The sequence below is a fragment of the Lonchura striata genome, chromosome Z, assembly GCF_046129695.1.
Source record: "Lonchura striata isolate bLonStr1 chromosome Z, bLonStr1.mat, whole genome shotgun sequence".
NCBI lineage: Eukaryota > Metazoa > Chordata > Aves > Passeriformes > Estrildidae > Lonchura > Lonchura striata.
In genome coordinates, this window is record NC_134642.1 from 60587632 (window position 1) to 60659720 (window position 72089).

Below are 72089 nucleotides of genomic sequence, written 5' to 3' on the forward strand. Positions count from 1 at the left end.
TAGGGAAAATAAAATACTAATGGAAAATTATTTTTGTGTAGTCTGTGTAGGGCAATTAAAAAATAAATCCCAGAAGTCATCAAAGAAAGTACCTTTGTTACTCTCCACAAACAACTTCTCTTCTTGAAATCTCAAAATGTGATCCACTGGAAATGGGAATATAAAGTTTTATAGACACAAGCAACACTTAGCAACCCTAGATGGCATAACATTTGGCAAACTCCTTCGTCAATTATCAACAAAAAAATAAAGACATTTGAACAACTTGAAAACTCAGGAAATAATGCCAGTCCTGCTTTAACAGAATTGTCACAACAGAGACTTCTTAAATAGAGAAATTTCATTTTCAAATGCAGTGTTTCTACATTTTTATTCAGACACAAGTTTTGAGTTTTTTCTCCCCCCAGTTTGGCTGACCTAGATTTCACCTAAGTTCCTATTGTCTTTCTGGAGAAAGGGGGTTATGGCAACTGCCCAAACTGTGGGAGCTGACTTGTTAGAAAGCAAGCCAGACAGGCAGGCAGGAGCTTGCCATCTAGGTCAAAAGCAATCTGGGTTAGCAAATGTACTTCTCCAAACACTCAGGATTATGCTAGTTTTGCTCTTTTGCAAAAGGCACAGGAGGTCTGCCAAAGTGTAGTACTAAAACTGTTTGCCAAAAATTACATTTCAAGTCAAAATTTAGGAAGACAAAGAAAGTTTCACTTTAAAAAACCCCAGAAAACACAGATGTGTTTTAGTTCAGTTTCAGCCTGTTCTTCCACCATAATGCAAAACTTAGGAGCAGGAGAGTCATCATCCTGGGTCAAGCTGACACAGTTCCTGCTTTTATCCTTGAATATTCAACACCTATTGATAGACCTAAATACAAGTTTTGAGAGGTTTCTACAAGAGGAAAAAAAACTGGAGTACAATGAGACAAAAATGTGTAGACTATAACAATTTCATATTCTATAAATGCATTTATTTGACAGTACAGGAGACAGTACTATCAGAGTATTGCATATTATGGTTTTGAAAGTACAAGGAAAATGCCCTATTAAAGGCTAGTGGAAAAGAGCAGAGACACATGCTGCCTTCATTATTTTGCCCCGCAGGAATGTTAACCAGGGAACACCAGCTTCCCTTTCCATGTGTGCCTGCTGGAGAGGCCTCTGGCACTCCAGGCAGATGCTGTGGTCTGAACACCATGAGGAGCACCAACAGCCAGATCCAGGTGGCTCCATGGGCTGACATGGCCATCACACACTGAACAGCTGTTCACGCAAGATCTCAGGCATTGCAGCCCCATTTACTGAAGCCTCCTGAAGGCCATCCTCTCTGCTTACATAAGTAAATAGAAGGTTTAATATCTATGTTTGACTTTCCAGCTGGATTAGCACCATCTGCTTCCATGTCCATGACAGCACCACCAAGGAGGCCATCAAGTCTTTTGCACGGGAGATCAATCCCACCACACTGGGGATCCTTAGCTGGAAGCTCCAGCCAAGCCAGGGCTGCTAGCAGATAGCACAGTTATTATCCCTCTGTGAGTCCTCCTGGAATTTGTCCTCCGGGATGGATAGGCAGAGGTCCCATTGATGACTGCCTGGAGAGGAAACAACATGCAAACTGTCTAGTGAATGCTCCTGCTCTGCAGAGGGATTGGGGAAGAAAAATGGTTTTGTCAATGTTAGTCCCCAGCATATCCTTGGGTGCCCTTGCCATAGAACATTGCCATCATGGCAATGATGACTATAAACCTGTTTGCAAGATGGGATTTGGCCCTACTAAAGCCCAGATACTAAAGCTGTGTATGATCTCAGCTGAGGATTCGCAGAAATCAGGGCAGCCTTAATCTCCCTGAGGAACACAGACAGAGTCACAGAGCTGGAAATAGCAGCATGCATGCAGTAAACAAGCGCAGCATTAGCTGCACTCCATCCACATGCCAGCACTACCTGGCCAGTGCAAGGGGCATCTCAGGCCCCTGACACCCACCCACACGAGTCCCAGGCACTCAGTTTCCCCACCAATCATCCACTGAGTCTTTGCTGTGTCATTGCTGCATTTCCATGCAGAACTTCACCTCTGCTATCACAGGCAGTGAGAAGCATTGAAACATCATGTGGTCTACACTGGCAGTTCAGCAATCTGGGAAAGCTGGAATCAACTGCAGCAATCAGCCACTATCCCAGGAAGAAGAACACACTATTCTGCACTGACTAGAAATTCAGCTGAGCTCTTAATGGGCAAACCACGGTCACTGATGCTTCCATTGCTTGCTCAAATAACTATTACTATTGTTGCTGTTTCAGCATAGTAACGGAGTATCTTATGAGACACTGCCTTTTTGCAATTTGTAAATTTGTTTCTAATACTTTAAATTGATTAAAGAGAGCTAAATGAAAGGGATTATCAGCAGCTCAGGCAGAGGTCCACTGCTGGCTGGGCTTTTCCACAGGCTATGTCAGGCCAAACTTCCCCAGCCTGTCAGTTTGCTCATGACATCAGCACAGTCAGTGCCAGCCATGGAAAAATGAGATTTGACCAGACACAAGTCCAGTGCAAGCTGATGGGGTGATTTGTGTGATCTGGCTGTAGTGTCCACATGCATCAGCAGAAGGAAGCTGCTGTGTAGGCACCAGTGGGAGAAAAAAGTCCATCTATGCACTTCAAAATCATAAATTGAATAGCACCAAGAAAGAATTAGAACTTAAAGCTTCAACCTGAATAACAGAATGGTTTGGGTAGGAAGGGGCCTTAAAGATCATCTAGTTGCAACTCACCTGTCATAGTCAGGGATGCTTCCTACTAGACCAGGTTGCTCCAAGCCCTGTCCCACCTGGTGTGGAACACTTCCAGGGATGGGGCATCCACAGCTTCTCTGGGCAGCCTGTTTCCCTCACCATCCTCAGAGTAAATAATTGCTTCCTAATAGTTAATCTACATCTACCCTCTCTCAATTTAAAGCCAGCTCTCCTTGTCCTATCACATGCCCTTGTAAAACACACCTCTCCAGCTTTCATAAGAAAAGGCCTCCTTTATGTACTGGAAAGTGCTTTAATGTCTCCCCAGAGCCTTCTCTTCTCTACACAGAGAAACCCCAACTCTGTCAGACTTTCCTCTTAGGAGGGGTGTTCCAGTCCTCAGATCATCTTTGTGTCCCTCTTCTGAAGTCTCTGCAGAAGAATCACATCCTTTCTGTGCTGGGGATCTTTCTGTGCTGAGGACACAGCTCTCCAGGTGGGGTGTCACCAGAGAGGAGCAGAGGGGCAAAATTACCTCTCTCAACCTGCTGTTGAGGGAGGTAAGACATATCAAAACATGTTGTTTTTGATGTAGCCCAGGATATGGCTTGGCCTTTTGGGCTGCCAGTGCACATTTCTGAGACATGCTCAGCTTTCTACACACCAGTACCCCCAAAACGTTCTCTGCTCTCAACCCCTTCATCCCCCAGCCTGTATTGATACAGAGCTTCTCTTCAAGCCTCTCAAGGTTCCTCTAGATGAACACTTTCTTGATAATGTGGATGTGAACAAAGGGCTGGTTCTGCATTTGTTTCTGTGCCAGTGAGGTTTTAGACCCCATCAGCTTAAGTGAGAGAAGGGATACTCCTCAAAGGCAGCTCTGCAAGCCTGGCATGCTGTGTCCTGGGACACACTGTCCCCTCCCCAGCACCACAGTCACTCTCTGGCACCCAGCTGTCAGCAACAGCTCTGCACAGAGCATGGCAGGCTCCCCGGAGGGAACAGAGACAGCTTTGTCTCCTCACCCATCACCAGCAGGTTCCTCTGGATGCCAGGACTGGCTGCTGCTGCCCAGCCACCTCTATATCGGGATGAGCTGGGCTGTCCAGCCAGGCACTGCAGGAGAGGTGACAAGTGGCTGGAAGAAGTGATGCCAGCAGATCACTGGAGGGGACTGTGAGATCCTACTCTGTTATAGGACGGGCAGACAGGAACAATAACACAGCAGGGGAAACCTCTGCTCCTTCTTGCTCTGTGCTGATCAGGAGTGGTAGAGAAGTGCTCAGAGCCTAAGTCAACTGTCCCTGCTCAGTGAGCAGCCTTTCTGCTGAGGCCACCAGCCACTGGTGACAGCATGTGACAGGAAATGCAAGTGCTCCACTGCATTAAATTAACCAGTCATTAAATTACCCTTCTTTAGGAACTAAATGATTTCACATATGTCCCCAGATATACTTTGAAAGGGATAAAGCAGTGATTATTGTTAATGTAGCAGGACTCAAGTAGTGGTGTAGAGGTGCAAGTTGTGGCCTGGCACTGCCTCTGCCCCCACATCCAGCACAGGAGACAGAGCCATTTAACATTTATGCTCCTCACTGGTGGTCCTTAACATCTATTCATCAAGTTATTTTAAATAATCCTGGGACAGTCACAGTGCAAGTTATACTTATTCAGTTCTGGACCCTATTACTGAAATTCTTCTCAGTTTTGATTATTTAGGTTTTTGACACTGGCTTGGAAAAATTAAAAGGAATAGGAAAAAAACATGTTTGATGCTAGCTTAACAATACCAGTCTTTTTCCTCCATCCACGTATTATTCCATTTCTTTTTCCTCTCTAAAGCATGCAGAGTTTTGTCATTTGGGATTAATTTATGACCAAAAATTACATTTCAATCATGGCCTTAGTTTTTTTAATTGAAGTCCTATACCACTGCTTGCCAAGAAGAACCTGTTGCCATGCTATTATGTGAAATGACAGAGTGAAACATGTTCCTTTCTAAACTTTTTACTTTTTTTTTGTCTCCTTGCTTACAAGCTCCTTTATAAAAAATAAAGCCTCTTTCTTGAGAATGTCATTCCTTCTAGTAAGTAATGTCATGTTGTAAGTAAGACTTACTAGGGTAGGTCACTTTCTGTGGCAGCTCCCAGCAGCACAACCAACCTTTCTGAGCTGCAGTTCCCAGCACACCTGATGTTATACACAATGGTAAGTTCACCTTTTGCACATTCAGTGACTTTCCTAATGCTAAAGGTTTTTTCTTCCACACAGATGAAGCGCTGTGCGTACGTGTGCATGCATATCTGTCTGTATAGATATGTTCCATATATACCCACATACTCTCAACATGAGTACACTACAGCTCAGATTTCCCATTCCATACATCTGAGATGAGTGCTTCGTTCAGACCATGATCAGAAGAGAGACTGCATGCACCCAGTACTCTGTAGCCCATGAATTATATAGACCAAAGCCACCTTATGGATTCAACACATCATCTGTCCCCTGGACAGCAAAACAGAGGGGACAGTCAGTCTCCTCTCCCAGCAAAAACTGCTAAAACACATACAACATAAATTGGCTTCAGGTGATGAGGAACCAGAGGAAAAATCAACTATAAAGCAACAACAGATATAGAAATGTCCCTCTAGTCCCTAGTGGGAGAGCAGGGAGGAAACAAGACACTTCCAGACTTGCATCCCTTGCTTTAGAAGTTGGAGTTTAAAAGGGACAAGAGATTTTTAAATGGCTTTCTTGGGCATAGGATGGTGTGGCAAAATCACTGACCATTGCTGGAGGAAATTTTGATCCTCACAGAAGGCCTAGACTCTCCTCTGAAGGAAGGAACAACTGCCTCCAGCACCAGTGCTCTGAAGGTGACAGTATGGTCACAGCAATACACCACTGCTCCAGCTGTAGTCCAGGGGTAATATCCCTTGGGGACATTCTTGCTAGAGCCTGTGGCACCACAACTAATACACAGAAGTATGGCACTTTGAAGGAATGACATTCTCAAGCTGGCTCCTCTCTGGTTAGTTTAAAGAGATTCTCTTTTGATTTTCAACAGTCTCTGAGAGAGGAACAGTGGATAGGGGAGAGTTAAGTTAATCAAAACATAACAAGTTCCAGCAGTACCTGCTGGAATAGCTCTTGCATGTATGTGTGTTATCTGTACTTGACCCCCTCCCTGCAACTATAATCATGCTTTTTATGAAATGATACATGAGGCTCAATAACAGATGCAATTCTCTGCTCAGGAGTATTTTGCATACTATAGGGATTATTAACATCTCATGGATAGGCAGGTGAGGAATGTTTTTTTCCTTTTCTTTTTATCCAAAATATAATTGAATTTTAGGTAGGAAAGGGACATATTTCTCTCTTTTTATTAGGAAAGGCATTTTGGAGATGGCTCTGATGAAGCTGTTGACCTTGCACTTTGAGAAAGTTTCACGTTGGATAAGGACTAGCCTGTTTTAAGCACCACCAACATGAAGTGCAGTTGGTTTTCTGCATGAAGTAATTCTAGGGCAGAAAAATGCTAGTCACAAAAGGAAGCAATTAGCTCAGAGGAGTTGAAAAGGGTAGCACAGTCAGCATTGGGGGAGGCTCATAAGAAGGCTAGGGTGATTTTTAGAGTTTCTCATGGAGGTAGCTTCACTAGAGGCCTTGTTAGAGTAGGTCTTACACAGAGCACATTTGTCTGAAAACTGCTGAAATAAAATTATGGTAATTTCAATGAGAGAGATGTGGGAAATGCAAGCTTTTAATATTCAGGAGGGTCAACATGACTACTTTCTTGTTTATTTATTTAGAGGCAATTTTATTTGTGATGTCAAGAGCACTCAAGAGGCTCATTCTGGGATCTGGCAATATATTTACTTGATAACTGTCAGATATTTTTAAGCTCAGCAGAAGAAACTGTGCAGTGACCTTGCCTCACAAAAGCACCACATTTGCAGAAGGTTAGGGAATTATTTTGGCCCTTGGAAATGTAAGTGCATATTTTAGCCATTAGTTCCTATATTATAAGTAATCTTTTCCTGTAAAAGGGGTTTGAAGTAATAAAAAGCAGAAATATTGTGCTTTGGTCAAGCTTGGTTTACAGCACACTGCCTGAGACCCCAAGAGACCCCAAGCCTCCTTTCTCCCTCTGCCACAAGTTTCCTGTGTTGTCTTGTCAGTGGACTATTTCTGTTTTCTCTATTTCTTTGCCTAGTAGTAACATGAAAGTGCATCTCTTGGAAGTGTTTTGTGACTTAAATCATTTGCTCTAGGCCCTAGGATGACTAGTTCCATAAGAGACTGGTCAAAATTGCAATTTAATTAAAGTCCTCCAATTATTTAGGGAAACATTTAGGAAGAATAAATATAAACCAGAAGCTGCCAGATGTTCTTTGCAGTCTTATTGAAATTTCTCTGTCAATAAGTTAGCAAGATTTTGTGCTCCTGGGAAATTTTCTTCAGATTTCAGTCTCCTCTTACATCCCCTGTTGGAAAGAAATCCATAATAGCTGTACTTAACAGCTGTGTGAATTATTTTCCTCAGACCTGTGGCTTTATAAAAAAGATATTGACACAAACCAAAAAAGCCCCCAAACCTACTGATGCCTACTTTGGAATAGATTGTTATTCGTCTTGTTATTCAGCATATGGAAAGATGCATTTAAACCACCTCCTTTAAAATGTAATCTAGTCATGGAGAAAAGTGTGCATCATAGGGACAGAAAGGAGAAACACAGAATCACAGAATTGTTTGGGATAGCTTGGAAGGCACCTTAGAGATTGCCTAGTTTCAGTCTTCCCGCTATGGGCAGGGACACCTTCCACTAGACCAGGTCTCCCCCCAACTTGGCCTTGGACATTTCCAGTGATAGGGCATCTACAGCACCTCTGGGTAATCTGCTCCAGCGCTCCAGTAAAGAATTCTAGTATCCAATCTAAACTTTCCTCTTTCAGTTTAAAGCCACCATCCCTTGTCCTATTGCTACATGCCCTGATAAAAAGGTCTACTCCAATGCTCTTGTAGGTCCACCTTAAGTACTGATGCAATCATGCCTCCCTGGAGCCTTCTCCTCTTCAGGCTGAGTAATTACCAACTCTCTTAGGTTGTCTTCCTAGGAGAGGTGTTCCATCCTCCATGGTCCTCCTCCCAGCTTGCTCCAACAAATCCATGTATTTCTTGTGATGCAGACCTCAGAACTGGATGCAGAACTGCAGGTGGGCCCATTTCAGGTGGACCAGAGCAGAGGGGCACAAAAGCTTCACTCCATCTGCTGGCCACACTGCTTTTGATTTAAGAAGATATTACACCCAAGTTGCAAAGGTTAAAATAAATGCCTTGAATAGTTCTGTGCTCAGTATTATATATATGGTCCTAAATATGTTTTTCTGTATAAGTTCCTCTAGAATTATAACTCAGAAGACTCTGATAATGTGCAGCACTGGTCTCAGTCCAGGGCAAAGCTGTGTTCACATCACATCCTGTGATGCACCTTTTACATATTGCACAGCCTGGCACTAGTGTGGGGGCAAGGAGGGGCTCTTGGCTCATGGCAAATCCATGGCCGCAGTGACTCATATGGCATTTATTGGCTTCACTGCTGACTTGATGAAAAAAATAAGAAAAAAAGGGTTGAGTTCAGCAGTTTTATCCCCAGACCAGCAAACAGGCCACGCAGACTGGATGGCCAAGAACAGCTCGTGTTCTGGCTGCCTGCTGCTCCAGTGCCCCTCCCCTAGGGCGATGATTATGTGTGAGATTAGGAAGGAATGACCAGTTTCCCACAGTGACCTCCCTTCAAAGACAGCCCCATCAAATTCTGGGTTACATAAAAAGAACGCCTGGTTATTTCCCCAAGAAAGAATGTTTTTTTCAAGAATAGCAAAGGCACATAGTGCAGAGAAAGCCATGCTTCAGTTTGAGAGGTCTTTCTAGTTAGCTTAGATGTCATAGATAAGAACCAAGAATCTGAGAATAGACTAGGGAGCATGGAAATCTTTGATAACAAATAATTTTCTGCCTGCTAATGATAGTTTAATTAATTTTGATTAGGCTAATGATTTTTGTTTGGGATGTTCTAAGTATTTACAGCAGGCCTCAGATTCTGAAGTGCATATACTGCTGGTCTAAGGATGTGTGCAATGTGAGAACCAGGCTCTATCCACAACAGAAGCTGTTGATTTCAAACTTAGAAACACAGAAGTAGTAGAGTTCCTTGAAATCAAAAGGTGTCAATGTGTTGATCACATTGTTACTTGCTACATAAAACCCTTCCATATTCACACACATCACCCTGTTATTTTTCAGTTTTCATACTTTCATCTTTTTTACAGCAACTAACCTTCTAGCTGGACTCTGCATCATTCCGGTTTCACATGTGGAAACGGTTCCATCACTGTAAATCACCTCTGGTCTGCAGGGTCCTATAACCTACTAATCCATTTCATAAAATCAATCAAAGTCTTCAACTGCAAAGCTCGTAGGGGATTAAGACACAGTATACTACTTGAGCTACAGTTCATCTCTTCATAGCAGCCCTTGCCAGCCACAGTTCATACTAAACATCCACATCTAAGTTTCTGTTCTCAAAGGCTGGAGAAGAAACTTCTGAGAACAGCACACAAATTTTGCATTTCCTTCCAAGGGGATGTGCTTATGTCCCAGTGTGACTGCCATATCAAAATGCATCAAATGCCAAATGATTCTCGGAAAAACCCCCACACACATTACTAAAGGGAGCACATTAACCCCCTCTATTTCCTCACAGATTCCTCCTTCATGATTCCCAGTGGTACATGAGTTGGCAGAGACAAACACTTTAAAATGAGGGGCAGGGAAGAACTTTTTTATTGTTACCAGTAGAGGATGATTTTCTTCTGCACTTTTACAGTCATATTTTTAAAGGTAGGCATAATCGCTGCATGTGTCAACTTGAAATTTCACACACATTGTCAATTTCCAAACCTTTACCCATTAACTTGCTTGCTCTGAAAGAGTACAGCTGAAGGTGACCCTACACAGGTCACCATAATTCTCTTACTGCTTGCTAGCTCTTACACTGAATTTCATCAGTACCTACTAACTCAATACACATAGTCTAAGTAGGTCATTCTGAATTTAGTTACTGACCTCCTTCTGTACAAACCCAACCTTGCTAAGTGTCAGTGGCTACACTGAGCTGCACTCACCAGGAAAGAACTGCTGTAGGGTCTAAACCTTCCACCCAAGATCACTGTCAACCTAAGGAGGGTGAGATCAATCTCACTGACTTCTCAGCAAGCTACAGCCACTGTCAGAAAAGCCTTAAGGCAGCCACAAACAGCATGTAAAAGAAAGGTGATCTGCATTGCACAAAATGAGAAGGAGAGAATGCATCCTTCCCAAGCCTGTGGCTGAGGACAAACACTAGAGTACTAGGTCTGCTCTAGCACTGTATTGGTTTATGATTTAGCTGTCAGTATAATTTTCTAACAAAGATTTCGACTTCCCAGCAAATCTCCAGCTGGCAAATTGGTACTTGAAATTTAGTTGCTATTTCTCTGCAGAATTATCACATTTCTCCATACAGGCTTTTGCAGGCCCTCATAAATTTGACAGATTAGTTGGTTTGACTTCCTGCTCTGCTGTTGACATGCAACAAAATCATCCCAGCCAAACTGGTGATTACACCACCGTTTGTACAGACTGAAAATTATATGGCAGGAAGTCTTGAAATACCTGTGTAGATGACAATCATGAAAATGACAGCCCTGGTGGGGCTGAATGATTTGGAGAGGTAAACCAGATCTTTGTGGAACAGAAGAGTCTGCAGATCTCAGCTTTCTGAGATATCTTTAAAAGCCTGTGGGCTCCAAATTTTTTGGTTGCTCACCCCTCTCAGTAAAAAAAATCTTTTAGCTGAATAGTACATACATTATAAAACTACAAAAACTAGAAATTAAAAAAGGATGAAATAAACACTGCTTTAAAACTATAATTTTGTCTTATTTATTAATGGTACAAAATGTATTTTCTTCCTGAACACTAGTGGGTTGTCTTGCACATCACCTAGGGTTCATACCTCTCCACTTTGGAGACCAATGCTGCACCCTACCAGACCAAGATGGGCTGGGGGTTCCACACAGCAAGCTGTTGAAAGGTGTTTAGAAGGGAAAGGGACAAAAATAGCACTGTGCAATGAACATCGTGCTCATGTACTACATGTCTCTGGCTATTTTAGGGTTGAGAGAAGCACAGTTTCTGAAACAAGATCTTCATTAACTGCTCTTCTCAGGCTCATTATCCACAGATGTTATTGGCACTTTTCAGTGCCAACCCAGACAGCTGCAAACTGTGTTGCTAGAGGTATAGCAGGAACAAAATGCACAAACCCAGACAGGGATTTTGCTGCTCCTGGTTTTACAAAAAGGAACATAGGGTGAAAAAGCCCATTCTCTGGCACTTAAGCAAGCAGTATGTAGAGTGACACGCGTCAGACTATGCCAGATCCCTGCTGACAGGGTAAGGAATTTTAGCCTTTTGGGATCTTGGGATCTTGTGTGCAAAAGGTAGAGCTGCAGAATGGTAGCATGCACTCAGCAATACAATGAAGCAAAACAGAAACAGCTCACTAGCATGAAATCAGTCCAGTCCCACATTTCAGTCAGACATCTAGCAGTCCTTCCCCTAGCATGCAGTCTGGAAATCAACCAGATTTCCAGACCAGAAATCCAGATACTGGATTTCCCCCCTAGTTTCGGGGTTCAGATGCATGCAGGCTATGCAGTGTTTCTTTGAAATGCCAGTTTAACAATCTAATCCCTTTTTAGACCTACCGGTACTTTCAGTCACTTCTTCTTGTGGCAAAGTTGCAGCAAAAAGTGCAAATTGTAGGCAAAATATCACAGCTAGGCAGCAGCCAGCACTGGTACTGCTTATGGTGAGACCTTACTAGTATCTTCCTAGCAATGGTGCAGCTTCAGCCACAGCTTTAGCATCCCCTCTCCTAGCCAGCGCAGGGGCTCCAGTTATTTGATCTGACTTTCAGCAGGTGCATTCTGCTCTTCAACACAGCAGAAGCATATACTTTCCTGGAGGGTTTCCGACGCTAGGAAATGAGTCTTTTTTTCACACTGAACCAATGTATGTAAACAAACATCTTTCAATAATGTAGCCCTCAGTCTCAATTTAATTTGTTTGCTCTGAGGCCCCTAAACACATAAATTGCGTAATTTAGTTGAGGTAATTCTTTTGGATTACCATCAGTTAGTGTTAAATAGTAAAATAAAAAATAATCCAAATAACAGTTTCTTTGGGGGTTCTTGGTTAGATTGTTTGGATTGTCAGTTTGTTTTCCTTTCACCAAGATGTTAATTTAATTTCTAAAAGTTGACTAAGCAGCATCATACTTAGTAGGACTGTGTGCTGAACTGCTGTTATTTCACACTTCAGTGGCTGTAGTGTATTGGTAGAAGTGTAACGAGTCTTAGCAATATTTCATCTGTTTTCATATATCAGTTAACTTCTGTGCCTGGTCTAAAATTAAGAGTCTGCTACCAAAGCCACCTTCCTCTAGGTTAAAATCACTTGTTTCCACCTTCAAAGAGAGTGGGAAATTTCAACCTGAAAAACAAAACCTTTAGTTTCTATAGGAAAAGCAGTTCTAAAGCAGTTCTTTCCATCGACATCTCCCCATAATAAACAACCTCCTTCAAAATAGCCCCATCTGAGCAGTCTGGTCCACCAGACCTGTCTGCTGAGCAGATGGCAGGCAAGAGGCATCCAGATCTTCCACCAAGTCACTTCAGTCACTGCTGATGCTCGGCCAGCAGTCTGTAGTGCTAGAAAGCCTGGGACATAGGTTTCCTTTACATGTCATGTTATAAGGAGTGTATTCCTGCCACAGAACAAAAGGCAGGGTCTGCTTCTTCCCTACCCATGGTGAATCCTTGTACCCAAACACTTTTAAAGGAAATTTAAAAACGGGAGAGAGACAGGGAAAAAGAGAAGGGGACAAAGATAAAACCTCTCTGTGTTCTGTACTTGTTGCAATTAGTTGCAGTTCTCTTCTCCTGAGCATGAGTATTGATTCAGTCAGACCAGACAAATGATCTGCAGCACAAAACACAGAGATTAGAATCAAGTGGGCTGTTGGCAATTAAGATATTTGATATTAACAAATGTATAGAGCCATAAACCAGAGAGCTCATATAAATATAATCATGGTAAGAGGGAGAGACAGGTAACATAATCAAGCAGCTGCACTGTCAGAAAAAGTTCATAATCGTTGATCCCTTGTATAATCCCAGAAATGTTATTGCTTCTCATCAAATTGTCACTGTGATGCTAGAAGACAAAGTGAGCAGTAAGAAATACATTTTAGGAACTGGTCGTAAAACAATATTGAAATGCAGTGAATGCAAGATAAAAAACTGTCTAACAAATTCATCCTTCTAGAGTCTTCTTATAAAACTGCAGTGTAATTTCCAATTAATATCTGATTTTAACCTCCTTTTAAAATGAAACAGTTCTTTGGAAATGAAATTGGCATTGCTTCCTCATGAGCGTTTGGACAGGATTAGCACACGCTAATCAGTTAAACAATTCCCAGAGTGCTCATCTCCCACCCTTGTGCACAGGGAGCAGAGAGCATCAAATAGATCTTTCCCATTTAAATGTCTTCATGCTTGAGCAAATTCCATTTTAGTACATGCAGACATGCTAAAATGCTACAGCAACACTGAAATGGTGACATGTAGGAAGTGAAACAGAAAATTCAGCATGGATTACATATAGGCCACTCCTCCTGTTACAAAAGAAAACCATGAGACCATGACTGGGCATACCATCAGTCCCAACACACAGATTTCCCACTCATGACAGTTCATTTTCCTGTGTAAGTACTATTTAGTGTCTGTGTAATGCTTTGTCACCTGATTTCCTAGGATAATTTTCAGTGTTGTAGTTTACTCCCTCCATCCATCTCTCATATAGCCTCAAACAAGATCAGACCCTGAGGTAGCTCACTCCCATCAGCACAGGAGAGCTGAAAATTTGTATTATGCAGACCTTAACTTCTCACTACTTTGCTTTTTAGAAGCATTGTATCAACAAAAGGTTTTGTATCAACAAAAATAAGGGCATGCCCTGGTCTGGATTACAGCATGCCAGGGCACTCTGTATCTGCTGATTTCCCAAGAAGATGGCTCCTCTGTGGACAGCAAAGAGTTCCTGTGTCTCCTCCTGTGGACTGGCACTAAGCTGTGCTATAGATTAGCTTCACAAGTTTCACTGATCATAAACGTGATTGTAAGATATAGGCAAGCTGTAATTATATCCTCTGTCCCAATCTACAGACAGACCTCTCTAATGTCTAGGGTAGAAGCTTTAGAGATTTTTATTTTAGGGGACATGCCACATAAAGTCCTCATAAAGAAGTTGAAAAAAGATGTCTATTCTCAGTGACAAATAATGCACTTGTTTGCTTCATGAAGCTAAATTTCATGTGACTGACTGCCATGGTTAGGTATGACAGGTGAGGATAATGAGTTTTCTGAGGAACAACTGGGTGGAGCCATGTAGTTAGTCTGAGTTTCAGTCACAGAGGTATGCACTACTGTATTTCACATACACTCAACCTCTGGATTTTGTCCCTTCTTCTCTCTCCAACACTCTTTCAGCCTATTTAGTTGCCCCCAATTTTTGCAACAAAAATTTGTTCTTTGACAGTGTTCAGGTAAGAGTAATCTTTATGCTCAAAGCACCATATTTGATTATGGACTTTTGTAACTATTAATCTACTTTCATACTACCTAGAAGAACTGGCAATACTATATAACATTTAAACACCAACCACTACTTTACTCTAAGCAGCATACCCATTTTTTAATTAGTACTTGAAATCACTAGTGTAGCTGGGTATCTGCCCTCAGTATTTTGCTGTGGACAAGGCCCTGCAGCTACTGTCAGTGCTAATTCGTGGTATGGTGATTCAACGCCAAAGATGCCAGCTGTACTGAGAAGCACTGCTGAGACTGTATTTTCTTGGTTCAGTGCAGGTTGCTTAGTGACCTGCCACCAAAACAAGTGCATTCACTTGTATATTTAAAGAGCAGCCTTTCCTGAAGGGTCCAGCATTTTGTGGGGCACCTGTTCATTGCATGCCTGAAACTTCTGTCCTGAAATGACAGGCTTGATGTTGTATTCCAGCTGGCTAACACTCTTCTGTAAGGAAGTCCTGCAACATATGTGTAATCCTCTCTGACTCATCTCACAGAAGCACTGGTTAAATCACACTTCAACGTACAAGTCGTCAGACCAACTGCAGAAGCAAGAGTCAAGAAAAAAGCACTGCCTTTCCCAGACATGTGGCAACTGATACATTTGTTTCTTATTCATCCATCCCTGGTGAAAGCTGAAAGTATATCGCACACTTCCTATAAGAATACACCACCCAGCTGCATGTGAACAAGGACATGGGTATCTGAACGAAGGTGCTTCTCACCAGCAAGCTGCTCTGCATTGTCAGATCACCCACAGATCCATACCAGGGGCTGAGCACTGGAGTCCCTCTCATGTACTGGCAGGGCTCTGCCCTGAAAAGGTCATACTTCGCATTCTGTGGCCGGAGATTACATGGGGCACTCAAGGTTTGTGAGTGGAGTGGAGGTTGGAGGTCCGTGGTAAACAGTGCAAGCTCTGGGGTAGACAAAGGGTCCAAGTATATTGGCTTATTTCTCCTTACACTCAATTCCAAAATTACCTGAAGTGTTAGTAAATACTAAATGAGAAATAGATTTATGTAATAAGGCTTCAAGTATCTGTAACAGAGTGAATTACACCAAAAAGATGGGAACTTAAGAGTCACCAACATCCATGTTCACATCTGGTCCTTGCCTCGGCTTGTCACCCACAAAACATAAAAAGCCCCAAGCCTAACAAAATGAAAATTAATAGAGAACCTATGATTTCCATTAGCATGCCTATCATATCTGATTGTGGCCTTGTTTTAATTTAGAGCTTGAGAAACATTCTTAATGCTATCTTAAACTAGCTGTGCAGCACTTTCTTTTAAGTTTTTAATTTCATATTTGAAATGCGAGGAAGACAATTTTTTAGGACTACAGAAAATTTTTAACGGGAAACATATTTCTTTATATATTTAAAGCAAATCTTTCCCATTTACTTCTATTATGTCTGTGAAGAGGGAGAGCTTTCAACACCAGGTATTAAGCAGGTAAGCACCTGGAAAGTGTGAAATGCCTGCTGCAACTGCCTTTGAGAATTAAGGTGGATGTCACTTGCTTTGCATCACCAAAATCCTGGACCAGAGTCATCCAAATGGCCAGGGCAGGGGTCAGTCCCCTTAAACACACAGTTATCCATTTGCTTTTCCTGCAATTGTTGGGCCCTTTTGGTAGAAATGTGTCAGCTCCTGCAACAGCAAACAGCTTCCTTCAATGCACAGACCTGACTCACACCCAGAATCACATCCTGTGAAGGAACAAGGAAGGAGTTTGGGAATGAAACAACTTAATCATATAATTACCAGCAGCTTGATCTGCCATGTGCATGTGGGAATAGAGAATGAGACTGCTGCCAGTCCTTACTGAATTTTTAATTGTTTGACTTTGTCATTGTATTCTTCTGTTAACTTTGCTCTTCTGCATAGTTGTATACACCCTTGCCTATCCACATGGAAAAATTACACAGAAGTTTAGGATCAGGGACTAGAAGATGCTGGGAGAAGTGTAAAATCAAAGAGGTGAGGACAAGGGTACCTGGAATACAGCTAGTGGCTGAAGGATAGTCAGCAACAGGGAAGCAAAAAAGAGAAATGAGACCACTATGAACAACTGGAAAATGGGGAGGAAGGAAACCTGCAGTTTGCTGATCTATTAAATTAATACTAGGAGAACAAAAGACACAAATCCAAAGAGATGATGTGGCCTGGGCAACAGGATCTAGGGGGTGGCATCCCTGCCCATGGCAGGGAGTTTGGAATTAGATGATCTTAGGGTCCCTTCCAGCCCAACCCATTCTATTCTATGATTCTATTCTCTCAAACAACACATACAATTTACAGATTATATGTTCATGAAGCTTACTTTCCAGAGGCTGCATTGAGCCAGCCAAGACAAAAAGCAGAAATCTGACTGATCTGACTTGTAAACAGGATTCTTTTTCTCCAAATAAACATATGATTCTATGAGAAACACCATCAAGATTTTCAAGACCAACTGGATAAAGTACTGAGGCAACTTGACTTGGATTCATAGTTGGCCATGCATTCAGATGGAGGTTAGTTTAGAGACATCCTGAGCTGGATGACTCTGTGAAAGACTAACAGCACTAGCAACTAGAAAAAAATGCAGTGTCTTATGCATGCTTAGCATTTGGCTGACAGTCATGGATGAAGCACATCTCAAATCTCCTTGACAGCAGTGAAGCTACTCACAGGAAGAAGCTGAGCAGGAACTCATGCTTAGATATCTGTCTGGTTTGATGGGCTGTGATTCCCTAACATACATTGCTCCAAAACCATTCTGATTTGTGAGCTTCCAACAATTTAACACTAATGAAAATTGGCAGAAAAGCATGAGACCATCAAACCAGGTATTTGCCAAAGCACATGATAGGTTTTGAAACATAAAATACATGTTTGAAAACACAGCTACTGGTTAGCTTAATCAGAAGTCTCCTGCAAGTTTGTAATATTAAATAGCTTAATATGCCTGGCAAAATTTCACTTTGCACAGCTGTGTATACAGCGAACTCTTGTATCTGTATAAAGAGTTTAATCATATTTCAACATATTGTAGTTTGATAGGATGTGAGAACACAAATAATTCAGAACCTAGTAGACTTAAAAGCTTTCCAGGTACAAGAGAGCAAAGCAATCACATGGCCTCACCCCTGTGCAGGTTACAAGAACACCCTTTGGGGCTGAGAAGAGGAAGACTCCTGTAGAAATATTTCCCCCACTTCCCATGTCCATGGTGATGCTATTACTGTCACCTCATACACAAGGTGCAATATAGTCAGAAAAAAAAAAGCCAATTTTGCTGCTTTCCACCCATTTTGACTTGGGAAAATTTTAACTTTCCTGGGGACCTGTGCCAAACAGCTGCCTGAAAGGTCCCTCTCTGATTTATGAAGCCTAAATCCCGTTGATGGAAGACAAAAAGATTCACTTCAGCTAAGGCACTGCATTTCTTTCCTCCTCAGCCCTACAACAGTTAGTCTACGTGATTATAGTTTTGAATGCTGTCCATATTCTATTTGGCAAAACCTACTGAATTTGATTCCAGAGTGCCTTGAAACAATAAAAAATACCTTGAATTTCTGAAGGACAGGGAGAGTCCCAGAAGCCTGCCATTGTAGTACTTTGCTTGCCTGAGTGTTTTGATGGCACAAATGTCCTGTGTTTGCAAGCCCTTAACAAAACTTAGACTTCTTCCCAGAGAAGTCTCTCAGCCTTAAAGGGCAGAAAAATGGCTGTTTTAGCTGCATGATCAGAACACACTGACTGACACTAGCAAACCAGTGACCTCAGTACCAGAAGGGAAGAAGAAAGCAGCCCAGGTATCCTTCCATAGGAGATATTATGCTTCCAAGGGAGATGTTACCCTCACAGCTCATCTTCAATGGTGCAAGTTGAAGAAGTCTGAAGAAATACTGTAGAGGGGTTGCATGTAAGCCAAGTGCAGACTGCTGTGGCAACTGTGTTGGGCATGTGCAGGACAAAGGTATTTCTAATCTTCATTTCTGTGTAGAACCAGACAAGTTTCCAGTTAAGAAGTTTTGCAAGTGAGATACTTAAGCAAACAGCATTTCCACTTTGCAGATAGTATGACCATTTTGAGGTAAAACACAGTTGTTTTATTGCAGCTCTCATCTACATGCAGTAACTCCATTTAGAGAAAGAAAAACACAACTGACAAAAGATTGTAAGAAAAAAATCCTACAGAACTTGAGTCTGTAGGTGTTCCTCTTAAAAACATCTTGGGGAAAACACCATTCTTCTTTCTTCCATTCAATAAGCTGCCTCAATGAAGATGTACTCTGAATACCTCCCAGATTTAATCCAAGAGACACCTGCTTTTGGGCATCAGGGAAAAAGTGTATGTGGAGGATTGCAATTGATTGCAAAATACTCACAGCACAAAAGGAAAGCAAGACAGTTTTGGATTTTTTTTCCCCTCTACACTAGGCTGTCACACATTTTTCTAACCATGCCATACCAGGAAAAATAATGTCTCCTTATCCATATATGCAGTCACATCATATACCATCAAGTACACAAAATGTGGTAGTGTCTATAAAAATCAGTGCTCTGCTCAGTGCTTTCTACAGGTGCATGTTTTTCCCAAGGCCAGTATCACATCATGCCACACATAAACCTACAATTGTTAACACTTCTGGTTTTCTTAACACCTCAGTTTTGCTATTCACTACCTCTTCACTGACCTCAAGACCAAGTCACACTGCTTTGTCTTTTCTACTTTGGTCAAATGAAGTCACATGCTAAAAGGACAATTAATGGTTAAAGAAGGTACACAGGTCTCTGTCTATAAGTATGTGCATGCCTAAGAACTCAGGTGTTTTGGCTACACATGCACATGCATATTTATGCCATAAACTACACATACACATGCTGACACAAGGAAGGCATTCTTGCTGGGCCTTGTCTGGTTAACAAGGATGGACTGTCTGACCCTGTTCATCACACAGGTGCTCGGTCTCAGGTGCTAAGTCTGGGAGTTTCAAGACACCTTTCAGCAGTGTGTGTAGTTCAAGTACTCTGCAGAAAGAGACTAAAAACTGGGGGGAACTGTTTGATTTGTAAGTCTTTCTGATACCCTTGATTAAAAATCCTACTTCTGTACAAAGGCAAATGATTTCACTGATTTGAATAAAAGTAAGTTCTTCTTGGAAGAAGCATCATCAGCCATTTTCCAGAGAACATATAATAAAAGATCTGTACAACATTACTTAATCTTTTTTCTTTTAGAGGTCTTTATCCAACATTTACACATAAAGCAGATGTTGTTTTAGCTGTGAATAGACTGATTTCCTAGATTACAGAAAAATTTTTATATTTCTACCCACCTTCTGAAATTTTTCTTCTGAACAAGAACTTATTTAGGACTGAAGGACTTCTTAGGTTTTGAATGCTTTTACACAATGCTGAGAACATATCTGTCTCTGTGTCTCAAAGAGTATTTCCTCTAAAAAGTGTGTTTTCAGCTGAGCAGATTGCTGAACAGTTGACTATGTAGACAACTTTCCCTAGAAGGTAAACTGCTCATTGCTGAGAAATCCTTTACAGAAGATCCTGCAGTCACTTTGCATCAATCAGTGGAAACTTAAGGAATTTTTAGCATCATGTCAGAGAATGGTTCTATGACTGCACACAAAATCTGAACTGCTTAGAAAAGACATAAAGCTACATTTCTACTTATGCTTCTTTTTCTGGGATCAAACCTTGCTAAAATTACTAAGCTGATATTTCACATTTCAAGACAGACAGCTCACAATATGTGAGCACAGCCTCTGTTCTCTGTGTAGTGTTCTATGTCTAGCACCTTGTACTATTAGTACAGTAGAAATACTTCATTCTCTCACTGAGTGTTCCAGCACCTTCTCATCCCCCAAATAACATGTACTATTGCCTGCTAAATCAGACTGGCTTAGCAGTAGCTGCACATCCCTCTTTCACTTTTCTTCTTCAATGTCACACAGCCAAAGACTGAAGAAGGGTGTGAGGATTTATTAGGAAAGAGAGGTACTGCCCCAGCTTTTCTTCATACTGCTTTTAGAGCAATATGTTCAGATACACTGATTGGCAGTTATCCAGCTCCAGATCACAGCATGATTCAAAGAAGCGGGCTGCCTAGATCAATTCCTTCACTTCTCCCTGTTCTGGAGAGCAGAGGGGCAGCTGCTGTGTTCAGTGAACTTGTCAGTGAAAGGGACTTTGAGCAGCAGCCATTGCTATCCATGTTGCACCACTGCTGGCTGCCAGAGAAGAGAACGATGTGCACTCTTCAGCCCCAACCCTCACGTTTGCTGCAATGGGCACGAGCTCAAACCTTTGACCATCATGCAAGATGGAGAGCTAAGACTGCTGTGAGGAGCTAGTAAATGCAGGGGTTGACAGTCATCCCTCCGTAATACTATTAAGTTACATATAGTCTGGTAAAGTCCAACTGGCCACTACATCTTCCTCCTTCTCTAAGACCCTTCCTGGCCTTTCTTCCTCTTGTGCTGCAAAACACAACTCGCTGTCAGTGCAAGATTACATTTTCTTTTGCCTACTTTGGCAAGAAGCCTTCAGCCAGGTCTGTGCATTTAACATTATTTGCTCTAAGTACAGGAAGGTCTCATTATCCGAGTTATCAATATTCTTGTTGCAAACAGGGTCAGAAGTGAATTCACTTGCTTCTCCAGTTCCACTGTGGTTTTTCATTTACTAGAAGTATGTCCAGCTTCCTTTTATTTTCTCCTTTTTGGATTTAAGAAAGCAGTTCCATATGCAATTCAAAAACATGAAAAAACATGTTAAAACATGTTTCTACAGTAGGAATTTACAAATTCATTATCACCAATTTAATTTTTTAGTCTACTAGAACTTATTCTCTGAGGTAAATGACATTTGCCTTATTAATGGGAAGACAAAACCAGACAGAGCACCCTGTAAGAGGCAACTTTAATGCACTTTCCACTTTTGCAGGTAAGTCAATAAGCATCTTCAGAAGAAACACATGAAATATCACATTCCCAATACTACCATATATTTCTATGGCAGAGAAGGGTAATGCAGGAACGCAGGAACCCAGTGGACAAAATAGTGGGATCTTGGAAGATACTGAGAGAATGACGCTTTTTAAAGGCAGATTTTCAAGAGCAAAAATCAGCAAGTTAGGAAACAAAACAGGGGTTTAAACAGGTGCCAAGCTTTTCAAGTACCTTCTGCATGTGAGGAAATCCAGGTATTACTGATTCCAGGATGAGATCTGCTTATGGAACCTTCAACAGTTTACACCAGCAGTACCTGCAGAGTGTATCTGTAACATCATGTGAAACAAAACCCACTGCGTAGTGTGGACACAGTGTCCACTGAGCACTTTACCTTCTAGGCAAAGTTGTCTACATAGCTGTCTAACAGAGCCCACATTTCACATTAATGAGGAGGTGTGCTGGTTTCAGCTGGGGTACAGTGTCGAACACAGCACTGATAAAATACTGAGCTGTGTTTGTTATTGCTGAGCAGGGTTTACACATAGCCAAGGCCTTTTCTGTTTTTTGTAGTGCCACTCTGGTGAAGGAGTTGGTGATGTGTGAGAGACTGGGAAGTGACACAGATGGGAGAGGTGACCTGAACTGACCAAAGGGATATTCTATAAGACTACTATAAAAAGCCGGGTGGAAGGAGGGTGGAGGTGGAAGGAGTAAGAGGGTGGACAATAGAGGTAATGGCGTTTGTCCTTCCAAGTCACCATTGCATGTGATGGGCCCTGCTCTCCTGGGGATGGCTAAACACCTGCCTGCCCATGGGAAGCAGTGAATTAATTCCCTGCTTTGTTTTGCTTGCATATGTGGTTTTTGCTTTCCCTCTTAACCTGTCTTTATCTCAACCCATGTGTTTTCTGACTTTTAACCCTCCAATTGTCTCCCACTGGTGGGTTTTGGCTGCTCACTGGGGCAAAACCATGACAGGAGGCTAATCACCCTCACCAGACATAGGAAGAAACAACAAGCAAGCTGAATCCTGCATTTCTTCTAGCCTTTCCTCTTCCCAACTGACACCACTTAGAAACAGAACAAGCTGCCTAAGGCATAGCAGCACCAAAATCTCCCCAAGCATTTCCCGTTTCAGCGCAGGCTTGACTTGGCTACAATGACAGCAGGGGAACAATGAGAAGGAAGAAGCTCAACAGAGCAACTGGGAACAATAAAGGCAGGCAGCAGAGAACATGATCATGATGGTGATGATGATGATAAGAAGCAATGATGGTACATTTAGAAAGGGACACAGAGGATGGAGGGAAATCTGAGCATTTAGTTTTAATTTTTATTTTTAAATGGCTACCATTGCATATCACCTGCACTGGACTTTCCCAGACATCACTGTCAGAGAAGGGCTGGCTAGTTCAGCAGCTGGCTTTCAGTGGCAGCCCAGGGCAAGGGCAGTCACCGTGACCTGCAGCTTTCAGAGGAGCAGGAGGGCAAGGCATTACAGCTGGAGAAACATTGCTGCACAAAGAATTCACAAGAGCCAGAAAATTAAGACAAGGTGTGGACAGAAGCAGGGATATCAGGAAAATTTCCACGGGAGGCTCAGCAGAGAGTAGACATCAAAAGTGCCAGATCCATTTTTCCACAGTTCTTCACCAGATACAGGTTTCCTCTTACATATTTCATGTCACTTTGAGCTTTCTAATACAACAGTTTCCAGACTTGATAACTGAAATGAAGGATTTTGAAAAAGGAAGATCACACTCTGGTCTTACTCATTACTTGTACAAAGACCAATAAAAATCATGATACTAACAAGTTCTAAAATCTCATAGATGAACTGGGAGTCATGGTTTCACCCAGCCTGCTTAGAAAGCAATAATAACTACTCAACAAAATTAACTTCAAATCATTTTGGCATGTCTAATAATATAGTCAGTGTACAGCCATAGAAAGTTCCAGAGTTTCTCAATTTTGTGCCGCTTGGCCATTTTTTATTTATATTCTGTGCCATTACAGAAAACTCAGAACACTGACTATACAAACCAAGATAATCTGATGCTCAGATGCTACCACCTTGATGAACAGGTGCACTGACTGTACAAGTATGTGCAAGTATGGCACATTCTGAACAGTGACCAGATCTGCTGCTCTCTAGTAAAGCCTGGGCTGTGATCAAAGACTTTTTCACAGTCCTAAGTATTTTCATTCCTATGTGGATTCTCTCATGCCTACTAAGAGCCAAGCTCCTGCCAAATCCTCTCCTTCAGTGTGAACTGTTAGGATGGACTCTGACATCTGCTCATTCTGGTGTTCTCAAGGAAGTTACAGACACACATAGTCTGCTCTATTTCCATTGAGTTTATTAAATTGGCTTAATATGCTGAAAAACTGAGAGGAAAAATAGATGCACACATTAAAACTGTGCAATAACATTAGTCTGATTGCTCTAAGAAATCCTTTGTGGTATTGTTTTTTATCTGGAGTGTTCATTTATGAAATTACTGATGTCAAACCTACCTGGAGCAAAAAAGTCTCAAAATTAAAGTCCCTGGAGCTAGATGATCTGAACCCTGTTTTTTGCTACAGATTATACTTCCTGTGGTCATTTTAAGAGGTCACTGAGTCTGTGCCATAGTTTCTGCCTTTGTATAATGGAGCAAATACTTCTTTACAACACATCAACAGCACTGTGTACTAAGGTCAGTCATGCTGTCAGAAGGAAGTATCAGCATTTCATGTGGCACAGCTGACTCATTTTCCAGCAGTTAATGATGTGGTAGATCCACCTTTAGCAATCAACTACATTATCTCATTTTCATGACCCAGCTCAAAGCAGAACATGGGTTATGCGATGTTACACACAATAGGCAGTAACACCTACAAGCAAGAGGAAAAACAAGCCAGTGTACGTGTCAACTTATGTTTAACATCAGAAGACAAACCAAGAGTGACAGTTACACTTGCATTAGAAAGGAGATCTGTAGAATGGAGGAGTTGATGCCAAGCATCAAAAATCTGTGACACTCCATGGGAGTAGAGGAGGAATGGGAGAAGATAAAAGATTTACAGAACAACTTATAGTCTGCTCCCATGAACTGACAGCCATTAGTGGTTAAAGCCTGTAAGGTGAGCTTTTGGAACACTTCTTTAAGGTCAGGTGAATTCAAAATCAATACAAGTTGTGTAATAAGACAATTCAGTGACATGAACCCAAACAAGCAAAGGATGGACAATGGGGGCAGTCACTTGAAAAGCACATCCCTGATCTGCACAGCAGTGCTGGCGTGTGTGCAGCATGCCCAGAGAAGTCTTCTCACAGAACTACTTGCTATCTGGCCCTAAAGTACCACCAGGACAGACTGGAAGTAAGCCGCCTGCGTCACTGTGAGCGACAGAGCCACGAGCAGTGCAAAAAAACCGCTGCACGAGCTGTTAGCTGTGCGGGGAGAAGCTCCACACTCCTCATAGCAGCCCACAGGATATCTGCCTCACACTGCATATTTTGTTTATTTACAGCAGCTCCTGTTCTCTGGTTTTGTTTTGAGGATTTTGTTGGCAATTTTTTGTTTGTTGTTTTTTTGATTGTTTGGGCTTTTGTTTTGGTTGGGTATTTGTTGGGTTTTCTTTCAGGGGGTTTTTTGCTTGTTTCTTTTAGTTTTTAACTCCCCAAAGTTTCAATGTCATGCTTTAGGGGAAAACAAAGCCTGAAAAAGCAGGAGATGTGCCTCCCTTAGCCAGAAAACCAGAAAGAGCACCATCATCCCAGGAGGACCCCCATCTTACAGGCTAGCCAATAAAAAGTATAGTCTGGCCAATAAAATGCCTGGTAGCCATAAATGCAAAGAGAAAGGAGAAAAAGGCAAGTTGATTATATTTAAACTATGGGATGGAAAAAACCTAATCCAAGTCTGGCTCATTCACTGAACGTTTTGCCTCGCATTCCAGCTAGAATAATGCTGTGTGTGAATGGAACAAAGAGAGATCCAGGCACCTAAAATATTTCAAGAGGACAACACAAGCTACAGAATCTGAAATGAAAGCAATCAGCTGCTTACTGTAAAAAAAATCCCTCCCATTGTAAAAAGGAACGAATTGGCAATTTCAATTGCAGGTTCAGCAGCAAAAAGTGTTTAGTGAACCAGTGGATCCTGGGGGTTTTTTGGTAGTGCATAATCAAGAGAGGGGAAAAGGGAAAACCAAACCAATCTGTCAGCTTACTCAACTCTAGATTATTCTGTTTTTTTCTCATTCTCCAGCCTGGAAGTTCTTTTGGTTAGTTGATTTAGCCTAACCACATAAAGGCTGAGAGACGACAATGCTCTCTGAAGGACCAAGAAGTACTGAAACTATGAGAAGATCATACATACTGTCATGATTTGACACTGGCACAATGCCAGTGCCCCCATGAAAATGTAATCTCTCAACTGAATGCTGTGAAATGGAATTGAGAACAGAGCAAAGCAAGCCCAAGCTTAATAACAAGGAAAAAAAAACCCAAAACATTTATTAAGCTACTACTATAAAAGAAAGGAAGGGAAAAAAAAACCACACACAGATCAAAATGAAAACCTTGCAAAATATTCCTCCTCCCACCACCCAACTCCAACAAACCACAGTGAGACACAATCTGGACCCCAACCAGGTTTCCACCCTGCAGACAACCGATACTCAGTCCATCAAGGGAGAACAGGAGTCTCCTCTGTGCCACAGACCCCCCCAAGAAACACACTGCCACATCCTGTGTTTCCATGTCACACATGGCACTGCCCGGAGAAAAGTTTGCCATGGTGACCCTTCTCCTTTCCATGCACAGTGCTCTCACCACCAATGCCTGGATGGACCGACTGCTTTTAGGATTTTGCCTTTCAAGGATGTCCTCAGTCAGGCCATGGGCCTCCCCCTCCCCACCCAGCCACGGTCGGGCAGGGGAGAGCACAGCATTGCACGCTGACCGGAACCAAAGAGAGCCAGTTCTCCTGGGAATTCTGCTTTTAACCCCTCTGTGTTCTCAGAGGCGTGTCCACCTTCAATTGGTCAATATCCAAATTGACCTCTTCCTTCCGGAAAAATCCTTTTTCCGTGTCAAACCACGACACATACAAAGCTAGGAAAACATGTATTTCAAATGGGAATTAGGTTTCTGATTACTGATAGATGGGAATTCCAAATAACTTTCTAAGGAGAATTTTTAGAAAGGAACTTATGACTTGATAAATCTTCAGAAATATGATAGAAGCAACCCTTTGAACTTCAGAGAAACCCAGATCATGTGTCATGATTATATCTTATGACCTGATGGGAGATGTGTTTGCCTCTGACAGACACTTAGATGAATCAGAAAGTTAATTCTTTTTTGCCCCTGTGTGCACAGCTCAAAATTGTCCATAACTTCTGAGTATAGCCGCTTCTCATTTTTTCTGAATGCTGGAAATCAACTTCAAGGTAAGACTTTGGAGTAGGGGCGAAGGGCCTTCTGCTGTTCACTGTGGATGGCATTTGGACCTCTGGATATTATGTGCAAAACAAACAAAAGTATTGCCTTTGCCAGAGCAACACACTTCACACTTAGTCTCTTTTGCCCTAATCCTGCACTGTTTCGTATGATGAATTTTGTCCTCAAGCACCAGCCAGCACTTGCTACTGCCAAGAAGCCATCTTTGGATGATTACACAGTTTAGGTAACAGCAGACATCGTTCATTATCTGCAACTGCAGAAGGATGAATAATGATGTAAATAATGCTTTCCAGTTTTTCCCTCTCCTAATTAAGTGAATCTACATTCAATTCACTAGAGCCATCTGTGTGACACTTATCCTACCGGAAAGTTCTGGAGCAGTTTTCCTCATCCAGAGCCTCATCTTTTTTGAGCCTATTGTTACTAATCAGGACTAATCTAAAGTTACAGCTCTCTGAAATGTACACTTCCTTATAGGATAGGATTGTGACTACTGTGCCAAACTATAAAGGCATTTTGAAATTACAATGGTAATTTTCTTTAAAGTCTTCAATTCCCCAGCTGCCTCTAACAAGGAAGTTCTGTTTCTCTCACCCTTGAAATGCTCTATTCCTCTATTTTTCAAATTAATGCAATATGGAATATCCTTCAAAAGCTTCAAGAAGAAAATTAATTTGTCCAGCTTTCTTGAAAACTGTCTGCTGCTTACTTCTTACAAGGCATTGCTATCTACTTTTAGGTTACAAACTGGACGTATTCCCTCTAGTTAACAGTATGACTAAATGTTTTTTCTAGAGAGTGGAATCTTCCGCATCATCTAGTTTAAGCCCTTTCTTTACTACTACCCACCACTGAAATTTAAAGGCTTTACCAGACCATAATTTTAAAGAAAGAGCATGTAATATGACCTTTTGCTTAAGGTACAATTCTTAATGACAGAAAGGTTGAAGCTGCAGCATTCACATTTAGTTACTCAACAGGAAAAGTAGTTCACCAACCAGTACTGCAATACCCTAGAGAAAACACATATATACACTCAGACAGGTGTTTTCCAAAACATATTTTTAATGTAATCTGCATTTGGAGCCTAAAGAGAGTAGGAGCAGAGAAATATGCTTGTTATTCTTTTTTTAATTACTGTTAAAGCTAAATTACTTCACGTAAAAAAGAAACTGCAACATTTCCATACACGAAGCTAGCCCTGCATAGGAAGTCTTTGCAATAGAATGGAACACAAATACAACATTATTTAAAACCAAACCAACAACAGCTTTTTGCTCTGCCCTCACTGAGGGCTCAACAGTCACTTTTACACTCAAAGCCAAGAAATATGAGCAGTCTAGTATGTCTCTCATCAAAATTACCAAAACTACTTTTAAGTGTTAAATACCAGTTGCTGTCATTCTAGCCACAGAAGGTAAAATTAGTGTTTAGTCTATTTTTTCATGCTTCTCAACATTTTAGAGTATAACAGTCATTCCACTCTATATTTCAAAGCATTTCAAAGCTATTTAGAGAGCAGCCATATTCCGCCACTGTCACCTTGCAGCTCATACAAAACTGAGGAGAGGCATGCTTTTCCTCAAAAGGTTTTTATCTAATTACAAACCCTCCTTTAAGGATTTTGCTATAGCACTGCATTACTTTCTTTAAAGTAGTGTTTGTAAAAATAGAAAGAGGTTGATTTTAACCAGTTGCAAAACAGTTGTTAAAAGACAGCTCTTTGTGGACTTAGGAACAACGCAAGACTACTCCTTATCCAGGGAGTGTTGTGAAGTATATATGGCAAAATAACCACAATGTTGCCTTGTATTTCAGAAAATGTCTTAACACTGCACTGAACAAATAGAACAGAGACACTGCAGACAGCTGGAATCTTGTTACCAGCCTAAGTGATACAAAAATAGGAATATAATTTTAGATTTTTTAAAATGAGAATATTTTTCATCTTCCTTGTTGAAATACTTCAGTTGAAACCCACAACAGAAGAAAAGCTGCTCTATGCATTTATCCCTTTTGCCAAAAAAGGCAACTTAGAGTCTCAACAAACAAGGAGATATCAGTTCCTTTGTCTCTAGGGGAGTGATACCTGTAAGCTGTTTAATCAATTTAAAACCTGCTTCATCCCTGAAGGGCATATAATTATTTCTGCAGTTCTCAGCATTTGTCAGTAGCTCAGAAGCAGTGTGTTTTATCAGAAAAAAGGCCAAATAGGGAGAAAAATGGTAAAAGAATGAGTTAAAGATATCACAAAATTAAAATTAAGAAAAATAAAACAGGGTAAACACATAGGTCTAAATGCAAAGTGGCCAAAAATTCATGAACTCATCTGCCAGGACACCTAGGTCCAAGTTATCTGGCAAGATAAGTATTCTCTTCAGCAGAGAGCTTCACCATCATGAAAAATTAAATTCAGCATGGAGATGGTAAATCTTTTGGACTGATGCACATCAGTAGATATTTACACAGAAATTCGTGCAATAAGTCAGCATGTACTAATAGCCTGGTTTGTTTCTAAAGAGTAGCTAACACAGTAAGCCTTTCTTGTAGCAATATTCACTAGATTTACATAGAACTAACAGTGATATGCTTTCACTTTTGGGAATGCTTTCCATTAAAAAAAATACTAACAATTAAAATTTTGTACATTATATTTCTGGACTAATAATCATAACTCATAGAATGATTCAGGTTAGAAGGGACCTTAAAGATCACCTAGTTCCAACCTCTCTGTCATGCGCAAAGACATCCTCCACTGGACCAGAGCCCCATCCAGTCCGGCCTTGAAAACTTCCAGAAATGGAGCATCCACAACTCCTCTGGACAACCTTCACCAGTGCCTCACCATGTTCATAGTAAACAATTTCTTCCTTATATCTAAGCTAAATCTCACCCTTTTCAGTTTAAAGCCATTCCCACTTGTCCTTTCACCCCATACTTTGTAAAAAGTCTCCCTCCAGCTCTTTTATAGCCTCCTTTAGGTACTGGAAGGTCCTATATAGGGTCTCCCTGTAGTCTTGTCTTCCTCAGGCTGAACAACCAATCAACTAATTTTAAACAGGGCAATTGTCAGTTATAAAGACAGAAATTTAAACTAAAACCACCAAAGAGCAGGACAAATTCCAAAGTAAAAAACTCTAAAAACCCTTTTCTCTATGAGATATACAAAAATAATTACTTTTATGACTAAGTATAATTCTAGTATGGTATCATTTGCTGATTATCCCCATTTATAGAGCAGCAGAAAAGCATTAAAATGTATAAATTCAAAAACCAAACCACACGTCCTCACAAATGAAAAGCTGAGTGGCATGTGTCCTAAGCATTACAAATCACAGCAATGCAGTCAATCGACTCGAGTTTAGTCTTGTGTGATGCTAGAGAAACCTGCATCCTGGCCTGTATCAGCAATAGTGTGGCCAGCAGGATCAAGCAGTGATTGTCCCTGTACTGGGTACCATTGAAGCCATGCCTCAAGTGCTGTGCTCAGTTTTGGGTCCTTCATTACATGAAAGATATTGAGGTGCCAGAGCATGTCCAGGGAAGGGCAGGGGAAGGGTTTGGATCACACATCTGATGCGGAGCAGCTGAGGGAGCTGGGGTTATTCAGCCTGGAGAGAAGGAGGTTCAGTGGGAAACTTAGGACTCTCTACAATTATTTCACACGGCAGGGGTTGGCCTCTTCTCCCAAGTAACAAGTGATACAACAAGGAGAAATGGCCTCAAGTAGAATAAGGGGAGATACAGATTGGATACTAGGAAAAACTTAATGGAAAGAGTGGTTAACCAATGTAACAGGCTGCCCAAAGGAAGCAGTTGAGTCACCATGGCTGGAGGTATTTGAAACACATGTAGATGTGGCACTTAAGGACATGGTTTAGTGCTGGACTTGGCAGTGCTTGGTTGGACTCAATGATCTTAAGGATCTTTTCCAACCTAAATGATTCTATGATTCTCATAATAGTACACAACATAGACACAGCAAGGGACAAACCAGAGAAAATTGCTTCAAAACAGCAAGTCTGGTAGTGACAATACACAAACAGCACTGCTTTCAACATATCTTTGCTTAAAAACATCCCCATAATTTTTGCAAAAATGGCTAAGCTAGTAGGCACCTGTACACTGCCATACGCTGGCAGGAATGCCAAAACAGAACAAAATCAAAGAAGGGCTATTCTTATGTGCTCCCAAGACATATTCTTCTTCAAGTTCAACCACAAATGACAAAAGTGTTCTAACATCAACTTAAAACTTAAAGTATTACAAAGACCCTCCTAACCTAACCAATGTGGAGTCTAAATATCTCTTATCTCTGACAAAGTTATAAAACCAGTTTTTGGATTTCTGGAGCAAGAACCCCATAGGTACACTTCTGCCCACAACTGAGATGAAACATGAAGCCAAAAATACCCAAAATGCTAGATGACTAAATTTGCAACTAAACTGTATCCTATCCAACAGAAATTAATTTCACTTTAAGATATTTGTAGGGCTAATGTGCCATAATAAATCCTACTATTAATCAACAGTAAAGTGCTGAATTATATTAATTACCTGAATCGCACTCACATTTATGATCTCCATTTATAGATTTCTTATCAAGTCAAAAGAGCCCTTTCTTTTGCAAAAGCTAAGCTGTTGTGCAAATATTATAAAAAATAGGTACTTTAATAGGAGCTATATACACAACAGAACTTCTGCTTTTGTTAAGTACAACTGACATAGTAGAGATGAAAAATCCATGCAAGTATTTATAAAGATATTTAAAATGAAGAAAAAAAAGACACTGCTATAGAACTTTCAATACCCTGGCAGACAGCCACTATACTATATGATGTCTAGATCTGGACTGATAAACATCATGCCATCAACATGCTTTAGTTTTCTTTTGTAGCTAAAGCTGATTTGCAGATTTTAAACATATATTTGATCTATTTCTTATAGAAGTGTATCATTAAGGTCTGAGGTTAAACTTTGAGCAAACTTCACATCTAGTCACATAACCAGCACAAGCAAGACATTAGTGCAGAGGGGAAGGTATCAGTTGTACATCATGAGGACTCTTCCCAAGCTGCACAATGCAACAGAACGATTTTCAGATTTAAAGTGGACTACAATTAGAAAAAGCAATATTTTCTTCTCGCCAGTTTAGGAAAAAATTCCAGAGGATCAAATGAAAGCAACCTCAGATACAGCAGTCAAAAAAGTCAAACCCAAGTTTGGAGAGCTGATAAATAAATCCAAAATTCATCATGCTATGAAGACAGCATTCTCGAGAGCTCTAAACAAACTGCAAAACAAGATTGGCATTTAAGTTGAAATTGACCAAGTGCTGCATAGAAATATGCTCACACACAACAGTCATGTTTAAGCCAGTGCATAGAGAAGATAAAAGCACTTATGGTAGTTGCAAATGTTAACAAGTCCATACAACTTGCACAGTTTAGCTATGAGTCCATAGAAAAAGAAGAGAGTAGGAGCAGGAATGCTCAAGCAAAACCAAAAAAAGATGACCTTCCAATCGTATAAAATCCACATAACAATTATTAGTAAAAAGACATCAGTGGAAAATACTCAACTCAGTCCAAACACCCAACAGGCAAATAAGACAAGAAAGACAAGCCTTTGGCAAACAATTTAAAGTCTAAATATGGCATTACATTTCTAAATAATCCACAAAATATATTATATGGCATATTCATATTAAATACTGGGCAACCAACTCTGCAGATCTGATGTTAACAACACTAGCCAATGAGAGAAAAATGGAGCAAGCCAGGGAACGCTCGTGTATCACAACAGTGCTCAAGGAAAATATCACCATGTCGTGCTTCAAAAACAGTACTCTGGAACAGCACACTATCATCTATGGAGCAAAACAAACTTCTCTAGTTTTTCAGGGATATGCCCTGCATAGGATATGTTATGATTCACTATTACACGAGCAGCAAGACACTGCAAAGTAGTATGATTTATAGGCTGGATTAAATTCTTTGCTATTTCTTTCTCATCCAGCAAATCACTAGCTGTTTGTTTACATGAGTTTGTGGCATCGAAATGTGAACCTGACTTGATAAGAAGATTCATGATGTCTGGATGGTTGTTCAGTGCAGCAATGTGTAAGGGACTGTTGTTATCAGAGTCTCTGACATTTACATCAGCACCACATTCCACCAGGATAGCCGTAACTTGTAGAGAGGGGAATTTACAAACTGGGTAGCGACCGACACACGTAGTATTATTGTCAACAGCAAGGTGAAGTGGACTGAAGTTATTCTTTCCTCTAGGCTGAAGCTTAAGAAACTTGTAAATAGTTTGTTTCTTAAAATGTTCCTGTTCTGAGCTGCAAGGTACTTTCTCCAACAAGCAAATTAAATGCAAAATGATGGAAAGAGCTTTGTTTAGCTGTATTGGATCAGGAAGACACTGGGTTTGTTTCATGGCCCGTTCTATTTCAAGAACGCTTTTGCACAGTATACCCATTAGATCATCAAAAGTGACAGTAGTGCCTAGCAGGCCCTTCGCCCTATCCTGAAGCATAAAGGAGAAAAGTTCAGCAAATGATAGCAAACTGCTGGCTGTCATAGGGCTTAGCGGATCAAGATTGCTCTGCTGCATGTCCAAAGCATACTTCCATAAATTGATGCAACGCTTGAAGTTTCCGGAGTCTGCATACACAGCACCTCTATATCTAATATAGTAGGATGTGTCTGGGTGTGAAGGGCCAAGAATACGTTCTCTAATCAATAATGCTTGCATTCTCATTTCATCTGGGTCTGCAATAAGATTTTCTAGCTCTTCTGAGCTGTTTACCTCTTTAGCATAATCATAAGCCATAATTAGTGTTTGTGGCACAGGTTTGCTGAGGATATTAGTCCTATCACTGTATCTCATTTCCATAGCTCTTTTCCAGTATTTCAAAGCACCAAGCAGATCTCTCTTTTTGTCCACAAATGTTGCTCCTAGAAGTTCCAGGGCATTTATTCGCTCAGCCTTACTAGTCTGTACATGCTGGGTCAGAAAGTCCACTATATTTGTGTGGCCTGTCACACTGGCTGACAGAAGGGGAGTCATTCCATAACCATCCTTTTCCATTTTAGCACAATATTTGAGAAGCATCTTCATGATCTCCAAACTTCCAGACTCTGCACAGTCATGTAGTGCTGTATTTCCTGCAAGAAAACAAATACAATTACACAAATCATAACAAATTAAGAGTCAAAATCTCATCATGCTAATAGTTAAAAAAATTAAAAGTTAAACTCCCCCAAATAGTAAAGGTTTTAAAACAGCTTTTGTTTCCCTATTTTTGTACTATGAAAGCAAGGCTGACAGAAAGTTATAAAAATCAAAATGTTTGTATTTTTATCTGAAAAAAATTAAATAGGTTTAATAAAAAACCCCAAACCAGATTTAAAATGGAATTTTTCACTACATAAAAGCACAAGAGTCAGCAATTCATTTGTATCAAAAGTCAAGTAAACAGGACAGGAGACCAGTTTGACTGGACAGAGAACTCCTCTTGGAGCTCAGGAGGAAAAAGAAATTGTATGCTGTCTGGAAACAAGGTTAGGCTTTGCAGGAATTTGACAGTAGTTCACATACACTGAAGGCAAGATGCAAAAGGCCAAAGCTCAATTAGAGTTGAAACTGACTGGTGTTGTGGTAGACAATAAGAAGGTTTTTTAAAGCACACTAGTAGTAAAAGGAGGTCTAAAGAAAATACCAGTCTGATTGAAGGTGGTCATCTGACTATTAAGGGTGAAGAAGTGCAGAGACATTCAATGCTTTCCTTTGCCTCAGTCTTTAATAATACAGATAAACTGCCATCTACCCTGGATGTAGAAGATGACTTCAGGAACAGTGAATGGGGAAACCAAATTTAGCTGACAGATTAATCAAATTTATATAAAACATGAGTAAAAAGTTATTTTCTAAAGCTTATAACTCAGGTTTTTGCAATGATACCAGAGGTATGAACATACTTTGTCCCCCGAATCATATTTTAAGAGCAAAACTCAAACATTTTAAGGAAAAACCCCATAAAAATACTGGTTTGCTTCATTTATTGACAGTGAACTTAACTTTCAAAATTGTCCTTTCCTGAATAATTTCAAAATAGTGGCCAGTGATTTTACAATCATTTACTAACAGGTGAACTGAGAAAGACATCCCAACACAAAGTGGCCCATGAAACTACCTGTTAGATCAAGATTCATAAAGTAATATCCAGTTCATACATAAGGAAGTGATTTTTCATCTTTCTAATACCTCAGACAATTTTTAACTTTAATAGCACTAAATCAGTTACAGGTCTGGGCACACTACAATCTCTGCCTAGACAAACAAAATTTTTAATTTCAGAAGCAGAGATTTAAGCAAATTTAGGAGGATTGAAAGTTGGCAAGTTTGGCATACATAGCTTATTAACTATAATTCTTTCTGTCTTTATCTGACATCACTGACTAGAAAAATGCCAATATCCCAATTGAGAAAGTACAAGACCTTGACATTCCCAAGAGAGGAAGATGTCAGATGCAGACCTATATACAAACTTACCAATACACATACACTTATTCTTCTTGCTATGCTGCTGAAAGTCTAGTTAAAATGAAACTACAGCAGTTAATTCAGAACTAAAGAATGGCTGGTCCCTCAGACCATCTTCAGTTCTGTATTTATTGATAAAGGCAAAACCAGATGCACATGGGTATTGGCTGTTAACACAGCTGTTTCAGGGTGTACTCAACTCCGTACACTATCCTTCACAGCAGAGCTCTGCAACTGGCAGCCATTTCTTCCTTCAATAAGTATTTTTAATATATTTTAAAAATAGTAACATAAAAGCATATTAAAGACAAATAAGCCAAAAGGTATCAGTAATGTCAAAGTTCTTACTATTGTTTCACAACTGTTAATTTATATTTTGATGCTTTTGACAACTGCAACAGTGCCAGCTATGCATATTACATACTGCAGATCCATCACCACATAATGCTGCTTTTGACACTCTTTTATCAATTGACAGGCATACACACTATGACTGAAAAAAATCCACATAAAATAAGCTTGGCCACTGGCCATGTAAACTAAATCCAGCAGTCTGTATGCCATTAATTTACAATGCAGCTATGTAGAAAATGTGGAAATATGCTTAAGACTCCAAGGAATTTCACTGCTCTTTCCAACTGGATACTCTAAATTTGAAACAATTTAGATTTTTTATTGGTATTACAATTACTGTTTTCAGTTCAACAGCTTATCAGAAGTAGTGTAATTTTCCAGTTGTTTATACTGCAGTAGCCCTTAGAATTAAAATAACTACCACTTAAATTATGCCATGTATAAACTAATATTGCAAGGCCATCACCGCTAATTTTTATGCAGTGGCTGCACCTCACCGAAGTTGGATTGGATTGTACAGATACAGCAGTGGGAAGAATACTTCATAAGAAACACAAGTTTCCATAGAAAAGTGCCTAGGAGTAAAAAGATTGTTGAGAGTTGCCAACTTAAAAAAAAACCCGAACATAAGCTCCAGCCTTAAGAAATAACACTGCCAGCCATCTATACCTAGCAAGTATCAATTGCTATATTAGAGGAAGAATTTGAAAGAAAACATGCAACTGGCCTTAATGTGCAAATTAAAGGCTACATATTGGCCACAAATTGATCAGGAATTGAAGAATTCAAATAAGCACAGTAAATCAACCGCTATTCTGCGAATTAACTCATCAATTTCAAAACATTACAATATCTATATTGTCACTATAGTGAACATATCATCTGTAGTGATAAACAGTGGCTGAACACAATTCAGAAGTTAATTCAATTTTTGTATTATTTATTCAGTAACAAATTTAAAAAACAGTGTTATATCTATTACTGTATTAAGAAGGAAAAAGGTCAAAAAGAGCAAAAGTAATTTGAAAGTCATTCTCTTTGACAAGTAATTTTTGAAGAAGCACATATGATGGGTTTGGTCAAATAAAGTAATCTTTTAAAGATGGCAGTAATTATTGAAAAGTAGGTTTCATCTATTTTTTTAAAATCAATTTTAAATTGGAAAATGACCAGCAGGAATTAAATCACATATCAAAGACAGCTATTATTACCGTAACATGAAAGGTTCCTCCTTGCACAGACAAAAAACTGGACTACAGATGATTCCGGTAGTCCTGAGACTGCTCTGCTAAATACTAAGTGTCACCATATTATATTGCTTATAGTGCTTACAAACTGCTTCTATCTGTATAAAGCTTTACTATTCATATTACTTAATAACTACCTCATTAAAAATGGCAAAAAGAAACAGAATAACCCTAACTCCAGTCCTTCCAAGTACAGAAGTATGAAAAAAGCTATGGCTAGTTGGCATTGTATCTTCACACTTCACTCTTTTGTTAACAGGACTCCTTTAAAAGGAGTTCTGAACATTTCAGAAGCACTTCACATATCAAAAAACTAACTACCCAGTGTTTCCAAAAGCTTACTGGAGCAGGAATGGGTATTCAAATTCTTAAGGAGGACAGGCCTTTCTATGTCAGAAGCAAGTAATTCCCAAAACAGACTGATAGCTTGTGACAAGGGAATGAAATAAAATGAAGCCATGACACAGATTTTGCACTTGATTTGCAACCAATTAAGTGCATCCACTTCCTAATACTTCCAAAATGCTTTATAAAATTTCCACGCTGTAAGACTTACATTAAAACTTAACACCAACCTGAATTTCTATCAAAGATCATTAAAAACAAAAGAAATAAAAGTATTTTATTTAAATGACTGACCAATGTGTAAAATTAACCACCTGTATATATTTTTGCAGCCTTACAAATGAATTGAACATTTTTATAAAGTAAAATTTTTCATGTAGCATTAGTTTCGTTTTCTACCACAGCACTTGAAACAATTCCATCTTCCAAGAGTATTTACTGATTTAAAAGAAAAGTATTGCCTGATAGATACAAACATGGACAGTGCACAAGAAAACTGTTATACATCCTAACATTTAGTATGCATAGGAAATAAAAACAAAATGTCTTTCCTTCAAGAAACTAACTAATAAATGCAAAGAACTGCTAATCTCAATGATTTATTTTCATCTAATTTCCATAGGATATAAGGGAATAATTGCTGTCTTGCTCACTGAAATATTTCATGAAAACTGGTATTAGCAAGATTATCAATTATTACATCAATAACAGCATGTTGTGAATGATTTGATTTAAACAATAACTTTTTAGTTAGAATTAAACTTAAACTGTATCTTTATCTTCCTTATTTAACTTACAGACATTCCTCCAGAAGTTGTTTCTGCACACAGTCACACAAAAAATATCTACAGATATTTTCAGAGCCCTGTACAATGTAACACCTACCAAACAAGGAAAAAAAGTAACCCCTTCCCAAAAAAAAAAAAAAAAAAAAAAGCACATTTTTAGAGCAAGTGTTTATAAACAGGGAGAATGAAAAAAAATAACAAAAAAGGCAACAACAACAAGGAGAAACAAAACCTTTGTTTTGGGATTTTTTTCACCCTCTCCCTGCCCCCTCAATGCTTCTATGAACCTTGGCAACCAGGGAAGACAAACAGCCTCAGAGGAAAACAAACCTGTAAAGACTCCCTAATGTTTACAGCCGAAGAAAATTAATAATTTTTAACACTAGACCACTCTTAGGATAAAGGAAATAGCATGACTCTCCATAATCCCCCTACTTCTGGGTCTGCTATGTCTGTAAATGATTTTTTTTCTACTACCAGCAGGTTTGAGTGTTACACCTTCCAGTACCCCTTATAAACAACAATACTGAAATAGCACCAGCCCTTGATACAATACCCATAGAGACAGAGGCTTGTATGCTTCTATACTTCCCAAAATGAGGAAAGAAATTCAACAAACCTTGTTTACCATATTATTGTACGAAACTGTCAAGTACTGTGTCAATGGAATAAAGGAATCACGGTATTCTTTTTTTCTTTTTTAATGCAAACAAACACTCCTGTGCATATCTCAAGACACAGCTAATAGAATGCCTAATCCAGCTTTTCTTAGAAACAAAATTCCGATTTTTTTAATATTCTGTAGGGGAAAAACCAGTCCCTAAGATAGCTGATGAGTCTGTTAACTACAGAAGGCAGGCAGAGATGGTGAAAGCCCCTAACAAAATCACAGAAAGCACTCTGAAGAGTGCTTTACCAGACCACTGAGCAATGGAAAGACTTACCAGCAATGTTCACATAAAATACCTGCCTTTCAAGCATGTATTTTGAACAAAGGTTACAATTCCCTCGCATTAGGCCCATCCTAGCTACCAGCATATACATACTTTATCTGTAATCTGTGTCACTAATTGATGCAATAATGGATTTTTTCCCCTTCCTTTCTGCAAATCTGGCAGAGGAGAATAAAGTATAACACAAACTGTTAAAATATGCACTGCAAATTTTCAAAAAGCAAGATATTAATTGTCCTGTCTGGAAACAAAGGAGAAGTATAAGATTTCTTTACAATCAGCCTGAATGAAAAATATTTCTATTGGGGAACTTACATGAAATATTGTACTTTAAATAAAAAAATCAAACAAAGACAGTCCCAAAGATCCCAAATCTGGAATCTGGAATCCTTAAAATGACTGACACTTGTATTAAAAGAGTAAGCATTTCCCTGTCTACACATCACCAAATGAACACTGTGCACAGAAACACATCAGCGAAATGCTGTATTTGAGAATGCAGTGGTCTGTTCTGAAGGTAATAGTAAGGTAGCACCACCCTAACAACAAATCACTGGCAGGCTTCATAATGCAGCAGAACAGAAAATGGCATGCAGCTGACACAGAAATGCTCCTCATCTTGCACAGAGACAAATTTGTGCTTCATTTGAGATTTTAGTTCTAGGATTCCACCTTCTGAAAAAAAATGTGTTTCTACTACCCTAACATTATCCACATTCTTCCTACTTTTAGGAACAGCATAAAAACTTGCCATCTGAAAGATCATTGACTGCAAGTGAAGCTCATTAAGCTTGGTTTTTAATTTTCAGCTTCTTAAATGAGGAGTTCTGCTGGTTTCAGCTGGGATAGAGTTAATTTTCTTCATAGTGTTCGATATGAGGCTGTGTTTTGGATTTGTGCTGAACACAGGGCTGATAACACAGAGATGTTTTTGTTGTTGCTCTGCAGGGCTTACACAGAATCAAGATCTTTTCTGCTGTTTGTACTTCCATGCTGGCAAAGAAGTTGGTGGTACATGGAGACTGGGAGAAGACACAGCTGGGACAGGTGACCCCAACTGACCAAAGGGATTTCCAGACCATGTGACATCACGGTCAGTACATGAAGCTGAGGGGAAGAGAAAAGGTGGACCATTTGGAGTGATGGTGTCTGTCTTCACAAGTAAGTGTTATTCCAGGGCCCTGCCCTCCTGGAGACGGCTGAACACCTGCCTACTCCTGGGAAATGGTGAATTAATTCCTTGTTTTGCTTTGCTAGTGTGCATTGTTTTTGTTTTCCCTATTAAACTGTCTATGTCTCAAGGCACAAGTATTCAGTTCCTGGTCTCACTGATGGGGAAGAGAGCAAGTGGCTGCCTGGGGCTTGGCTGCTGGCTGGCATTAAGCCATGACAGTAGAACACTGGTGAAAGACATGAATCAGAGACAGTGGTAAATAATTTGTTTTGTGAAGTATTGCTTAGGCTGCTTCCTATCTACAGATATCTTCGCTGTTTTCCACAATTACAAAATAATAAAACCTTTTCCACAATTACAAAATAATAAAACCTATCCACCCTTCTTAGCCCACCTTTCAGTTTGTCCCCATCACTTACACTGTTCACATAAACTAAAATATATTTTAAAATATCCTTTGCTTACAGTTCTGTGGCCTAACTCCTACATAGAAGTTCAGTGGAGCTGTGAGAAAGCTCAGCTTTGCAAAACAGCAGAAACAAATACCATCAAAGGCTCATATTTTAAATTCAGAACCATTGGCCATCTTTCACAGTTGAGGACTCATCTACCCAAACATCCTTCTTCAGCACCATCTACCATGCGACACCTGACACGCTCCAAAATCTTTATGAACATCTAAATTTCCTGGCTGTACTTCCATACTTTCATAGCTTTTTCTGAACCTCTGAACTCTGAATTTCCATGTCTAAAACACAGCTCTGGGATTCTGCATTTTAGAAGCAAGATTTCACCACATGTTTTCACCTACTCTTTCATAAATTTAGATGCATGTGAATGTACCTATTTTTTCCTATTAAAGTATTAAGATTTTTCCCTGGAACTGTTAAACACTTTGAAACATTTTCATATCTATAAATTCATGAGGTTTAATATGTGTATTAAGTTCTATTTTGCAATATGAAAATCCAGTGAAAACAAGACATAGATCAAATAATTCTGCCCCCCACCCTCACACAAGCTCTAAGAATAATACCTGAAAAAGGATCTACAGAAATCTCCCACAATAGCAACTCTACTGAAGTTACATAGTTCTGCTCTTATAAGGAGCATTTCAATTTTAAGGAGCAGAACACTCAGATGCTCTGTTATCTTCCTGTTATAAGCACAGGACACACTGTCAGCTATTTAGTACATAGCAGGGAGGAGTAGAAACTGAAAGTAATACACAAGATTCTTTGAGGGGGAGGATGACAATGTAGAATTAACACTGTTGGACTAATTTTAAAATCAATAGCATTTCTGCAAAACAAAACTGAGCAGGTTACCTGCTGACCCTCAGCACTGTTACAATACTTACTGTTACCAATTTCCTCAGTTCTCCTGCTTTCCCACAGACAACTTTCAGGGTTTATAGTACTTTCTTGCTTGCTTGCTTTACCTCACCAATGCTTATTCAGTAACTTCAGAGATAAGACTTCTTAAAGATACCAAAATATATGTTCCTGTCCTACCAGAGGGGATTTCCACAAATTACCAACAGATAGCTATTACGTACACACATCCAGTTGCCCACATGACAGCTTGAAGTATAAAATGAGTTTTAATGACCTGAACCCTATCCAATCCAACTTCTTTAATTAAGGGTCATTTATCTACTTTAATAACCTTTGCTTGTGTGCCTAGATGCAAGTCACACAGAAACTAAAGTAAGTAGAAAGGAATTAAGATAATAACTGACAGCACTGAGAAAATCCTCAGTCATTTAAACGAAAACAAATAATGCTAATTCACTAGTAAAGTGAATAAAAAGGATAAGTAAGGTAAAGCCTACGCACCAACACAAAATGAGGGAAAAAAAGAGCTGCAGAATTACATCTTTTTCCCTATTAATTCAAATATTTAAGAGCATTGCTTGGTTCACACCTATCATATAAAGAGACAGGTTTAAAACTAAACCCCAAGTTTTCACACACTTTATATTTAGCTTGCTATTCCCAGAATGTTATTTAGAAAATTGACATTTTTATCCTACCACAAGTCCATGATAACTCATAAGCAACCTCAAACACTTACAAAGGAAGATTTATTTTGCTCTGCCCACCTCCATGACAAATCTGTAGTTTAGCTTTCTTTACACTAAACCCACATATTTGCATGATTTGCTGAGAAAAGGCATCTTTAACCAAGCAGCTTTTCTAAAGATTACTCTCACATTTGGTATTTACCAGTATCATACAGCAATCTAGACACAAAGGATATTTTAACACAAATAACTGAAAGGTACAGTACACAGTTACAAATGTAACTAGCCTGAAAAAGGCAGTAGTATTATGCTACAAAAAGATCTGTTACCATATTTGTTTTTATATATATTGATATATATTTAAAAGTTCAAAACCTGTTGAAACATAATCCTAGCTCAGTGAGATAAAAAAATAGCTGTAAATTGCAGTAACTGCTGTGCTTTTAAGGCTAACATACAAGTCTAATTTATAATAGAAAATTTATATAGTCAACTAATTATGATCACAGGAAAAAAAAGACAGAAATTTACTTTGCATGGTAACACTAGAAGAATTGTAAACAGGGGCAAAAGTGTTTCAGATCTGGGTGTTGCTGAAAGTCCTTCTGCTGAGATCGCAGTCACCTGCATCTTCATTTCTTTAATCCTACTATATATTTTTGTTTATTAACACTGAAAAAGGTATAAAATTACTCAGTAATTTGGAGAGAGTAGGTGAAGAGCAAAGTGATTATTAATTTTCTAATACAGAAAGTAATTTTCCTCCTTTATGCGTACTTCATTAGACCACCCTTACTGGCACAGATCAGTTTTATGTACAGCATACTTGATTTGGTAAGATCTACTACAAAAACCAAGAACACATGTTCATGTTTTTGAGTATGTTGCTAGACCAGCCTACTACACAGAGTGGTTCTCAGCAAGTTTATTAGCTTTTAATACATTCATAAATGTGACACTTCGTATGACTAAGTATTTTAAGAATTAGGGATTTAAGAGTAAAATGTATCAATTTAAACAAAAATTTTATAATCCACGTTAAAAACCAGTAAAATAAAAAGTAAAAGCATAGCTATAAGCGCTTTATATATTACGTTTTACAAGAACAGAAAGGGGTTTTTTTATGCCAGGCTCTTTAAGAAGTAAATTAGTAACTTTACCTCTATTTACCACAATGAAAGTGAAAAAATGAACTTACCTTTAACACTTTTTCTGTTCACATCAGCTCCTTTTTCAAGTAAATACTGAGCTATTTCTTTGTGGCCTTTGTAACATGAGATCATCAAGCACGTATGCCCATGACGGTTTGATACTTCCAGGTCTGCTTTGTGCTCCACAAGGTATTTTACTATTTCCAGGTGACCATCAAAACAGGCGGCTCTAAGAGGCGTTGAATTTGTCAGCGTTGTGTTGTTGACAGACGCACCATGATCCAACAGACACTGAACAACCTTCAAGTGGCCAGCAGCTGATGCTGCCCACAACGGCGGAGCTCCCTCGATGGTCTCACCGTCAAAATTCACCGAGCCACCAACCTCTATAGAGGCAGAGCAATGGTCCAACAAGTATTCCACCATGTCGAGGTGACCATAGCGAGCTGCCATCAGAAGTGGTGTGGCACCATTTGTTTTTTCTGACACCAGTTGGGCCACCTCTTCCCTTGTTTTGCTTGCCAGTAGCTTGGAAAGGAGCCGCAGCTTGCCATCACGAGCTGCGTTGAAGACTGCTGTCTTTAGATCCATTTAGCCTGTAGCTCTCTGCTTCTTGATGGATACACACCTGAATTTTCCAGGCAAGAGTTTATTGGAAGTGCTTAGCCCAAACAGAATGTCCCCAGCTTCTTCTCAGATCGGTTTCATGCAGATAGGAAAACATGGAGACTCCGGAGAGGGTCCTGACGAAGCGCAGGCTATGCTTATCACAAATCTGCAAAAGGAGAATTCTCGATGTTTTCACCTCCTACTTCGCAAACAAGCAAGCGCATTGTATTTTCCTACAGCTACACCCAAACAAGTGGCTGTTGCGGCGCGCCGGTGTCCAGCAGCATTCCGTGGGACTCTCCCGAGCCGCGCGGTGGCCCCTGAGGAAAGCTGCGGGGAGGAGGGGACTGCTCCTACCAGCGCGGTATCCACACCACACACAGAAGGATCCTCTTGTCCCTCATTCCTCCGGCAGCTGCACCCCGACTCGCTCCGGGGCGGATCCCAAGCAGAGACCCCGGCTCCCGCCAGAAGACCCCAGAGACGCACCTCCAAGGCAGCCGGGCGGGGAAACGACGGCCGCGTTCCGGCCAAGCCCCGGCCGGCGGGGAGAGCCCGAGCCCTCCGCTCGCCTCACGACAGGACCCGCTGCACCCATCCCCCTCCCTCCTTTCCCGCACGGCACCAAACCCCCGCGGCCGCCGTGCTCAGAGCCGGCCGGAAAGGCCCGCCAGGCTGCGCGCTACCTTCCCGGGGCGCTCCGGGCCGTCTCCCGCCGCCGCCCTCAGAGGGACGCGCCCGCCGCCGCTGCCCGCGCTCCGTCCGGCGCCTCCATGACAGCCGGGCCCCGCCGCCAGGGCCGGCCCTGCGCAGGGGGCGGGGCGGCCCCGCCGCGGCCAATCAGAGCCACGCCCCGCGCCCCGGGGCGGGACTGCGCCGCCGCTCGAGGGCGCCGCGCGGCACAGCCGGCCGCTAGGGGGCGCCGGCAGCCGCGGAGCGGTCCGGGGCGCGCGAGGGCGGTGACGGTCCGCGGGGTCCCTCAGGGTCCCTCAGGGTCCCGCAGGGTCCCACAGGATCCCACAGGGTCCCACAGGCTCCCACAGGGTCGCTCAGGGTCCCACAGGGTCCCACAGGCTCCCACAGGCTTCCACAAGGTCCCACAGGGTCCCTCAGGGTCCCACAGGCTCCCACAGGCTTCCACAAGGTCCCACAGGGTCCCACAGGATCCCACAGGGTCCCTCAGGGTCCCACAGGATCCCACAGGGTCCCACAGGGTCCCACAGGGTCCCTCAGGCTCCCACAGGCTTCCACAGGCTCTCTCAGGATCCCCACAGGATCCCACAAGGTCCCACAGGCTCCCACAGGCTTCCACAAGGTCCCACAGGGTCCCACAGGCTCCCACAGGATCCCACAGGGTCCCACAGGATCCCCACGGGGTTCCACAGGGTCCTACAGGCTCCCACAGGCTCCCACAGGGTCCCACAGGCTCCCACAGGATCCCACAGGGTCCCACAGGATCCCCACGGGGTCCCACAGGGTTCCACAGGGTCCTACAGGCTCCCACAGGCTCCCACAGGGTCCCACAGGCTCCCACAGGATCCCCACAGGGTCCCACAGGATCCCACAATGTCCCACAGGCTTCCACAGGCTCCCACAAGGTCCCACAGGGTCCCACAGGCTCCCACAGGATCCCACAGGGTCCCACAGGATCCCCACGGGGTCCCACAGGGTTCCACAGGGTCCTACAGGCTCCCACAGGATCCCACAGGGTCTCTCAGGATCCCACAGGCTCCCACAGGGTCCCACAGGCTCCCACAGCATCCCACAGGCTCTCTCAGGATCCCCACAAGGTCCCACAGAATCCCCACGGGGTCCCACAGGGTCCCACAGGATCCCACAGGCTCTCTCAGGATCCCCACAGGATCCCACAGGATCCCCACAGGCTCCCACAGGATCCCACAAGGTCTCTCAGGATCCCACAGGATCCCCACAGGGTCCCACAGGCTCCCACAGGGTTCCACAGGGTCCCACAGGCTCTCTCAGGATCCCACAGGATCCCCACAGGGTCCCACAGCCTCCCACAGGGTCTCTCAGGACCCCACAGGATCCCCACAGGGTCCCACAGGGTCCCACAGGCTCCCACAGAGGTACTTTGGGAATGCACTTCATAGACACGCTGTAGGCTTTGTACACATCTCTGCCTTATACTGGCACTGCTGGGTCCTGTCCTGTGCTCCGCAGCACAAGGGAGACAAGGAGCTGCGGAGCGAGTCGGTGGAGACCACAATGATGATTTGGGATCAGGAGCATCTCTCGTGCGAGGAGTGACTGCGGGAGCTGGGCTTGTGTAGTTCAGGAAAGACTGAGAGGGGACCTCATTAATGCATACAAATATCCCAAAGTCTGGCGCCAGATTCTTTTCAGTAGTGCTTCTCTGTAGTATGAGGAGTAATGGCCATAAACTACAACATGAGAAGCTCCACCTCAACATGAGGAAGAACTTTACACTGATGAGAGCAGAGCACTGGAACAGGCTGCCCAAAGAGGTTCTGGAGTCTCCTGCTCTGGAGAAATTCAAAACTCACCTGGATGCATTCCTGTGTAACCCGCTGGAGATGACCCTGCTTTGGTGGGGTGATTGGACTGGATGGTCTCTGTTATGAACAAAAGAGCCCTCCTGGTTCCCATGGCAATACTAGGACGCTGCTGGCTTGAGCTAAGTACTAATATTGAAATGTTAATTAGCTAATTGCTCCTGAGGATCACCTACACCCTCCACCCACACTGCCATTCTAAGACTAGGATGCAAAATAGGGAGACCAGTGGAATCATGGGAGGGGGTTTTGGGGATGAAAACACCCCTAAATGGAAGGCTGGGCACAGTGGAGGGGGCTGGATGGGTGCACGGGTTGGGGAAAAGGGAACCACATCCCTAGTCGATGTTTGACCCGTCACCATAGTCTCAAGCAGCTCTCCCTGGTGTTACCAGAAGGAAGGAGAGGGGACAGCTGCTAGTAGACTTCAGCCACAGGCTCCACATGTCTCCTCACTCTTCGGGATTTGAGATACAGACTGCACACCTCTTCACCTTTCGGCTACCAGTGTGCCATGAAGACTTCAAGGACAGACTCTGCATGCCTTCTCCCCCTGCAGCTACCTGGAAAAAGCTACAACAGCGGGGCGAGCTCTGTGTTGACCCCCCTGCCCAGGTGATCTTTTTAATACACAGCTGAATATTAATAAAGGCATAAGCCCTGTTCATTTCAGTTTCCAGAGATCACTTCCACCCCTAATTATTTTGTGATTCTCTACATATATGCTTCACAAATTTTTTTTAAAAATGGATTAAAAGACCAATATTTGCAGCATAGAGGAGGATCTGGCTCTGGACAATGTTGCTGTCTGGAACAAAATTTGCTTTTCTCGACTGAGATTGTACATGGCTTGCTACAGGCTTAGGCTGTGACATTTATTGTGTTTCTATGATAACAGAGAGAAAACTCCTAAGAAAAATGTAAATTCTGTCACAACCGAGTGTGTTACCTGGAAGCCTCAGAAAGGAGCCACATGCAGAAAAAAACAAAATCGAAAACAAAAACAAAAAAACAACAGCAACAAAAAAACCCAAAACCAAAACCAAACAAAAACAAAACCAAAAACAGAGAAGGCTTGTAAGCACTTCCAAAAAGGAAAAAAAAAAGGGAAGAAAAAGGGGGAGAGAGAGAGAAAAAGTTCAATTTGTAATTTTATGTACAAAATTAATGTATCAGAGTCAGGGTGGCCCTTTGTCCCTTTGTACTTGGTGCTGGCACTATGATGCACAGGCTGCTGGTTGTTTTGTCTGCAAGCCTCAGAAGAATAAAGACCAGAAGAAACTGATGGGAAATTAGAGTAAAGCCATTAACATTTTTAAGGAAGTGGTGGTATTGATTTTTGGAGATGCATTAAAAGACCTAACTGTGTGAAAATACAACATTAAAAGGAAGTGGGGGAAAGAAGAAAAGAGAACATTTCCAAGAAATGTCAGTGGAATGAAGTATTTACTTGAAGAGAGTTGCCAGGTGTAGTCAACAGCAATTGGAAACAAAGCGAACAGATGAAAGAGCATACTTAGCATCAAAAATAATATGCTGGTAGGGAGGCTCTGCCAAGCCAGAAAAATAATTTGAAAGTTGTGGGAGCTAATTGATAGTCATGGTGGGCTGTGTAAATCATAGCATGTAAATAAGGTATCATAGGGAATAGTTATGTGCTGGAGGGAACATGGAGATGATAACCAGACTGACCTTCCCCCTTCAATCGCTGGAGTTTTCAGGGCAGGCAGTTAGCAGTGCAGTCAGCACTGATGGGCTTACGAACTACAGGTGCAGAAATGCATCTGTGAGTGTCAAACACAACACCCTCTTCCCAACTCTCAATTAGGCCAAGGTTCTGGGACAGGGTCCAGGGGAGGAATATTGGTCAGGTAGGCCAGAAGGGAGCAGGAATGGCTTCTGCAGAGATGTAATGCCTGGACTAGGGCAGAAGATAAACCCTTGCATGCAACCACAAGGCACACTGGTGGGGATTTTAAGACACAGCCTGTCAGACCACCAGGCTTCTTCTCTATGTAAAAATATCTTACTCCTGTGGGAAATAATAAGTCTGCCTTGATATTTCCAAAATCTACCTTAGAATAACTAGCTGTTTGAATTAATTAAGCAGAGAAATTAATTACTAAAGAAAATTTTACAGGACTTATACTTCCCTAAGTGCCCTGATACCACTTTTCTCTTTCATCTCATTATATATACATCCTCAAGAATAATTTATATTTTAAGAAGGCCATTCTCATTATGTAAGTGGACTTAAGGAGGTCTGACTATATGGCTGCCTCCCAACTGCTGTTCTATGAATTTCATACTTTCATACTGCCTTGTGGAGGAAGCACTTGCTTGGCAGTACCTGGCTCTGGGGGCACTGAGAGCTAGCATGGCATGGCCTCAGCCTGCATTTCCCTACTGCAGTTATTGTCTGGGTCCCAGAATGAACCTAAGCCCTACTTCCCAGAGGTAAAAAGCAAATATTTTGACCCAGTGTACCAGAAGCACCATGAAAAATAAGAGATACCAATCCATGCTTTAAGGTCTCAACTTCAATCATTCATAGCTAGTCAATCTGTCATGGGCATACTGCCAGCAATCATTTCATTTGTCTTACCTCCCCCTCTCTTTGGCCCCATGCCAGATGTAGGAAAAATGGCCCCATGCCCATGGGGAAGAGGGATGTTGATGCCAGGCTGGGATCTTCAGTGGTGCCACAAACACAATGCATACCATTGAAAAGAGCATGTCAGTCTTGATGCTTTTCAGTTTTGCAGTTTCCCTCCTCAAAACTCTCTGGTTTTGCAAGCTATGAATGAAGAATGGTGTTAAGTGAAATACTAGTGTTGTGATTACTTAGTTCTCACCTCAGGGTATTCTTCTTGTCCTCACAGCTGTTCACAGGAGACAGCAGCAGGGATTTGTCACGTATATAAGGGACTAATGTGCTACCCACCTTGCAGACATCTCTGGTTTTGTGTGGAGCAATTGTCCCCTCAGTGTCTGGGCCACAGGTCTGTAGCACTGTGTCTCATACACCAGTGCTTTACTGTTGCATTCACATCACTCAATTCTAGATTGAAGAATGGATATTAATTTTTTGTACAAATGATAATACCATAAGGAAAAAGTCACAGGTCACTAGATAGTTCTTGACAGTGTTTAGTATGAACTAGCTGAAGGATTTTCAAGATTCCCATTGATAATACTTTGGATGTCAGATTCTGACTTCATCAAGAGGTGAGGTTGTAAAGTGCTGTATTCAGTTCCAACCCTTCACTTCTTTATCCCTATGACATGACAGAAGGTACAGAGGTTTCTTTATCTTCAAGGCAGACTATGCTCAGCAATACAAGAAAGAGAAATCTAATCTAATCCACATCTCCGTTTGGCACTAGAAGGCATATATATACATTAATACAGTGATTTCTTAAAATACTTTATCCCACTTTTGTTCATGCAATGTTTGGTATCCCCAGCATAATGATACTTCTGTCAGGCCCCAAGCTAACTCAGGAAAAAAATCTGTGTTACATTTTGCAAGGTGGACAAGCACTCCAGCTGCCCTGTCTGCAATCTGTGTCTTCCCTAAACTGGCACCCAGTTGCCTACACAGACCTGACTGAGAGTCAGTTCAGGAAGGCAATATAGGATATTACATCAAGTAGGCTTCCAAAAATGGGAGCTAGAGAAATGGCAAGCTGAGCAGACAGATGCATAAAGCATTTGTGCAAATGCCTGGTTGTGAGCTAAGGCTAAATTATGCAATAAATTGAAAAACCTGTTCAAGCATGGCTTGAATTCTAGGTCTTCCCTGAGGTACCTTGACTTCTGGGCAACAAGGGAGAGATGGCAAACTGCATCAACTGCTGCCAAACTTACCTCAGTAAAGCTCCTTCCTGGTTGCCAGTACTTGCCCACACCTCTGGCAGCCCCAGTGGTATCACAGATACCACCACTGATGCTACATGCAATCACTGAAACTTGCTCTTAACCATGATAATTTATGTATTTTCATATAAAACAGAAGACCTTTATGAGGGCAGAGACACATGTACTGGAAATGTCTGTTGCCAGGGACTTAGACACAGGCAGGAGACGCCTACATTGGCTGGCCAGGGATGCAGACCTGCACCCCTGGGCCAGGGCCAGGATGAGGGCTCAAGGTACCTTCTCACCTTGCCTAAGACTGAGCACTATCTGTGTGTGCTGCATCACAAAATACCCCTCTCTCCCTCAGGAGAGCAAACACCATGTGCCTTAGACACACCCTCAGGTTGAGGAGATTGTACACATGAGGTAGTTATGTATAGGCTTGGCCTCCTAAACTGTGTTTGCTCTCATTAGGTGACATCAATGATCTAGATGTTCAACTTCTGGTCTAAAAACCCAGCTCTTCATATGGAAGTGCACTCAGGACAAGCCAGATGACAAAATTTCTTCCTTTAACTGGAAACTTCTTTCTGTCATCCTCACAATAAAATTCTGGGAACTGAATCATTAATTGTTATATAAGCAAACAGAGTTTTTGAGCAGAAATCTGCTCTTCTTGTGCAGGTTGATGTTAAAATCATGAAAAATTATGAGATGGCTGGAGATGTGAGTTGTAGGACCTCAAAAGTTTTGGCATGTTTGCTGACCCCCTGCAAGCTGTGAGCTTTCCTTGTCTCTTGGCATTTAACTCACAGCTGACAGCAGAAACTGTCTGCAGCCTGCCTGTGGACAGAAGCTGAGACAGAAAAGTCTGGTCTCAGGAGTTGCCTTTCTTATGAGGAAATAAGCATTTCTGCCTATTCTGCCTATTATACCTTACACCCTGGCATGTAAGGATGACATTTTGTTTCTAGGGGAGTCAGGGTTTTGTCCCAGCTATCCGTAATAGTATTTGGCTTCCTAATTTTTTCTGTACTATGATAAAGAGAAATAAGAAGTTAATGATCTAAGTTTGTTTACAACATGTAAAAAGTTTTACAGATAATGCTAATTGTATAGCTATAAAATTATACATTTGTATAGCATATGCCTGTCTGTATGTATTTTCATATAATATAAATAATTTATAGGTTAACTTTTCTCAAATACACACAGTAATGGAAATATGCTACAGGACACAGATGCTATTCCACGTGATGCAAGGATTCTAACAGGCATAAAGGCAATTTTAAAGGAATTCAGAGGTTTTATACATTCTAATTAACCTGCAGCTTTCCACATTATGTTAGTGTTTGATGTGCAAGCTGCAAATTTCCTTTCCTCTCTCCATTATCCTGGTGTTATTTCAAGAGGTTGAAATTAAATTCACAGAGATTGCAATTTTCAGATGTTCAACATTTATATTTTTAAAATCAGTGTCAGTGGTGCACCTAATTTTTAAGGCAGTATTTGCCAAGTGTGTGAAAGCTGAATTTCTTTCCCAGAAGACAAAATTTTCTCCCTCTCCTGGCAATCCCTGGCATGCATTCCCTGTATGTCTGAATTCATATACCCTGAGACAGTCCTGCAAGCCAGTGCATGACCATATATTGCCTCTATGGCATTCTGGTAGAAACTGCTCTAGGCTCTGTAGCAGATCTTGAGCATTAAGACTTGTAAATTTTCAAGGTAGGATTTAAATGTAGCAAAATCAACTACCAGAGTAAATTTCACTACCAAAGCAACGTTTGCAAAATACAAGATTGTCTCAGATTCACAAGAAGAGTGGTTTAATGCTGACAGTTGTCTAAGATAGAGATTTTTTTAAAAGGCACAAAAAATAGCTTTGCTTTACAAATTAGCTGGCTTAGCTCAAGGTACTTTAACTGTGCCATTATTTTGTAAATCTAGGTGTGATCATTTTGCTAGTCATGCTGGGATTGAACAGTGCTCTGCCATGGTGTGATCTATCAGAGACATGTTGGGAATGTACTGTGGTTTTGTTTACAGTTGATTGGTTTGACTAATACTTATGCTCTGTTAAACCTCTGACACCAGAAGCCTCTAGCACCCTACAGACTGTGGATGTGGATACCCTGTATCCATTCTGGTATATTATTATCTGAAACTTTCAGAACAGACTGCTCACAGTCTCCTTTGCTACCCTTTTTTGAAACTACACAAATTACTCCCCTATTATTTTCCTTTCTTAGCTCCCAGACCAAGGAAAAGATGGGCCCAACAGTGTTGATAAACAGAATTTTAGCTATTGAATTTGCAAGATTTCCACAGTGGGTGGAATAAAAATACATTACATCCTCTGCTTTCCAAGTATAGAACAGACATTTCATCTACAATGAAACCTACTAGGCTAATCATGATACTTGGGAGTATGCATATTCAACTCCCAGGCACTTGCACAGACCTCTCTGCTAATTAATTACAGAGAAAAACAACAGAGCTGATCAGCTAGCGAGTACTCTGGGTGAACAGAATGTTCTAAAAGCTCCAGGGAGTTAAAAAAAGTTGGAAGTAAATATCCATGTGGTAAAGCTACTTTTCCTCAAATAGATGGCAGTAGAAAGGGGTGCCCAGGGGTAATTGGATGATTACTCAATTTATCTTAAGCCTCAGCCAGCACAATCAGAAAGAGCAAACAAAACAGAGTATGAGTGCTAGGCAACGGTCTGGATTGCAGCACGCCACACGCGGCAGCTCGCACAGAAGCTGCTGAGTGGCTGGGAGCAGGCGAGTGGTATTTCAGTCCTTGGCTTCAGATGCAATTGCTGTAAGCATCCCTACATTCCAGTCAGCTGTAACTGTCACTGGAAGTCTGCAGAGGCATTGAGCTACTCAGACTAGCCACGATCTTTTACACTGCCATATATATCCTGAAACCATTCTGTGTTTCAGAAAGAATCCCAGTTCCCAGTGGTTCCTGGCCACACGGATGTGTGTGTGAGTATGCATGCATGCTGTCACATGCTTACATGCTTTGGAAAGTTCTGCTCTCCTTTTCTGCCTTCTAACCATAAGCAACTGGTCAGAGTCAAACATGTGGCCTTTTAGCGAAGAGTACTCTGGAGGTAGCCTCCTACTAAATCATGGCTAGGGACTCTTCCATTTGTCTATCTCTGATTGCTGGCTCTAGCTTGATCCTGAAGAAAGACAGGGCATGGACTAACAGAAAAGCTATTTCCAAATCTGGCTTAAGACTACATTAGGAGGCAGAGGGTTGTTGTTTTTTTTTTAAATGACATAGAGTTCACCTACTCAGTTTCTCAGTTCCCTTGTGCAGAGGTGTCTCTGCCTGTCTGGTGATTTTCTGATAAAACTAGTCTTATTTCAGCAGTAGTTATTTTCTTTGTCAAGCTGCTGTTGAACCCGGCCATCCCCTTGGCATTGTCCCACATCCTCCTGTCCAGACAACCAGCCTGCTTGAGGAAAGTCCACAGGCTCTTAGCACTTGCCTTTGACAATGGGTTTCACATTGCTGCCTTAGTCTACAAGAGAAACTCATGTAACCAATTCCTTCCTTATCTAGGCTGCCAGTTCCACAAACTGGATGCATTTTACTGAGACTTCTTGCAAGCATGCCTCAGAAGATTCAGTTAGAGCAGAGTAAAGAAGTTTGCTTAGCTTTTAATGCTAACTGTGCTGACCTCATTAAAGATGTTCTCCACAGATTGCCTTAGTTTATTTAAGAATAATAAATCTCTTCAGTATATGCCACTAGTGCCTTGAGTACCCAGGTACTGTCCTTGGTACCTTGGGTACCCCTGAACTCTGGCTATCAGCCAGAGAGTGCAGGCAGACTATCCCCAGCACTGAAATCTGAGAAGCTGCCTTATCTCTGCTTTGGGTTTTGCTTTATTTCTTTCCATTTAGTGGTTGCACCAAATGAGATCGATGGTTTCCAGTGATGGAAGAGCTGTTGCTTTTACTTTGCCCTTTCTCCAAGGGATAAATACAGTTCACAGCAAGGTGGCAGCTGCAAGACTTCACATTTTCCACATGTGGAATTGATAGAGAAACATGTAAAATGAATGCCAGAAATTTTGCAATAGGATTATACTTTTAAGAGAAAAAAAACCAAACAAACAGGAAATGGCTTGTCCCAGTTCATATGTCTCAGCACTTTTGCAGAAATCCTTATAGGCCTTCAGGCAGAACAAAGAAAAATTTAAAATCACAAATATTCAGCTGCAAAAAAAACCAAATAAGCCATTACGTATATGGAGTGTGCTAGCTCTGCTTTCCATTGTACAATGACTACAAGACATTAAAATAAAATATGTGTAGCCTTCTATGACATAAAGATCATTGTCTTAATTTAAAAGCTGAGCATAGCAAAGCATGGAGGCATCTCTGAACATGTAAGCTGCTTTGGGGAAAGGGTGCTGAGGCTGATGCCAGAGAGCATTTTTCCAGTGTGTTACCTTGCTTGTCCAGCCCTTTTGGCCTTTTGGCCTCTGTACTACCTTTCCTCATCTGTTTGGGCACTTTGGATTTCCAACCATTAATAAAGCACCTGCACTGCTCTTAAACCAGGTGACCATTATGCCTTGCCTGTGCCACCCAGGCCAGTATCCTTTCAGTCAAGTCCACATGATGCTCAGCATCCCCAAGGTCTCCCCCATCTCTGACCCTTTGTTCACTCCCACCAGGATACAAAGGGGACAGGTGTTATCAATGTAGAATTTGGAACCTCCAGAGAGAGGAGACAATGCAGAGGCTGCTGGTTGCAGGGTACTCTGAGAGGCAGGAAAGAGTCTTCTTTGCAAATGGAATAGTCATGGCAACGGTTTTCTTCAGCTTTTCCTGCAGAGCAGTAATTCAGCTTTAGATGTAATTCCATATATTTGATTTGTAGTCAAAACTCTGGAACTCTTTTTCTTTTACCATTCCAAACATCCAAGAAGGGATGTTCAGCTTGCTTTTCCAGCATTAGCATCAATGATTGCAAGAGCAGGATCAGGTCAGTTGGATGAAAAGCTTATTTCTTAGACTTCTCTCACAGAAGGCTACAAACTTCCACCCTTTGCCAGAGTATCCCTGCATACCCTTTTGAGTACTGCATTCTGCTGCAGTGCTCAGAAAAATCTGCATGTAGCGTGAAGGCAGCTGCCTGGGAGAGGTACAACAGAGCTGCAGTCTGCAGTGAGTACAGCCTCAGACAAGTAACAGGGGCTTCATTCGGCTGGAGTTGCAGCAGGGCAGCACACTAAATGTTCTGGTAAGTGTGGCAGGAAGATGGGCAGTGGTAAGTAGTGACAAGGAGCACACCTCAGCATTGAAATGAGATGGTAATTTTTATTTGCAGGTTCTTAATGTTCAAGAGACTTAGTGTTCACAGACATGTAGTTCTTGAAGGAACTAGGCAGTGATATGAGCAGACAGTAACACATGTGGGAAGACTTTTTTCTGAACTAGATTTTGAAAGAAAATAACATTGAAGTGTAAATGACCTGAGGACTTTAACTGTAAAAGGTTGGCTGAGAACTACACAGTAGGATTCTACCTGCAAGTATAGACCTCTCACCAGAAAAGCAACTGGTGCCTTCTGGGATCATGGAAGGAATGATTTTCTAAAGATGGAAGAAATATCTAGCAACAACAATGAAACAGCTCAGGAGCCCAAGAATAGAAGTCTCTGGGTTGCAGAGGTTTGGTCCAAGCCTGGTTTTTCCTTATGTAAACATTTATCTGCATAAGATTTCAGGATAGGCTGCATCTATTTCTCTTAGACATATTCCCATTTTCTTTTCCTCATTTTCTTTTCCTAATCCCCCTATTAGTGTAATTTATAGACTGTATGCCATACACACGTTTTCTTATATCCACCATTTTAAATATCACAGAAAAAAATATATGTTTACACTGCAGGGGAAAAATAAAAAAGGTTATAAATACTGTAGACAGCATTTCAATGAATCAGCACCGGCAGAGGAATGCCAAAAGCCTCCCACAGCTGAAACTCTTCACCCTTGCTCACAGTGCTTGTGGCTCTCCTCATAGAGCTTAGGTGGCTCTGGCCACACCACTGCTGCAAAGGGAGCAGAGAAGAGCAGAGATGAGCAGAGGCCCAGCCCCACCCTGCTTACAGTGACCCTGCACTGCTGCAGGCAGCCTGCCTGTTTTTGATAGATACCACTTACAGCCCTCAGGACACTCTGTGGGGACACAGTGATTAACTAAGAAACCCTCTCGTTCTGCCCAGGTCTTTCTGCCATCCCAGGCACCAAGACTGGCTGCACTGAGGGTGCTTTGTAAGGGCTGCGGACACCCAGCAGCACCTTGACTCCACAAACTTACTTTCCTGCAGCACATGCAGCACAAGCATGCATGTAGCGAAGCACATGTTGTATCCATAAATGATTCTTGGCCTAAATTCTTGAGACAGAGACACACAGCTGTTATTCTCCTCATTTGTGAAGAAAGGAACAGTCAGAGCACAAAGCATTGTATGGAAAATCACACCAGAACTAGCATATATGAAATGCAAAAAAAAAATAATGTTTCAAATGGATGTTGTGTCCATTGTTCTCCTTTTCCAGCCTCAGATCAAAACACTTGCATTGCAGATGAATACAGTCTCTGACTATTGTCTACAACATAATTGTTGTCTAATATTTTCCTGTAAAGGATGTGCCAAAGAAAGTTTAGTCAAAATTATCCCAGAAAATGTTTCTTGATATAAGAAAACCATCAGCAAATGCTTTTATTATAGGAAAAAACTTTAAATGTAACAAAACCAAAATAACCTTGAAAGGGCTGGTTTTCAAAGCAGAAGATATTTCATAGAATGTCTTTTATAATGCATTGATTTCATTTTGATGACAAGATTTCCTCTTCTATTAATGTTTTTCAGTATCAGCTATAAGATGTGAAAAGCTGTACATTGTTAATGGAAAACAATACATGTCTGCCAGAGCTCACAAGATAAAGTCACACATAGCTAAGGTTTCAGCTTGGCAGCAACGTGTGCCTCTTAGCAGACACAATGACAGGCATGCCTTTGTAAATGGCACGCATTCAGCAGTACTTAATGAACAAGACTTAACAGAGAACTTTACTATTAGTTTTGTCAAGTGATGGGTTTATCTTCCTTCATAAAAGAATAGCAATGAATATCACTTTTGCTTTATTCTAAACATGGTCTGCTTTAACAGTTTTCCACCGTGACAAATGCTATAGTTTCTGTTTCATCCTTTCCTCCCTCTGTATCTCTCACTGTTGCCTGTATGTAGAGTCATGGAAAATTTTCTCCCCTTGTTTTACAAGGTCAGGGCTATTCTCTTACAGTACATTAACTGCCTGAAAAACAAAAATGTTTCTGGGTAAGCAGGTTGCTTAATGGCCTCAGAAGAGTTATAATTTATATGATTAAAAGCATTGACAATGGAGGTGAAGGACTTAAACAGATAACTAATTCAGAAAATTTTGCTGATAGCATAATAATCCATGCTGAGCCATTCACAATATTACCTAAGTTTTTCAAGACAGGTTCATTACAAGGTAGCAGTGCAAAGATTATTCCAGATTTAGCATAAAATTTACTCTGCAGAAGATTCTGAATGTTGATGGCTCCATCTGCATCATTGTCAGCATGTAGAATCACAAACTTAGAGAAAACTTAGAGCATCTCATTACTGCAAACTTCTGAAATGCTGCTTTGATGCTGTGTAATTTCAGCAGAGAAACCCCATAGTTTGTTAATTGGCTTGGAGTCTCCCAGACCTGTACAGTAGTCATTAGCCTTCTGCTGCTCTCTGCTGAGAGTGATATATCTGGAGTTACTACTGCCCATTACAGAAAGGACACACATATAATCCCACTCTGCTCTTCACTGGGGCAGCCTCACCTTGCATAGTATCTGTGCTTTTATTCACTGAAATAAAAGACACTGAGCTGTTAAAGAGTGTCCAAAGGAAGGCCATGAGAGTGGAAAAGGACCTTGATGGGAAGTTGTGAGGAGTGGCTGAGGTCACTTGGTCTATTCAGGCTGAAGGAGATTGAGGGCAGACCTCACTGCAGTTACAGCTTCCTCCTGAGGGGAAGAGGAGGGCCAGGCACTGATCTCTTCTCTGTGGTGACAGTGACAGGGGGAATGGCCCGAATTTGTATCAGGGAAAGTTTAAGCTGGATGTCAGGAAAAGTTCTTCACCCAGAGGGCGATGGGGCACTGGAACAAGCTCCCCGGGGAAGTGGTCACAGCACTAGCCTGATAGAGCTCAAGAGGTGTTGGACAACACTCTCAGGCACAGAGTGTAATTCTTGGGGATGGTGCTATGCAGGGCCAGGAGCTGGATTTGATGATCCTTGTGGGTCCTTTCCAAATCAGCTTATTCTGTGATTCTGTAATTCTGTGACAAAAATGTTTTTGTGGAAAGAGGAATTCTTTGCTTTTCTTTAACAACCAGCCAGTCTGATTGGTTGAAAGCCATGCAGAAATGAAAGAAAGTAGAAATGCTGAAAGAAAAACTGATATTTATATTTCCCAGACTCTTTCATTGGTGAACTCAATGCTGAGTTCTCTGGCCTGCAAGAGGGGCAAAAACTTACCCCAAAGACTCATCAGCCACCACCAATAGGAAAGTTCATCCATGGGAGCAGAGCTGTTCATGTAGTTTGTGTGAAGTAAAGGGAGATACTGTGTTGAAGATGTTGGCATAGAGATGGCAGGGTGTAAGCTTATCCATTCCCAATATGATCTGTGCTCTCACCCAAATGAAATCAGTGGCAGAGGGTCAGCTCAACTCTTTACAACACTATGAAGCCAATGCTCAGCTCAGAGGGGGTTGATACAAGGGGCACCACCTTCAGCAATCAAATTATCAGCCTTTCTATCACTGCTCATTCCTGTTTATTTCTTTAATCATTGTTTGCACAGTTCAAGCTGAACTTAGAGGAGTCTTCTCTGTTTCTACAAAGACGCTGGAGGAGCTCCAGTTTTTAATTCTGCTAAGGCTGCTCGCGGACCTGAGCAAACCCCAAAGGGGATAGTGGAGCAGAAGGGGTTCTGCCACTTTCAGCTGCTGCCAAACCAATTTATCTGTAGAATGAAAGTGAAGCCAAGGCTCACATCCTCCAGGGAATTTGTACAGCTGAATTGGCCTTTAAATGAATCTAGACTCCAGTGCTCTTGCACAGGTTACAGAGGACAAGAGGGGCAGAATCAGGTCTTGTACATATGAGTGGTGGTACCTACAAAGGGAAGAGTGTTTGCCCACCCTAGCACCACTACTCCCAATCCCTGTCCTTTCCCTCCTCTCTTTCAATCTATTTCCCCTTAAAATGCAGGTTCATGAACTATATCCTGGCTGAGGAGAAATCAGCAGGGTCACTGGGGAGATAATTCTTTTTCCCCTTCACCAGCCAAAGAAGTTTTCAAACAGAGGACTTCTGTGTCTGGAATTGTATCAATACCTTCCTGTGGGCTTGATGTTCTCTCAGCACCTCCTGCTCTGAGAAGCCTGCCAAGGTCTTCCACAACTAGGTCTTGGTCTGACCCAAGGCTTTTCTTTTTTTGTACACAAGGTTAAGCTGGCATTAATGTGTTCAAATCTAAGTATAGAACAGGTGGCAGGATTCATCCACTGCTTTGTGTTTTCCCACATCTCTAGCCTTGTGCTAGAACAGTGTGCTCCACTCGTTAAATATTAGTTTCATTTTATCAGTAGAGCTTCAGGTGTTTTCCAATTAATGGGTAAAGAGTCAGCAATGCTGTTTGACCTTAGAAGAGCAGAACCTCGGAGAGCAAAGTAGCTTGTCCTGCAGTAACACAAAGCCCACATAGACCTTCCCTTTCTACCTGAATTTTATATGTCAGACCATTACATTTTTCTCATGAAGTGAAAATATATAATCTCAAAAATATGGGCAGTAGAACTAACTGCCTCCAGAGACAGCAGCCAAAACACTGCAGGCTTTTTTGGGGTAAAAATAATTACTTGTATTGAAACCAATCAGGTTACTTTGTTTTTTAACAAAGTAGGTTCAGCCCAGAGCAGTTCAATACATACCCTAATAAGCATGTCTTTAAGGCTATGTGGTGATCTGTTTGTGTAGCACTACACATGAAGGAATTGGCTCTAGATATTAAAAGTATGATGAACTTAAAAGAAAGTGCTGCCCTTTGGAGGTCAGAGTCTGTGTTATGTGTAATGAGGCCTGCAGTAAGGAGCTGATGGCAGGAGCAATGGTATGCACTGCATGTGGAAACCAAGATATAGTGTAGCTGTACGCGTTGTAACACACATTTAGTCCATGAAAAGGTAGGTGTGGGATTCATGCCTTCTACACAGCATCCCCAGAGCAGTGTGTGCTATTTGTCCAGCCATGCTTTCCATGGAATAGGATTTATTTTCAAATCTTTCACAGAAGTTTTAGCTTATTTATTTTATTTTAAAGAAAACAGAAAAAAAAATGCAATTCACAGGTTTTCTTTTGCAGTAAGAACAAACACCAGGTTAAGTGCAGTGGGCAGTAACTATAGTAAGGCACAGATCTCCTGTCCTAATGATTACTTATATTCCCATGTGACCTAATATAGGGCCAGGCATGTAGTTTCCGCGCTTGTTTGCTGCCCTCTCTTGGCAACAAAACCAGCCTCTGGGACAGAAAACTTCTGTCAAGTAAATAAAGTATCAAAGCAAACTCATTCTGAGAAATGAAAGAGTCTTGTGCCAAAGAAAAAGAAAACATTTGCATATTTTTACACATTGGAAAAATAATTAATTGTATCTAAGCAATCAAATTTCCTCTCTTCTCTATGGTTCATTGACTCCATGTGGGGGAGAAAGAGAACTGCTAATGCACATCCTGTGAATGGGTAATGTGCCTGTTACCAAGAAATATCATTCTTTCCTATATATTATTGTGAGCATCTATCAGTTACCTTTCTCTTCTCTCTCCACAAAAGCAAATTTCTATAGAGGAATGATTTTTCCTTTTCAGTCCCTAGCACAATATTTGAGCAGATTTCCAAGACCTCTATTGCTTCTCTATAGATTTCCATCTGCAGTACACATATGTGCATTTTCTGTTATCAGTGTCAGAAAGACTAAAAGAAATTGGATCTTGTGAATAGCAGTAACCCTTTATAACAAATATGAAATCTGCTTTTCATGACGAGTCTTCTTTGAAGCTCTCGTTTCAAGAAGAGGAATCCATGTCATTCAGGATCCTCTTTGCAGGTAAAGAAACGCAAGGGACACAACAGTTGATTATGAAATCTCTGTGTGCTCATGTATCTTGATTATGAAATCCCTGTATGCTCACATGGGGCTACGACCCCATGTGTTCACAGACCATGCACACAGGTCATTCATACTCCAGAAGGCTGTAAACAAACAGCTTTCTGACTACCCAGTGAGGAACACTTTTCTACATGCAAATCTTCAATGTCTGTCATGTTCAATATTCACCTATGCATAAGAAAGCACATTTTACATTTTCAGATAATGAGGGCTCTCCCATGGAGGAAACATTCTTCATATTCTTTCTGGATAGTAGTGGATTCAACCCTAAAAACATTCTCCTTCCAACGAGGTCATGTCGACTCAAATCCATGACCAAAGATCACAAACAGTATCCTCCAGTCAGCTGCCTTCCTCCAGGTCATCCTTCCTTGAGCGTCTGAAGAGACCACCATTTCAAGTAACACTGCCAAAGAGTCTTGCCAACAGAACCTGTTGGTTTGATTCCTCAGGAAAAGAATATGCATCATATTTTACACTGAACATTTCTGAATACAAAGGAAATGGAGAATTAGTGGTTTTTAAGGAGAATTTTAAGGTTTCTCAGAAGGATGTTTTTAAATTCCCATTATGAAAGCCATCCAGTAGTCTCATAGTATAAGAAGTATGCCCATAAAAGATTTCAAAGCTGTGTTTAAGATAAAAATAAGAATACAACCCAAGGAAATTTCTAATTTTCTATATTCAAAGGAATACATCCTTCTATTTTCAGCTTGTAGTTGGGATAATATTGCTCAGGAATCCAAAACTGACTCTTTCCTCAAGACAGAATCAAAATCCATCTGGACTTAATCCTTTACAGTGTGCTCAAGGATGACCCTATTTGAGCAGGGAGGTTGGAGCTGCCAACCCATCATGGTCTGTTCCAACCTAACCTGTTCTGTGATTTGGTGAGATACATAGGAGGGTGTAGCCCTGCCTCTCCTTGCACCCGCTTTCAGCTGCACGTGTGTGGCCCCCAGCCTCAGTTCCCTCTGGTTTTCTTAGTGACATGTTTTCATGTTAACTTGCTGTTGGTTTTCAACCACTAGAGTTTTCATTATTTAGGTCTTACACCCCATGCCCATGTTCTTGTGGTTCAGGTTGAGAGCAGGAACACTGGAGCATGAGCCAGAAGGAAGCTTATATACAACTAGTGCCTCCAGAAGAGGGAAGAATAAATGTGACAACCCATGAAGATGCCCAGACCTCCACAGAATCCGTGGTTGTGTTCCAGGGGTGGGACCACTGTTCAAACAGCTCTTTATCTCCATTCACTCATAAGTGTACATGCTCTCACAAGTAGGCATCAGTGCAGAAAGAAAATATTTGGTTTTTTGCAGACATTTACTAGGCATACAAGTAGACCTGGAGGTGGGAGCCAGGCCAAAGGATCAACAAAAGGGAGCCTGGAGTTTTCAAAGGCTCCTGGCAATACAGACTTGGATCATCCTGCTGATATCACTCGAGAGGTATTCCATACAAACTAACTGAATCTGTGCTGGAGCTGATAAGTGTTTACCCACCAATGCTCATCACAAGTGACCTGAACCATCAAAAGCAGGGTACAAAGCTTCTATATATGAAGATTTTCACTTCTGAGTTGAAAAGAATCAAGTCTGGAAGCTAAAGAGATCTTTCTGGGATTTGTTTCTCCACAGAGCTGGGAAAGGTAGAAGCTCTAGGACTCCTCTCCCACAGTCCACACAGACCAGTTCTATCTCATCCCACCCAAAAGATTCCTGGAGCTGGGGAAGAGCTATCCCCTTTGGAAGCTTGTATCTGTTTCCCCTGAGCCATCATGTCCCTTGGAATTCCTCACTACAAAGCATTTTTCCCAATGGCAGCTTTCTGTGGGGAGAGCAGAGAGGATCTTTGTACCCTGCTGAGTAGCAGCCACAGCACTGGCACTGCCCAAGCTGTTGGCACTGGGACCTGCAGTTCTTAGGGTGAAGCCACCCCATCCCTCTCCCAGCCGACTCTAGCACTGAATGTGACATCACACCTCCTTGCTGCTCCAGGACACAAACATGTCTTACACAAAAGGGGGACACCAGGACCATTACCAGTGAGACCTTATACCTGATGTCCCTTCTCTGAGAGGAACACCCCACTACAGCAAATCTCAGATCCCTCTGGAGATGTGAGTGCTGTCTTACCCCATCCCTCTCCATGACAAGGCCAGCAGTAGCACCATGGAGTGCCTTGCAGAGGGGAATCTGGGCACATGCTGGGAGCAGGAGGCCATGGACTGGGGAGGAGGTCCTCTCAGGCATGGACTGACAGCACCTCTGAGGAAGAAAGGCAGCAGAAGAGTCAAGCCTTTCAGTTTGGGGTTTGGGGAGGGGGTCTTCTTTCCCTTTCCCTTTCCCTTTCCCTTTCCCTTTCCCTTTCCCTTTCCCTTTCCCTTTCCCTTTCCCTTTCCCTTTCCCTTTCCCTTTCCCTTTCCCTTTCCCTTTCCCTTTCCCTTTCCCTCTCTCCTCTCTCCTCCTTTCTCCTTTTTCCCCCCCCATATTCTAGCAGTAGCCTACAGCATTCTAGAAATACATATGGTGAGCTTCTCACCAGATTTTCATCTCAGGTGCCACCACAGGCATGAAGAAAACATGTAGGAGAGGCAGGTGGGCAGACCATGGTCTCTGCAGGGGTTGGGTGGTTCTCTGGTGCTGTGAATCTTCTGAAAACCATTTTGCAGTTGCTACAACCAGTGCTTGTAGAACACTCTGGTTATGTTTTTCCAGGCTAGTGAGTGTTGGTGACAGAGATCATTCCCCTGTGAACTGCCAACCAAATGGCAAAATACACATCAGCTGCTCTCGCAAGCTGGTGACTATAGAGCAGGCATTTGTTTATCACAGCACTGGTGGTGAGGAGATATCTCCACCTAATTATACTCATCCTTGTCAAGTGCTGTAGTATATTTATATAGACAGTATGGCTTCATGTCACTATGTCACTACAATATCATCATATATAGGCCAGAACAAATTTATATTGTATGATCTCGTGGTTATAAAATGCTCTTTTGCACTGTGCTTGCAAACCCCCCCCCCCCTCCCCAGTTTGGGGGTCATCAGGGGTCTTTGATGAAGGCTTCCAAGGTCTTCACATCTGAACTTTTCAGCTTTGTTTTCAGAGCATGCACAGTTATGGTGTTCCTTGGTATGTCAGGTCCTAACCTGCCTAAATTCTTTGTTTTTTGGCTAATTGGCTTTATATTTGCCAATTTCTCATTAGTACTATACTTATCTATCTCTAAAGCTATCCACCTAGTGGTGTGGTTTTTTTTCTTCTTTTTTGTCTATTCAGCATTAAGCAGGTAGTTAACCATGTACTACCCATTACATTGTATAGAAAGTTATTTTTATCTGGTTATGTAGGTATAAAAAGTTATGTTTCAGCTTATATAGGTATAAAAGGCTAAGATTTAGGTTATATTGATATCAGGTTATATAGATAAATCAGGTTATATTGGTATCTTATAACTCAAGCTATATAAGCACCTTGTCATTTTGACCTAAGTTATACAGGCATCAAGAGAAGAAAGTGGCAGTCCAAGACAGAGCATGCAACTGCTCCCATCAGGTATGGAACAGTCCAAAATGTCCATGCTGCTCATTGGGCCTCACCTTCAAGCCTGACTTCTCACAAATCTGATTGATTTTGGCAGTCTGTTTCTCAGCTCTCCCTAGGAAGTTCACTTTTCTCAACTCTTGTATAATTTAAGCACTGATCCTTAGGACTGCCTTCTGACTTCCTTAGAATTCTAAATGGGAGACGTGTTACAGCTGCAGTACTTCTAATTGAACAAACTGACACTGTGTATAAAACTGAGTTACAGACAGTTCCTATTAAGTTGACTTCATTATACAGTAACCAATAATGTGGAATAATACATTGATCAAGGTAATGTTATATTTACAATATGTTTGACTGGTCCCTGGGTGTTTTCAGTTCTATGCTAGCATCAATTTTAAGAGATTTCAGAGTTGCCATGAAATGTTAGTTAGTCCTGGATGTATTGCTGAGCATCAAAATGAAAAATTACTTTGACTGATATAAATGTACAGAAGTGGATATTTTCTTTTTGAGGGTATGTACATTTAGAAGAAGAAAGTACTGCACAAGTGAACAGCTTCAAAAATGAGAGTTAAATAATTTCCCTCCATTTTGGAAAAATGTTGAGTCCTGGCAATACTTCTTTCAGCCTAGAAAGATCAGTAACCACTGTCCTAATAGGTGGAACTAGGCTTTCTAGGTCCATTTAGTCTAAGGATGCTGACTGGATCAAGTACAACTCCTCACTGCTCTAACCAGACAGGCAGGGGTTTTTTCTAGATTGGAATTAAGAATTAACACTGAACTATTTAATACCAATAAGCGTCAAGCCCTCCCAGGCATGGCCATTCTGCCCCAAATCCATAATATTCATGGGAATGTTATCTAGAAGAAGGGATGCTGCTGAACCATGTTTCCTGGGAAGGTGATCTTTGCCCTTCAAAACCTGTGGAGCTTCACATGGAATTTGAACTCTTGAATTTCTTTCTCTTTTGATCTTGTGCCAAGTTTCCAGAGGTTGCAGGCTTTTATTGAACTGGATATTGAAGCATAAATAAGTGTTTTTTTTATTTCTTCCCTAACTCTCTCAGCCCTGTTATTCTAATATGCAAGTTATAATAATGATATCCAGACTTATTTAGCTAACATTTGGATGATTCTTTTTTTTTTTTTTTTGGTTTTTCATTTCTTAATGTCATAGTAGACATATTTTACATGTATCACAGAGAAATCTGCCTAATGCTGCTGTATCGGCTGCACAGCCAACCTTTCTCACCAAGCAATGCTACTGAAAGACCAAGAAATGCAAAGCTGCACAGCACTAAATAATTACATTACCAGAGGGGAGGCTATTTTCACAACAACTTTACCACCCACATAGGCATTGAGCTGCTAAGTTACATGTGAGAGAAATCTTTGCAAAAATTGTTATGATGGCTTCACAAACACCCATTTCTTTAACTTCCTTCATAGTCAGGATAGTATCATAAGCACTACATGAGAAGAGACACAAGTTTATCAGCATGAGAAAAATGTTGAATGTGATTGCCCTGTTGCTTTCTATCCTCAAATGCTTAGCAACAGGTAGATGCAATGTATAGCTCATGGCCCCAGCACTATTAGCAGCACAAAAGCTGGACTCTCTCTGGCTGTTTGAACTTCCAGGTAAGCCCCTTTAAACACAGAGGAGTTTTTTTTTGTTGTTTTCCAAGTCCCACCTTTCCCAGTAATTTATTATCTGGTGTTTGTTTGTTTGTTTTGGCTTGGTTTTTGGGGGAGTTGTGTTTGGTGTTTTGGGGGTTTTCAGGGTCTTTTTTGGGGTTTTGTTGATTTTTTTTTGTTTTGTTTTGTTTCATGTGGTAACATGAAAATTGGCAAGTAAACTTTTTCTGGGATGCCTACTTAATATGGACAGTCTTGCCCTGTGCTGATAACAAAGTTATTCAAAGATCCACATATATATATAAGACACTGCCCTTTCCCCCCCCCCCGCCCCCCCTCCCATGTGGTCTAGTTCTACCTTCATTCAAAATGTACCTCAAATCCATCCGAATTTTTCAAGTATGTTTTAAATTTTTTTGCACCTCTCCTTGTCCTGCTCTCTATTGCTTATATATTGGATTCTAGAACAACACACCCCACATGTGCCAGAGAATCATGGAAGGGACCTTGGAAAATCATTAAATCCTTTTGTGGGAAATGGAATCTAGAGATTACTTAGCACTTTATCTGATTGCACCTTGAAAGCCACCAGCAATGGGAACTCTACCAAGTCCCTAGGGAGGTACTTGTTCCAGTGATTGTTTTTGTTGTAAGAAATGTCTTTCTTACCTCAAGATGAAACGTCACCCAGTGCAACTTGTATCACTGTCCTTTGTCTTCTACATGTAGCATTTTTTGAAGAGACCCTCCATTATCCTTGTAGATGCCTCAGAAGTACTCAAATAATGTGATTACATCCCCTCTGAGCCTTGGCAGGGAGGAGAGGAGAGAATCCCTTGAGCCTTCTCTCCACTGGAGAAGAGACCTAACTCCTTCAGTCTTTCTTCATGACAGGCAGGTTCTCTAGCTTTTTGCCATTGCCACTGCTGCAGTGCACTGCACAATCATGTCTGGCTTGCTGTCCATCAGGAACCTCTGGTCCCTTTCAGTAAGGCTGTTGCCCCACCACACAGATCCTAGCCTGTCCTGGGTTCTTTTGTTATCTCCTCAATAGAGGACTTTACACTTGTCTTCACTCTGTTCTTTCCTGCCCACTCTTTCAACATGTCAGAATTTCTCTCTAAGATGGCTTTCCCTTCTGATGGATTCACATCATCACCCAATCAGCATCAGCATCAGCAGTGAAGTTAAAGAAGATGCTTTCAATCCCATCATCAGATAGTTTATGAAGGTGTTGAACAGTATGAAGCCCAGTATCAATCCCTGGCAGAGCCCAACTGTGGACAGGCTGCCAACCTGAGTAAAATACATGATTGATCATCATTTATTCCACCCATCAGTGTAAAGATATACACAACTCCCATGAGAAGCCAAGCACGTGCAAGGTGGGTTTGCTAGTCATTTTTACATTACTAAGAGCCTTTGGAAAGAAGAGTTACTAAGAGTTATTTGTAAAGAAGCACTTTTACTACAGTTGCAGTCTATATGAGAACTCTAGAGTGGTAACAAAATGGGACAACGATAAATGATACAGTAGCAAGGCCTGAGGGCTAAATACCAGGTAGAAACTTAAATCCAAAGGGATTTCTCTCTTTAGTGTGTGAAGCAATTTATAGGGATTTCCATTTCCTTAGAGATTAAATTATTCTAATGATGGTCACTGACTTTCTAAACTGCTTTCTGCAGGTGGAAAAGGCTATATAAAAGGTAGAGGAACTTATTTTAGTACAGGTCACCAAGCTGCACCCAAGGATGCTTTCATTTCACATGGAATAACTGCAACTCTCTGGTTACCAGTGCATGGACAACATGGAAAGAGGACAATCCAGAGTACAGAGGTTGTTGCTGAACCAACTTCCTTTTCAGCCTCAGATTCCACTGAAGTGATCTTCTTACCACTTGTATTAAGTTATTGCTGATTGTTGCCAGATAGTAGAATGTTGCCCATTGCACTGTAACTTGGAGCTAAACATGCAAAATCTGTTTTTGAGCATGCTAAATTCCTTGTTGCATTGTGCATATGACAAGATACCTTGTTGGGTTTGTTGTTTTTTCCTAAAACCTCAAACCCTTTTGTCTTTATGGGATATACAACATATACGCCTATTTATTAGGATTAAAGTGATTCCTGGCAGTTATCACTCTCAGTGCGGTGTAAATCAGACACTTTAAACTATGGGTAACTGACAAACTACAGAAGTGAAAAGCACTGATTGAAGTACTTCAGGTCAAGAGAGACATTTTGTTGTTTGCTTTCCCCCTTATAGATTTGACTGTTTTGAGAGCACAAATCACTATAGTTCTTTGAATTCCTTGTGTACTACCACTGAGAAAAAGACAACAGTTCCTTCGGAAAACTAACTGAAATCACAGTCATGTGAACAGGACAAAGGAGCCTGCTGCTCTAAGGCAAGGCTCTGTCATGCTGCAAAAATATGTGAAATGAAACAAAATTTTAAGCCTGTTTTTGGAAGCTTTCCTCCTTTTCCTCCCCACTCCTCTTGTTTGAATTGCTTGTACTCTGTTGAAGCTCTTCTATATTCACAAAAGTGTAAAAGCTCTGGGATCTCCTGAACATGGACATTTGGCCTCCACCCTCATTATGTCCAGGTACTGCTCCTTGGATATTGCTTTAAAGATGCAAGAAACGTGTACCTCTTCCTACAGATGAGAAAATAAGCAAAGTGCAAAGAAGAACTACATCTGAAGAGCCCTGTAGTGAATCCAGAACCCAAGAACAGTTTCATGGGATTCAAAGTCTGTCTCATGACTGGGATATTGTTGAATTGCCTCCTTTTCCAAGCCCCTTTGACTACAATGTTTTTTGCCCTAAGCTGGAGCCAAGAACTCTTGTGACAATGCTCAGCTGATCAGATCTGGAAAGAAGGAAACTTTGATGGACAAGATGAGGATGTACTTTTACCAATTTTCACAAGCATCACTGAAATTAATATTTTCATATATTTTTGAATGCTTTCTTTGAAGTGAACATTTTAACAACTTTAATTATAACCTTACAGAAGAATAATGTTTCATGACCATTTAAATATCACGAATTTCAAGATGCACTCTCAGTGGTGGATACAACATGTCTAAGTAATGGAGAATGCAAATTGTCATGTTGGTATGATCACAAAGCAAAATAAGTTTACCATAGATAGATAATTTCTCTCTAAAACTCTGACTAATAAAGATTAAAACTATCAAGCTCAGGATGCCCATACCATCAAATAGAACAAATAACAAAAACATACATACAGTAGTGTGATACGGGGCTTCTCCTCCCACTCCTACCTCCATGTATCTGGCTATTGCACAATGTTTTTATATCCTCCAAATTCCCCTGTGATTAGCCTTGCTCTGCAATTGTAGGACAGAACATATTGTGTATGTTCTTTATTTCAGACTCTGGCCTGAATTCACACCCCTGTTGGGCTTGCAACTTCTGAAGACATACATAGATTTAGATATAGACCTGGACTGGACACAGCAGGTTGAAAAAGAGCTAGGGCCCTGCGCTAATGTTGAATGTAGGTCTAAGCACATCTTCATGCAGTGGATGGTTAATACCCATGAGACTCACACGGTTAGCCCTGCATCATGATCACTGTCTGCTTGCAGACAAGCTGGCCCCAGGTCCCTCCAGAAAGGACTTTGGCACCATCTATGACAGTGATACTTTCATCTGCTTGGATGCTCTAGAGCAAAGAATATGAACAGAGCCAACAGTGCCAGGGTTTCAGATTTTCCCTGTGGCTCAACCAGTAGGTGCTGCACCAATAGCTGTGTGCACTTGTTGCTAGAGAACTGCTTGCTTATGGTGACGAGAAGAGACCATGGAACTGAAACTCAGTTCCCATGCATCAGCTACTGCCCTGAGAGTCCCACTTTTTTGCTAGAACACAATGCATGCATTGCAGCTATGTGGTTGTAAAACACCTGTTTGATCATGTAAAGATATATAAGGTAAAAAATCGTGAAGTTCTGCAGAAAGAAAACATTGCTACCTTTTTTGATACAAGTTTTATAGTATCCAAATACATTTTCCAAGTAAGAGACAGTTTGATTTTGCATGCAGCACAGCCAAAGGCAAAGCCAGCTCTTGAACTTTGCCAATACTATTTTCTACTGCTACTCTGTTTGCATCATCCAAAAATATTTTTCATTTGAAAAAAAAATATACTTGAACAACCATTTCTTAAAGAGCAAATAATTATTTATAGTTAATGCAATTCATATTAAGGAAAAGTGTGTAGCTGTGGAAAACTAAAAAATAAACAATGGCATTCTTGAGAGCGGCATTTCTTCTCTATCCTATAAGTTTGTTCTGAGACATTTAGTATCAAGGTTTATTCCTCATTGGTTTAGCCATTCAGAAAATACTGCATTCCTGAAAACAAACAATATTTCATGATCACAGTAAGTCATCTAAATTTCAAAAGCCATTGAAGTGTAATTACAGTAAAAATATGGGATAGAAATCACTTTCAGTTTTGCAAGGTGAGTGCATATCAAGTGTGTTAGTCCTGCATATGAGAAAGAAAAATGTTGTAACTTCACAAACACTGGCATGTAGATAAAGTGGATGGCTCAGAAGCCAAAGACAGTGAGATTTTCAAGCATGGTATTGGAGAAGGGAAAGAACTGTGCATACTCCCACATATTACTATTTGTTGCATAAGGATAGCTACAGATTTTCCCTCTTGTTTTGATGCCCCCTGTTTTTATTTTCTGCAGGAATTAGAAAAACCTGAGCTGGGGACTCCTCTGCCCCTGCAGCTCTTGAAGGGTATATGGAATCACACAGAATCATAGAACGGATCAATCGCATTGGAAGGGAGCACATCTGGTCCAACCTGACTGTTTAAGTGGGGTCATCCTAGGGCACATGGCACAGATTTGTGTCCAGATGGTTATTGAATATCTCTAGTGAGAGAGATTCCAACTTCCTCTGGGCAATCTGTTCCAGCATTTAGTCACCTGCACAGGAAATTCTTCCTCACGTTCAAGTGAATTTCGTTCACCAGTTTCTGCCTGTTGCCTCTCGTCCTGTTGCTTGGCACCACTGACCAGAGCCTGGCTCTGTC

At 41.3% G+C, this 72089-nt stretch overlaps 1 protein-coding gene and 1 long non-coding RNA gene across 2 annotated transcripts in view; both read right to left on the reverse strand.

Moving 5' to 3' along the window:
- Positions 1-27955: 27955 nt before the first annotated feature.
- On the reverse strand, positions 27956-44908 carry FEM1C (fem-1 homolog C). The gene is made up of 3 exons (XM_021525003.2): positions 44795-44908; positions 43547-44274; positions 27956-34083 (listed from the first exon to the last, which is right to left on the reverse strand). The coding sequence occupies exons 2-3, from the start codon at positions 44088-44090 to the stop codon at positions 32774-32776; spliced, it is 1854 nt and encodes a 617-aa protein (XP_021380678.1). The 5' UTR covers positions 44091-44274; positions 44795-44908; the 3' UTR covers positions 27956-32773.
- A 26108-nt stretch (positions 44909-71016) lies between these two features.
- LOC144248269 (uncharacterized) overlaps positions 71017-72089 on the reverse strand; it is a 2192-nt gene continuing 1119 nt past the window's right edge. Inside the window, exons 2-3 of the long non-coding RNA XR_013341662.1 lie at positions 71983-72089; positions 71017-71392 (exon numbers count right to left, since the gene is read on the reverse strand). The exon at positions 71983-72089 is cut by the window's right edge and continues 60 nt beyond it. This is a non-coding gene — a long non-coding RNA (uncharacterized LOC144248269). The remainder of the gene's footprint in view (positions 71393-71982) is intronic.

What these genes read in the sequence shown, in the direction of transcription:
- FEM1C (XM_021525003.2), bottom strand. Translation starts at nt 44,090, where the DNA reads ATGGATCTAAAGACAGCAGTCTTCAACGCAGCTCGTGATGGCAAGCTG. An exon ending in GAACAGAAAAAGTGTTAAAG is followed by an intron (nt 34,084 to 43,546) that starts GTAAGTTCATTT and finishes GTTTTCTTGCAG; the next exon opens with GAAATACAGCACTACATGAC.